Source organism: Saccoglossus kowalevskii, chromosome 21 (assembly GCF_978046115.1).
Source record: "Saccoglossus kowalevskii chromosome 21, keSacKowa6.1, whole genome shotgun sequence".
Taxonomy (NCBI): Eukaryota; Metazoa; Hemichordata; class Enteropneusta; family Harrimaniidae; genus Saccoglossus; species Saccoglossus kowalevskii.
Window position 1 is genome coordinate 1,129,084 of NC_140661.1, and position 72,089 is coordinate 1,201,172.

Genomic DNA, 72,089 nt, shown 5'->3' on the forward strand with positions numbered 1-72,089 from the left:
CTTTCACGTCCAAATGTCTTAATATTCGGTTCGCTTAACTTGCGATTTCCTCGACATTCGGTTCGCTTGACTTGCGATTAATTCAACATTCGATTACCTGACCTACATTAGCTGACCCCGCTATACATGTAGTATTCAATCCATAGTCCCGGGCCTCCTCTGATAAAGCATTGCTCAAGATCGCAATGCGGCCTTTGTAAAAGTTAGCGGAAATTTCTAAATAATGGTCGTTTCGCCAACATCCAGGGAACTAACTGAGGTCGTCAGAGCCTGTTGGTTAGAGAATATTAGTTCTCCAAATGCGATGGCTGAAGTGAGAAGGAATTATTACACAGTTGATCGTGACACGGCTGACACGGTCAATAACCGGCCTTTCAGCGGACTTGGTAGTGCCATCACGGTTCTTTTTATTTGTTTAGTAAAAGTTGAACCATGTATCTTTCTGACTCTCATTCCCCGGCCTCTCTTATCTCAGGTACTTAATGACAGACTTATTCCTGTTATGGGCGTGATTTTTTTACGTTCACTCCGTTATTGTCAAGATGCCGATATACTTGTACGGCTGATTTGATGGCGCTACGAAATCGGAGGTCTTCGTTGGTAACATCTGCATTGGCAATGCATTTGTGGGTTTCATTGCCAATAGCAATCGCCAGCCATGCCTCGCATCTGCAGTAATCATAGTTATGCTGTATTCGAGGTTTTCGTAAATGTCGATTTCCGCTCGCAAAGCAGTTTCACAGTTTCAATTTTGTTTTGATTCGATTGCTGTGAATGTCTCCTCCGTCAAATTCCTCCATATATTACTGGCCAAAGTAACTTATTCCGACAGTTGACAAAACCCAATTCTGTAGTTGACTAGGAATTTGCTATTTAGTCGACGGGGAGCTGAATTCCATCCAAATGCATGCCCCGGTTGCGCCATGAACTAAATAAACTGGGTTGCAGTTGTAACTGCGAAATTTCGCTTGCTGCACAATGTTCTGGATAGATGACACTGTGGTTTTAAACATTTGCTGTTCAGTATCACCACACAATGTATTTACGTAATTTCCAGAAATATCAGTATGTGTGGGCGGGATTCTATCACGGGGATAATTTTTTCTCCACGGGGTTCTCCACACTTGTCAGGGGGGAATCTCTCCTCGTCTCTATATCGCGTCCCCTTGAGGTACGGGATCAGGAAAGTCACTTATACTTTACAGTCAAATAAGACACACACAACGAAATACGTTTCAGCTCTCGTCTTAGTCGATCTTTCGAGCACTCTATAAGACACAGCGCCCTGGGGAAAAATCCTCAAGACTATCGCAAGGCTGACCCAAGACTCTCTTAGACTGCGTCAACACTCGCCCCAAGGCTCTCCAGGACCAACTCAAGTCAAGACCAACTCAAAACTCTCTTTATTCATTTTCAAAACTCTAACCAATTACAAAGCAGTAAAAAAGACTCTAAGGCGTAACCTCAATCATAAAGCCAATCACACTAAGTACTGAATACGTCATATCTTTTGATTAATCGTTCACTACATTAATAACTATGAATACCAACTGTCAGAATTAGTAGTCTGAATAACGACGGTTATCTCGTAATTTGTTCCAAATCACTGAGCCAAGTTCCGTCCAAAACTTCAAATAGGCCTAAACGATGACAGAAATAACACAGCAATTCGCTAATAATCAGCTAATTAAGTCGGACAACAGATACACAAAAAACAAATTCATGACACATCCCTTCACCCAAACTGAGATATGTCTCCTGGCATTGCACGTTCACAAATCAAAGATACCGTCAGCCACTCGTCGTCATAGGGTTAAATACAATACTAATAAAAGGTATAAATCAAAAAGAGTAAAACACACTAATTAAGTACAATGATTATAAAGTCTAAATACAATGGTTATAAAGTCACAAATATCAACAGATACACAAAAACAAATTCATGACAATTCATTCGTTTTATGGATCTTTATATATAACCTTTGACGGTTTATAGAATAATGTATGTTTGTGTTTATTCATATCACATTTATTGACAGTATACTTCTTAGAATCATCATTTCATAACCATATGTTTTCTCCGTATTTCATTTTATGCATGTAATCCTACAGGAAACTACTATTAAGCACACCGAGCATTAATGTGGCCAATATTTGTTCGAACATCGGAGTAAACACTGTATTTATATTAGGTCAATGAGAACGCCTCCGCCCTAAAAATTGTTACTCGACGAGATCTATGGCAACGTTGTACGTTTTTGGCACATCTGTAATTCAGATGGGGCGGCACGAAATTTTACATCGGGGGGGGGGGGGAGATCTGCTCACAACCTCTAGGGGGTCCGGGGTATGCAAAAATTTGAAATCTAGACAATCTAAAACGCTATTTACTGCATTAGGGGGAAATTTTGCTGACACAAAGGGTTTCCGCTTGATTTTGGAGGGGCGACGCCCCCAACATTTTCTTCGTGGGGCGACCGCTGCCACTGCCACTGTGTATGTATGCTTTTGAAGAATAAATCGAGGTTGAGTTGAAATTTTCACGTGCCCGTTTCAGTTTCACTGCTAAGAAGATCGACCCCCCCCCCCTACACACATACATACGCGGGTCATAGATTGGAGTAAATTCATATCGTTTTTTAACGAAACTAAACTAAACGGTCCTTTTCAGAGCCACCATTATCTTCCCAAAAGAGTGATACCGTACCAAAAATTACATAATTTAATCATATTCACACAGAAGTAATAAACTGACACACATACTCGCCACGACTGACAAATTACTTTGTGTGGAGTATAAACAAGGAAAGAATATTTCTGCGTGTTTTTTCCGTGTCCCTAAATCTTTTGAATGAAATAAAAAAACACACACTGATGCACGCATGTCAATGTTACTATAGTCGTCTGAGATGTTATGACTTAAGGTTAGGAGTACTTTAGAGTCAACTACTAGTATCTTATTCCGGGATCGCAAAGGCTAATTCATCGACAGTAAAATACTATATTTTAGCTGGAAATAATTTTCGCTGTTATTTCCCCCAATCACACACGCAAACACACACACATATGCTATTTCCATATATTGAATACGTTGGCAACGGAAGGGACAAGTTTAAATCATATTTGTATTAACACAACTTGAAAGCAGCAGTCTCACAATGAATATATGTTTATCAATTATCAAACTAAACATTCAATGAAGCGGACTGTGACGGTTAAAACGAAAAGACAAGGCTAAGACGAAAACATGTGACAGTACGATTATTCTCGTCTACTACACGCCCGGGGACTACACGTTCAAGTATCCAACTTCCCAGCTTACAAAACATGATTAGTATCAGCAATAGTTTCTAGTACTGCCTGGATAATTGCGTATTATTAGTTGACATCAGACATAACCCTGTACAGGATCGTTTGAACAATGTCTCAAATTCCCGAAAGGATATATTCAAATAAGTTGGGATGAATATGAATTGAATATCCATAAGATCTTTTGAAAAATCAGCTAAACAGTTCACCACCACGATTATGGTGAATTGGCGAGTTTTCAACAAAGACGACTGAACGTCTCCGGTCATGAGCTGGCTGGTTCAAATTTATCCACTTTTACAGTGATGAATATTGCGTTCGAGTTGAGTTACTAGTAATTACAAGCCTGATTTACATTTTTCTTGTTGTGTTTTTGTCAAGGTTTAAATATAAGTGCGTTGGGAAAGAGGCTGGCGAGACTGTGTCACAATGTGTAATATTTATTTCCAACGCGCGTGGTCGACGCCTCTGATTGAGTTTATTTTGTATTTTTATTTTCGAAATGTATCACTGGCTGCGTTTTTTTGTTATGTCTAGCAACTGAACATCCAAGCTGACCTTGTTTTGGCTGTAAGTATCCTATCCACTAAAACAAGTTCCCCTGTCCATTTGTTACATGTAAAGAAATCTGCCCTGTCCACTGCCCCCCCCAGTGTACTGATATTTCCCGCCCCCTACAAAAAATAGAAAAAAATTCCCTGCCCTCAACAAAAATCCCTTGGACAAGCTTTTCCGATGAACAGCTCCATTAACTGCACCTGATTGTAACACAGTCCTGCATGATTGTGATACATTAGTAATGCCGGCGCCAGTTCTGTCATGATTTATATTTCGGCTTAATGGTGGTTGCCATGGCATCGACTGATAGGGGTTAAATGACGAGGCCAGTCAGCTTAATAGTGGTTGCCATGACATCTACTGATAAAGGTTAATGATGAGGCCAGATGGCGAACTAGTCGAAATCAGCCGAGACATCTCATGAGTTTGCAACTTTTTTAAGATTACAGTACGGTGGTCGTAATTCTAAACTAATGTTGTTTGCGATTCTAAACTCATGCGGTATCTTTATGGAATGTCATTGCAAGACTATTAAACCCATAAATATAAAGTGGCGTTGACAATATGATAGTGGTTTTCCTAATAGATTAATCAATTGATTATGATGTGTAAAACTTCCATGTGATTGGTTGTTTGTTTGAAGGTAAGGCCTCGAAGTCTCTTATACTGATTGTAATTGGTTAAGGAGTGACAAGTAATAAAGAGTGATTTAAAGCTGTCTCGGGTGAAAGCTGGGGACAAGCAGAGAATCGTTTTGGACATGAATGGAGCTTGTGTGTGTTTTTTGTGAGTCCAGCGTGGGGAACAATCGAATCCCGGTTACCTAAGTGAAAGGTTTTCAAACATCAAAAATACCTATCACAGTTCCAACAAGCTGCCTCGTCACCAGCTTGAAGAATATTAGTTGCTCTTTCAAATTTCGCGAGTTCACGACACGGTAACGAGTCTTGTGAACGGTTCTTAGCACATTCTTGTCATCAAATAATGATCAAGTCGGATCATCTCTCGCGAATTTCGCTAGGAGCGCGTCGTGTCAACAACAAGTTTTGCGGCATTTGATATTTCGTCACGACAGGTTCTGATGACCTCAGTCAGTTCCCTGGATGTTGATGAAACGGCCATCATTCAGAAATTCCCGCTAACTTTTACAAAGGCTACATTGCCATGCCATCTTGAGCAACGCTTTATCGGAGGCGGCCCGGGACTATGAATGAATATTACATGTATAGCGGGGTCAGCTAATGTAGGTCAGGTAATCGAATGTTGAGGTAATCGCAAGTCAAGCGAACCGAATGTTGAGGTAATCGCAAGTCAAGCGAACCGAATGTCAAGACATTTGGACGTGAAAATAACCGAATCTTATGACAATTGAATGTCAAGATAATCTCTAAATAACGACACAATTGTAATAGAATGAAACAATGACAAAATAATATTACACATTAATGAAATAATTAAGAAATAAAGTTGGAATAATGAAACAATGGCAATACGATGCTGCAGTAATAACACACTAATGGAATAAGCACAAAATAATGTTTAAATAAAGACCAAATAACCGAATAATGACCAAATAATAACAAAACAAGTTTCCAAATAAAGATCAAACAACTAAACAATGTTCAAATAATGACACCAAGCTAATTTTGGCGGTATTCTCATCCCATAGTTTCCTTGGTTCTGGGCGATTTAATAGTTTTATTTGCTATTTTGGTTGGAGTGTCTCTTTTCATTGTGTTCATACTAACGTGAACAACCAATGCATTCAGGGGGTCATTCAGAATAAATTTGCAACATTATGTTGATATAATTTATTTACTGACGTCAGCATCACTATGAATTATTCATATCAACTAGAAACCTACAGAAAGGGACAGTCTCTCGGCACTCATGTTCCTCGCGTGAAATGGTTTGCATTTCCTATCAAATGCCTTCGGCGTTCGAATGTCTAGGAAACACAATTACATTAGAGCCGAGGACTGTCGACAGTCTAAGTGAGTCTGTGTATTTAATATAATCGGCAAGGTAGTGAAAAAAAGTGTTGACGAGAGAGTAGTCTGAATTGAGTTATGGACTGGATACCACCTCACAAATCGCACTCAGAGTTGCTGGCAATGGGACTACTTTCAACTATGACAAGGACACGTGATGTCCACCTGATCTCATTATGGATTTGACGAGGCTTCGTGCATCTGATTCGTACCTTGCCATGCCGTGTTTCTGGTGTCCCACCCATCCCGGTTAGAACAGTTCCTGTCTCAGGAATACATTCTGCTTGTATCTCAGACCTTCCCAGGGGTGTGAAAGCAATGACATGCCTGTATGTATCCCCTAATGTGAGCATTCTCATCAACACATATTAATAACCTATCTCAACTGATACTTATAGAGAGTATGACAGTCACAAAACATATTCAGGTGAGAGTATGCAAATTATTTGAAAACTATGAAATGCATTCAATACAATGTGTTCAGTAGGCGCGAGCGACGACCGATTAAAACTATTTAGCTTTTCAGCTTTTTCGAAATTGCGCAACGACACAGAGGGCGAAAGCCTCCACATAATCGAGTTTTGGTGGATTGCTGTAGGTTGAACGCATTAAATTGTACAAACTTATTATAGCGGGTCCACGTGTTGAAATCTCAGATTTAAAGCAAAAAAATAAAATACTGCTGAGTTAAAAGTTTGTTAATCGTAATTTCATATTTTTTATAGAGTTGTAATCACAATAATACCGAATTACTAGCACTTACTTTGCTACGTCTTCGTTCCATCCATTGTTTCCACAGAAGCAATCTCACTTTGGCAACACATTCTGCCATGGTGCTTGTAAAACTGCCAGTAATTGTGTGAGGATGAGATTAAAGACAACCAAATAAATAATCATGTGACCATGAACAATTATAATAACCGCAGACATGATGTGACATGACTTGAAATAATGAAAAAAAACCATTAATATTCTCCATATATCCGTCCTATTATTTATTTTATATTGAAAACTGTCAAACAATGGAAGCATGCACAAATATTGAAACTCCTATACACCGTTCTTATAAGTAGCGCCCTCTTGTGACAAAACTCTCCTACAGCTGAACACCAGTGACGTCGTTGACATCGTTAACATTGTCTTATCTGTGGTCGCTGACAGGTGCAACTATGCTTTTAAAGATTTTATATATTTCAAATTATTGACTTCACAACCAAACATCTATTATCTATTTGAATGCCGATATTCACCCCCACGTCATTGTGACGTCACATACATAAGTGCTTCACCAGGCGCAGAATACACATTTTTGACGATAAGTGTTAACAAATATCACAATGAAGTAACCATTTTAACCAAAAATTCTAAGTATCTAAAATGCCCCAATCAAGCGCCTCAAAAATATTCAAATTACTTATTATATTTTCCATAATTGTGTAATTGTAATGTCGACTTGAAAATATAAGTACTGTGGGGTGGCGAATAATCGCTGTATATTGGTGTGTTCAGCGTTGCTACCAACATGGAAACGTTCGATCATTTCCAAAGTTTTAGATTTGTTAACACTTTAAAGGGTTTTAGTAAGCTGCAGTTTAGTGACAATATTTGAAACACAATCAATGAAAAAACTCGCATGCATGATCAGCAAACAAGCACAAACGATATTTTAATTAAAAACGTGTTTTGACAGACTCTTTATGAATTAGAATGAAGGCTATAAACACAATAATTGAAACCAGCAATACAATATGAATTAAGTAGAAACAGCATACCCAGCCATACGTCGAAAGTCTCATATGAAAATTTACATAAACAATAATGATAAAATACACTGTGAAATCAGCGCAAGAATGATAAACATACCCGCATTAAGAACATTCTGCTTCCGCCATTTGTCATTCGGAGTCGTGATCAAGTGACATTAATGCCACTTAATGTCTGCATTGCCCTATTTAACGCCAAGCTCAGTATACATATACCAACATTTTTTTAATGTTAAAGCGGGAAAGTCGTCACCTGCGCATGCGTCAGATCGCCATAGCGTATCATTTTTTACAAACAAGCGTCTTCCCATGAGCCTTTGCGTTTTAGCGTGTTGTTATCGTCTCTTGGGACTCAATTCCCGCGCGTGCGCAGGTGACGACCTCCCGGTTTAAGTCACAGTCATAGCTGGACTGTGGTTAAGGCTAAACCTCTTCTACGATTAGATGTCTTCTTAAAAACGGAAATGTTTTGGTAGTGGGAAACAATATGCTATTTATACCGCGTAGTCATGTGACTTATTGTTCAACAATTACTCTTATTTTTGTACACCCATTTGTACATATGTTTGTTGACTGATGTATGTAGTCGTGTTTGTCCTTGTAACTTGGTGAGGTTGTTTGTCCAGTAACCTTGATTTGACTTTTTTTCCTGACATGACTTTGGAACATCACGGCGGGTGTGGCATGCCAGCAGCAGATGCTTACCCTTCACGTGCACCTTGTCTGACTCCATTGTGGGGGGAGGGGGTTTGTAATGTTCCGCTTCCATCGATTTTGTCAGTATATTTTTTCTAAACTACTGATATTTGGAGAATGGCTTATTGGTACTACTATACTTCTTATTTGTTGGTCGGCGGACAGACTTTTAGGCTTGTACATTTCAGTGAAAAATATCGAAACACAATTTATGAAATGAACTGATCTAATTTGATTTTCAGCCCTCAAGTAATCGATTGTAAAATGTCACCTCAATTTGTCTTGGAAAGAAATCTTTTGCAGGCGTATCAATATGAGCCGTGATACTATACAGCTATAAAGATCGATTTCATTGGACAATGTATTGAGGGCGCCCTTAAATAAACGTTGACTGAAAAGAATACGACAATGTATAAAACTGTGCCGAAGAAACGGGCCTCGGCTGGCAAAGATGGCGCAGAATACACATTTTTGACGATAAGTGTTAACAAATATCACAATGAAGTAACCATTTTAACCAAAAAATCTAAGTATCTAAAATGCCCCAATCAAGCGCCTCAAAAATATTCAAATTACTTATTATATTTTCCATAATTGTGTAATTGTAATGTCGACTTGAAAATATAAGTACTGTGGGGTGGCGAATAATCGCTGTATATTGGTGTGTTCAGCGTTGCTACCAACATGGAAACGTTCGATCATTTCCAAAGTTTTAGATTTGTTAACACTTTAAAGGGTTTTAGTAAGCTGCAGTTTAGTGACAATATTTGAAACACAATCAATGAAAAAACTCGCATGCATGATCAGCAAACAAGCACAAACGATATTTTAATTAAAAACGTGTTTTGACAGACTCTTTATGAATTAGAATGAAGGCTATAAACACAATAATTGAAACCAGCAATACAATATGAATTAAGTAGAAACAGCATACCCAGCCATACATCGAAAGTCTCATATGAAAATTTACATAAACAATAATGATAAAATACACTGTGAAATCAGCGCAAGAATGATAAACATACCCGCATTAAGAACATTCTGCTTCCGCCATTTGTCATTCGGAGTCGTGATCAAGTGACATTAATGCCACTTAATGTCTGCATTGCCCTATTTAACGCCAAGCTCAGTATACATATACCAACATTTTTTTAATGTTAAAGCGGGAAAGTCGTCACCTGCGCATGCGTCAGATCGCCATAGCGTATCATTTTTTACAAACAAGCGTCTTCCCATGAGCCTTTGCGTTTTAGCGTGTTGTTATCGTCTCTTGGGACTCAATTCCCGCGCGTGCGCAGGTGACGACCTCCCGGTTTAAGTCACAGTCATAGCTGGACTGTGGTTAAGGCTAAACCTCTTCTACGATTAGATGTCTTCTTAAAAACGGAAATGTTTTGGTAGTGGGAAACAATATGCTATTTATACCGCGTAGTCATGTGACTTATTGTTCAACAATTACTCTTATTTTTGTACACCCATTTGTACATATGTTTGTTGACTGATGTATGTAGTCGTGTTTGTCCTTGTAACTTGGTGAGGTTGTTTGTCCAGTAACCTTGATTTGACTTTTTTTCCTGACATGACTTTGGAACATCACGGCGGGTGTGGCATGCCAGCAGCAGATGCTTACCCTTCACGTGCACCTTGTCTGACTCCATTGTGGGGGGGGGGGGGAGGGGGTTTGTGATGTTCCGCTTCCATCGATTTTGTCAGTATATTTTTTCTAAACTACTGATATTTGGAGAATGGCTTATTGGTACTACTATACTTCTTATTTGTTGGTCGGCGGACAGACTTTTAGGCTTGTACATTTCAGTGAAAAATATCGAAACACAATTTATGAAATGAACTGATCTAATTTGATTTTCAGCCCTCAAGTAATCGATTGTAAAATGTCACCTCAATTTGTCTTGGAAAGAAATCTTTTGCAGGCGTATCAATATGAGCCGTGATACTATACAGCTATAAAGATCGATTTCATTGGACAATGTATTGAGGGCGCCCTTAAACGTTGACTGAAAAGAATATGACAATGTATAAAACTGTGCCGAAGAAACGGGCCTCGGCTGGCAAAGATGGCCGAGCCTTGTCAGGCCGATCACAGGTAGCACGTTCAATAATATTTTTCTCCAAACTAAACCGCAATCGGGAGGTGAACAGATAATACTTCAACTAAGAGAATAGCATAAACATTTTCATAACAAAATATTTGTTGATTAAGTTGGTATGCATTACAGTACCATTTAATTATAGTAGTGGGAATATATCTGCACACTCACCAAAAAGGTGTATACCAATTTACTTAGAAGGTTACTAATCAACACATTGGTGCTCTAACAACTGCTTTATTTTGTAACAAGTGATCTCTTAATATTACGTAACAGCATAACGTTTTTCAACTTGCTTTCAAAAAGCAATAGCGGCAGCATAACTACACTGTTAGCTTGTGGCAGTCTGTGTGTGCCGACTGTTTTGGTTATTTGCGTCATCAGAGAGTCAGAGAGAATATTAGTCTTTGAAGGCCTGCTGCTATCACATGGCGAGGAGCGTCCTTGTAACCATTCACCAATTCGCATGCTTATTAATGGGAACAGAACTCGCAACAGTAATACTACTTCAGTCATGTAGTATTGTGTAGAGGCAAACTCAGTCCACTCTGTCAAGCGGATGGCTTTGCAACTTATCACTAACATATTATTATCCCAAACTTGAAAAAAGACGTATAGGGGAGGAATATTCATACTTCATAAATATGAATGGAAACGAAATAAGTTTCAAAATAACGATTGTAATAAACATTGTATTTTAATAAATTTTATTTCGGTACAAAAATATCACACGTAAATGGCAAATATATTAATGTGATATTTCTATAATCTTCTTGTTAAAAGTTTACATATTTTGTTATTAAAACGATATAAAACGTGAGTATATATGACACGAGATTTGCCCCACGAAATTAAAATGAACATTAGGCATAAATAAACTTGACGTGTTTTTTAGTAGTTGAAATACTACTTATGGTGGGGAATTGAGATACACTATAGTCAACAAACTAGACATTATCTCATGGAGTAACTACTATTCCTATCAAACTTTATAGAAATTGAATTTACAATATAATTGACAAAAAATTATATGTAATGTTTCAACATGGACGCACATAGCAAATTATGAATCGTATGGACTTGCAGTTGAAAAATTTGCTGACTCATTGGAAACTGTGCTGCGTAAAATATGTAGTATTCAAACACGCTGCATATAGACAACTATAATGGCATTTAGAATAAGACGCGATTTGGTTAGTTTAAAAATCACAAAACGATGACACTTCCTGCGACAAAGATATAATGTAATATAACGTGTATTTAAATGTTCAACCAAATACAATAATTCCTGGTGTTCACTGAGGACTCAGGTGACACGCCTTCAAACTCCGTGTTCTTCGGAATCTTGCAGCATCCTGTGCCGATGTATTTTCTTCTGTTTTTCTGTAATTTCTTGGTATTGTGAAACTGCACTCATAAGATAGAGCATCTATACAGACAACAAAAACGTATAAAATATAAGTATGTGGAATATAATTTATATATTCATGTTAACTGCTACGGCGTTATCAGAATTATGCATATTAATTGTATCGATACCAATATATATATATATATATATATATATATATATATATATATATATATATATATATATATATATATATATATATATATATATATATATCAGTAATTTTAATGAAAAAAAAGTACATTTATCTTAGTAATAGTGACACCTGTTGTTTAGTGTGATGAACCCCCACGGTTGGGTACAGGAGCATAGAAGTTTTTAATTAAAATTGTTTTCCATAAGAAAAATGAAACCATCATACATGGCCTTATAAACAGCCTTTTACTTCATAGTGGGGTGGGTGGAGTAAAGCTGTGATTATTTTTATTACTTTCTGACCATCTAGTTTGCCATTTACCATGTCCATATAAACTAAAGCTCCAGCCAATATCAGATTTGACTACTTGTTTCAAGCTATGGCACTTGGAAATGAGTGTTGTGACATGTGGCAAATGTCCAACTGTCTTGGTTAATAAGATTGGCTATATTTCAACTAGAAACAGGTAAACCAGTATACCTGTATGTACGAAGCCAGTGATCGTTATTCAAGCCAAAGAAACTGCATTTATTTATATAAATACACATGGACAGAGAATATTTTCTTGGAGCACTAAATGTGACAATTGCCCTACTGTCTGTGATAAATATACCACACCAGCTACATAGTGCCCGACGAGGAGTTGGGTAGGTAGTGAAGAAAAACATTGACTGAAGCCTGGCAGAGGACTGAATTGTTGTCAACAGCAACAAACATACTGGGAAAGTCAAAGACAGTGAAAAAAAAAAACACACAGGCATATAAATACTAACTTTCTAGGATCTTTATTGACTCCAAGTAATCCAGAGTAGAACGAGATGAATCAACGCTATACTCCGCCATCTTTATTTTAATATTAGATGCAACCATTATTCTGTAGGGGACAACGGGTCATAACTTGAGGGGAGTTAACACCCATGATTTTTAAAATGCCTTGATCAATAAGAGTCTAAGTTACAGGGAACATTATTTTCATTTTTCAGTGGACCAATAAATGCATTTGACAGGAAAATAGAAAAACTCTACCACAACAGCAATTAGAACAGCTTGCTGCATTATAAGTATCACTTCCCTGTCAAATTAGTGGTTCATGCTTATTTGAATCTGAACATAACAGGCCAATTCTATCACACCTTGCTAGGCTTGAACTTCCATCCAATCAGAGCATTCCAAATGAACATGATTCTCCACAAAACTAGAGGGCGCTCTGACCAAAAAATTGCCATGATCTAAATAAAAAGAACTGATATATATATATATATATATATATATATATATATATATATATATATAGTATTGCTTAACCGACATTGCACTAATCGGATTGTATTCAATTTAATCGCGCTGGTCGGGGTGGGTCGGATCAGATCGTATAATCGTTGACTGTTTACTTACATGAAGTAATGTCCGAAGTATATACCATATTAATAACGAGAGGGCGAAAATATTATTCTCCAACCCCTGGAAAACAAAAAAGTAAGCAAGAAATAAGAGCACGAGCAGTATGCGTATAAAAATGTACGTTTTCAACACTAAATTGCCTCGCATTTGCAGTGTGTGGAAAAATAAATCTACAAAATAATAAAACAATTTGGAGAACTCCCACAAACTAGCTTTTACATCGTGGACACAAACTAACAATACGAATCGTAATCATGACTTGTGTAGATTTTAACAAATAGAAATGTTTCGTGATACGTTTCTGAATCGCTAACTAAATAAAAATGGGGTTCAAAATGAAGTCAGCAACAGAACACTATGTACATGATTTACTTGATGAAGCATTTAGTCAAGCAAGGACTACATGAATTGACAAGTGACAGAAACAGTGCATACATACAAACAATAAATAATTGAAGCTGTTCTACTTACACCAAGAAAGTTGTGATAGATATAAGTTAGATACACTGTGGCGGCTAATTCTAATACCATGTATATTACTAGAGTTACGATCCAACCAACCAACAAACCAGGATGCCCCTGTGATTACATAAACACAATACATTCAGTATAATACACATTTATATAGATAGTAGCTATAATATGACGTAATAATGAAACGATGTGTTTAATAAAATTGTATAAAATATATTTGGTAAAACGATACTTTCTTTACCCAACAGTATACATATGGCCAGAAGATGGCACTTCTAAATAAAGGGACATTAGAAGACGGAAAAAGTAGATTTAGGTGATAGTTCGAACTATCTCACAGTATTCAAAACACATTACCGGGCCGGGACGAGGGTGTGGCAATGATGATACTAGCATGACAGTGGTACATTTATTACGAATAATATTAAAACACAACCTACCTTGACTGCCCCACAGAAATATATACTAGTCATAACCATGACGATAACAAATAGACCAATCAACACGTAGTATGCGACTTCCATTCCTGTAAGCAAACACGTGGTATTCAGCGTAATGTAATAGAGTTATGAAGGTGTGACAGGTCAAATGTATTCACATTCTAATTAGCCTTGTAATTTACTTCGCGCATGCGCAGTGGTGTTCAACTTGACATCCAGTCAGTTGGTCACTGAGATTTGCGGCGTGAACATCGCTTTGAAACCACTGAGGGACGACAACCCGTGCAGTACTTCCCCATCTACTTTCCACGTTTATGAATTCACTTTCGGTGTGTTTCCGTGTAAAAAGAAACTATGTAATCATATAGGGCGTCACTGAATTGTACTGGTTAGGGTTTCAGTCGTGTTAACTTTCATAGTTGCTCATATTGGAAATTAAAAGAACGCATGGTGACTTCATATCTGCCTGGTGTCATATTTTCTGCGTTACAAAGGCCTTGTGTGAATAGTTTTGATGAGTATCATGACAATGTAGTGTAACCCGAATACATATAATTGAGAGTAATAACATAGTATTTACTACATTTGTTCAGAGAAGATTTAGTAATTGTTGAGTTCTGTCTTTCATTACGGGCAAGTCGCAATACGTATAATTTTCCTTATAATTTACCACAAGTGTTCGTACATGAACAAATGTAACGTATGTTAGTTGACGTAGAGGGATACACAACTCACCGATGTACAGTTCTTCATCGAGATTTGGCTTCTCCATGAGAAGTTGTAGCACTCCGTAGACGTAGATCACCAAATTAATCACCATTTCAATCTGAAACAAATTAGTGTTTATCAGCTATTATTCTATTTTCAATAAATTAAATTGTGAAGTAACTATTAAGTAACTGAGTGTTAATCGGGCGTGTAACTACATTATTGACATTGTTGTATGTCTTGTGTTTGACAGGTACGGATAGTTTGCTTTTAATTTATTAACATGGGCTGCCATGTTGTGTGGTCTTTTGAACGATTATTGAGGCTACATGTTCGTCATTGACACTTTCTGAATTTCTGAGGGGGGGGGGGGGGGGTGTGAGCCCAATCACTATCCAAACCTCTGAAAACATAGTCGGTCAAACTATGTATTATTTTGTCTCGTATTTTATTTTATAAATGATCGAACTTGAACCTCGCCGCCATATTACGAAAATAAATAAATGTCCTCCGCTCCGACTGATATTTGCTACAATAGAAGCGCCAAAAAATCAAAATCGTACGGAATGGCAGGCGTGTGTTGCTAGTTCATAGCGTCCCTAATTATATAAATGGCTGCGTATCCTGGCAACATACGACTAATCGCACTCATTTACATAATATGATATAAATGACAATTGTCAAACATGAAAGCTTCGAAAGCAATAGCTAGCTTAAATCTGACCTGAAATGTCCTTAATCTACGTTGCCAAAGTAACAGTCATATTTAGATATTTGATTACAATTCCCTGTGAATCGTGCTTACCGTATGCAACAATGAAATATTATTAATCAGTAGTTAGAAAGTTAGTAAGATCCCCAACAAAGCAAACATGAGTGCATAATGTAATAATAGTTAATACTAGTTGTATGTTAACACTTTACTATCAAAACCACCATTTCGACCACCCATGTGCCAGTTTTAAGTGTTTGGGCGAGCGGTCAATGTTTTCAATGAGCCAGCGAGCGAAAAAAAACGCGATTAAAATGCGGTCGGTTTCCGGTCGGACAAGACCGCGTGGTCGGAAATTAAGCGATAAGCGGTCGATGTAAAAGCGGAAGGTTGGGCGAAATGAGTACTGTATGAGCATGTTTCTCCGACGAAGTCTCGACTGACAATAATGCTGACAATGGACGTTAGATAAACACGCATTGTTTGCAACTGGAAGCTTATCACCCGTTATATCAGAATCGTCAACAACAGAATATACAGATAAGATTTTATCATTTAATTCCTTCCAAAGATAAACACTATGCAAATATCCACGAAACGGCAGTTGTAGTCTTTTCTGCTAGTGTTTTAAAACACTAATTTGAGCAACGTTATTTCGCAATTTCGATCTTTTGTAAACCTGGGGTGATGTATCAAGGTCTAAAGTAACCGTTTTATCAATTTTTGAAAAATCAAGAAAAAAGTGAAAATTTCCCTTCTCGCTACCTTAAGTTAAACTCACTGAATGAAAGCGTACAGGTAATTATTAAAATTAGTACGGCTGGGTATAATAATTTGTCCGAAAATCTTCTCGATGCGCCTCAAATAAGACTATACTTTTGTTTGTTTATTTACACATTGATCATTATTTGGGCCTCCATGTTGTGCGATCTGTTGACCTCTATTATGCTGAATAGAATTCTCCTATATTGTTAACAGGTGTTAATTATTCAAAATGGCGCTAAGGTATTTGTATGGCTTGGGATACACTTCTCCCGTGAAGATTATTTACCTCCAAAATTGAACCAATAATTTGAACAAATTGCAGAAATAGGTTATTTTATGAAGATGGAATGACGGTGATTATTTTATGATTCGGTTTTGTCGTAAAATAAACCCTCGATGGGTGGAACCCTACGAATGAAAACCGCACCCTCCTCACATTGCGTAATACCAGAAGCCGTATACCGACGAATATATCACATACAGTAAAGGTGACGTGGCAATCGTTCAGCTAAGTAACAAGTCAGTGAATGTATATGGTGCTATATGTCGCAGATCCGACGACATCACGTGGTAGTAAGCCAACAAACAGACAGGCAAGCGGTACTTATAAATACCACCTTTTTATAATTGAGGTCGATTTTATTGTTGTACTGTCGTGTCGACAGTTCGATGGCATAACATATACATGTACACAATTAGTACAATGCCTTGGCGTGAAATTATAACAATACATTAATGACATGTGTACTACTATCACTCGCAGTGAATATAAGGGCAGTGCAATGGCTACCCAGTCACGGCGTTAAGGACCGTAAATGGGATATATCGATCACCACATAAACCCCGTACCATTGTCCTCACACTTACCAGTATTAATATACAACACACCATGTTGCCGGCCTTAAGGCTGCAGCACCCACAGCTATACATCAACGGCATGTTGTAAGGTTGTTGATATCACTTATAACATCGGAAAGTAACAACAAATGGCACGGATAAAAGCTGACCTCGCCCAAAGTTAGTCACCGACTAGGCGTCTACTTTCACTGGCGATGCAGGTGCGTTCTACGCATGCCCAAACTCCACTCACTGTGCTAAGCGCATTCTGCAGGTGTACAGAGCGTGTAAATGAATATGCAACAATTTCATTGTGTGCACCTTTACAAACTTGAACACAGTACGTCTTCTACTGGTTGAAATCTATCCACGGCTCTAGTCTGCCCAAGCTATCCTATTATACGTATTGTGTGTATAAAACCCAAATCACAGAACAGCGCCACGATGTTTTGTTTTTACTACCACGACATAATTATGTACAAACGTTCTCTGCCTTGAACTGTTGTTAAAACGACAGTAATTAGAATTATTGGCAACAAATAAATATTGAGAATAATATGCTGCATAATTTAGTTCCAGTTACACATACATATACCTAAATAACGACCTATGACCTATGACCTATGATTATATTGTGTTTTCCATGACATAATTTACAATATTATGCAGAGAATCGAATTTTGGTGGATGTAGTATTTTTTCAGTGAGTTACAAATCAGTTAACATTTTTATTTAAAATCAGAATCACCGCTAAAAATACCCATTGAACTTACCATCTTATTTACATATATTTTCCGTACAGAGACACAAAGTTGAATCAAACCTAAATATTAGGGGAATAAGACACGTGACATAAAACAATACAAAGTTGCATTTCCTGTTTTTATTGTAAAATATGGACAATACGAGAATAATTCCGAACAATAACAGCTATATATTGCTGCTATCCCGAATATAACAAAATAATGTTGTAAATAATGTTTAAATAATAAATGGAAGTACCCATACTTTTTAAACTTTAAAAACACAATACAGAATTGCAGTTTCCCAGTATTTTTTCAGTAACCATCCCTCTTATCCTACTTATAGATATTATACAAATATAAAGCGACAACTACGACCTTAATTGTATATTTAAATACTATATATAATTTCAATATATGATAACATATTAAAATATTAATAATAAAAATATTTATTTTGGACGTGTTAAGCTGTCAACAATGGTTTATAGTATGGCTCGGACAACTTTTTAATCATGTGAGAAGTTTGGCATACTTTCGTATTTGGCAGTTATAATGCTAGAATAACTATAAATAACAGACTATTCACATCAATAAATATTAAATTTTACATAATTTCAAAAGTTTAATTTTAGTATTTTGAATCATATAATATTTTGGGTTCCGGATACGTTATCACCATTACACTGCTCTAGCGCCCCCACTGTCAATATACGCACTTGCGCTATCTAGCTGTGACAGGTTGGCATTGTTGTTATTACCGCTAGTACTCGGTCTAGGTTGGTAAATTTCATCAAATCCACCTTCGTCATCACGGTCAACTGCACTTGGCATCGGACTGCCGGGTACGATCAGGCCCTATAGGAAACAGAGAAGAGTCAGCGCGTTGTTGTTATGATTAGACGTGTTACTTTGCGATAAGTGTCTTCGATGTGATCCACGTAAAGAAGAGTAAGTATGTTCGTTGTTTCATTCCTACAACCATTTATATGGCGCAATTTATAACTTTCGCCGAACTCAAATAGTGGTTTGTCTTTAAAAATAAATAATTCAAGCTAAGATTAATATTGCTGTTTTATCATCTGACATAGATACATGAATCCAACTCTTTTGGGACTTATGCGAATTTCTTGGGCAGCAAAGAAAACTAACCAGTATATGCTCAGTCAAGTCATCACAGAACAGTCACGCTTAAACACCATAAGTAAGTTAGGATTAGCATATTTCGGTGACGTCAGTAGAGCAGATGACAGTCGTTATGCAAAAGAAAATGGATTGCAAATGAAAAAAAGGCAGACCATAGACGTTACATCGAAATAATAAGAGAAGAATACACATACTGAATAAACATGCCAGAAATAGTATTATTATTAGAACCCATGAGTTTACAGGAAACCCGCTGTCCCAACAGTCCCAAATATATTCATAGGGTTACGAGTGTCGGGGATGAACGCTCCATTTCCTACGTCACAGTGCTTCTATCATTCTGTGATGAAGGGACTGTGATGATGAGACTGTACTTCAGTACTCTCTGAATAAGTATGATTACTTGTTGTGAATAAGTGGGTAATGATGAGATTTGAATTACTTATTCAATTGATTATTTGATTATGCCAATATTGGTATATATATCACTCCTGTGACTCTCTGTTTATTTCCGCAGACTATGCAGATTTAAATTGCTATGTCTGTATTCAAATGCAGATTTAAATCGCTACAGTTGTATTCAAATGCTGATTTAAATCGCTACAGTTGTATTGAAATGTAGATTCAAATTGCTACTTCTGTATTCACATGCAGATTTAAATTGCTACGTCTGTATTTATATGCAGATTCAAATCGCTACAGTAGGAATTCAAATGCAGATTTAAATCGCTACGGCTGTAATTTTAGTGCAGATTTGAATCGTCAAGGTTGTATTCAAATGAAGATTTAAATCGCTATGGTTGTATTCAAATACAGATTTAAATCGCTATAGTTGTATTCAAATACAGATTTAAATCGTTGCGGTTGTATTCAAATGCGGATTTAAATCGCGACGGTTGTATTCGTAAGCAGATTTAAATCGCTACGGCTGTAATTTTAGTGCAGATTTAAATCGCTACAGTTGTATTCAAATGCAGATTTAAATCGCTATTGTTGTATTCAAATACTGATTTAACTCGCTGCGGTTGTATTCAAGTGCAGATTTAAATCGCAACGTCCTTATTCATATGCAAATTTAAATTGCTACGTCTGTATTCATATGCAGATTTAAATCGCCACGTCTGTATGCAAATGCAGATTTAAATCGCTACGTCTGTATTCAAATGCAGATTTAAATCGCCATTATTGTAATTGTATTCAGATTTAAATCGTTACGGTTATATTCAAATGCAGATTTAAATCGCTATGGTTGTATTCAAATGCAGATTTGAATCGCTATGGTTGTATTCAAATGCAGATTTAAATCGCCATTGTTGTAATTGTATTCAGATTTAAATCGTTACGGTTATATTCAAATGCAGATTTAAATCGCTATGGTTGTATTCAAATGCAGATTTGAATCGCTATGGTTGTATTCAAATGCAGATTTGAATCGCTATGGTTGTATTTGTATTTAGGTTTATATCGTTACGGTTATATTCAAATGCAGATTTAAATCGCTACATCTGTATTCAAATGCAGATTTAAATCGCTACATCTGTATTCAAATGCAGATATGAATCGCTATGGTTGTATTCAAATGCAGATTTCAATCGCTACGTCTGTATTCAAATGCAGATTTAAATCGCCACGGTTGTATTTGTATTCAGATTTAAATCGTCACGGTTGTATTTGTATTCAGATTTAAATCGTTACGGTTGTATTCAAATGAAGATTTAAATCGCTACGGTTCATATGTTTGTTTTTAACAGATTTTAATGTTGAAGGGCGGCAGTTGTCGTACCGCGTTCTGTTCGATATGGGACTCATAGCGACGTATAGAACGCGTGTAAAATACATTGTTTATTTGCATGAAATTCGAACACGCGCTGCGCGACGACCACCACGCTTTAACAATCAATAACAAATTCAGTGGAGCGACATATTTCCAATATGAATCTATCTATAGTAACATACCTTTCTAACAAGATCATCATAGTTTTTTTCGTTCCTTTTTTGTTCTTTTAGCGCCTGATAGCACGATAACACGACGACGAATATCAGAATCTAGAATATATATGTATATGGTTTTTAAACACATTGACATTTGTCTATTTGTCTATTGTCTATTTATTTGTCTAAATACATAACTATGTATAAGTTGTGCAAGAACCAAACATACAGGTACTTACATTGGGCACTAACTTTACAATATAAAGTGAGAATTCTACATGAATTGTAGACGTGAATCCCTGCAAAAAAAATGATATATCGTGATTAGACTAGACTAGACTAGACTAGACTAGACTAGACTAGACTAGACTAGACTAGACTAGACTAGACTAGACTAGACTAGACTAGACTAGAACTAGACTAGAACTAGACTAGAACTAGACTAGACTAGACTAGACTAACTCTATGTAACTAAGTATAAATGAGACACTTACTCCTTCTACTAGCAATAAAACTATAATTCCTGTTTCTATTATTTCGGCTGCGACGAGGAAAGTGAGAAAAAATAATACCATTCCAACGAAAGCCTGAAAAATAACAATATATAAAAAATTAAACACGATACGCAAAACATATATTATAATTACATCCCATATTTTCCTGTTTAGAATATATATTATAATTACATCTTACATTACCTTGTCCTGGGTAATTATTTTAATAAAATGCCATAATACTCTGCCCCTGCTCTAGCACATACCTTTTCGATTCCATTGAGCAATATAAACGAAGTGATGAAATACAGAGCGTAAATAAGGAGCAGGAGAAACCAAGCTTTGTAAACAACCACCATAAAAGCTGCAAAATAAGAAAACAAAAAGCTGGAAAAATTGTTTTAAAGGTCTGAGTAAACTTTCATCATTTTTAATATTGATATGTCATGCTAGATTTTCAAAATATGAATACAGTGACGTCACTGTTGACAGCCAATTGATACGTGACACCACTCTGTATCCCATGATTCATTCGTCTTGAGTAGATATTATCTCGAGTAATGTACAACTGTCATATTACGTTGACATATCAGTCTACTTACGGTCTTCGTCGTGCGCAGGAATGTACGTTGAAAATTTAAATAAATATAGCAGCAACAGGTTTGTCGATAAACACTGAAAACAAAAACAATACTAGTATGCTGAATATTAGAATGTATATTATGTGTATGTATTATTATATACAAGTATTAGACAACAAAATTGTCGTGAAATTACATTTACTATAATTGGTTTGGAATAAACTACGCCATCGTTTCAGTACCGGTAACGATTGAGTTGGAAAAGCTGGGCATATGCCCTGGGATAATTGCCAACTACCTAGTTCAATGCTATATCGCTACTACCTAGTGGTATTACTACTGAACCAGGAAACACTTCACACAACGCCATCCTAGTCATTCCACTTTTGGTCATGTGACCCGTCGTTCCGGCTGTGTTATCGGATATAATGGTACACTGAGTTTTAAAATAATTTCTCAATTATAACACAAATAAAAACGATAAAATTCAGCAATCGCTGATATTACCAGTGAACGTATAGTAATTAACATAACTACAAAAAATGAATTGCACGCGTTTTCATCTTATCTCATGAATAATCCACAGCATATCATTTGACCTTGAACTCCATCAGAAATCGCAATAGCTTAGTCGTCACATGGAGGTAGTGCATCCACCTGCTGTAATTGAGATTGTGTCCCTGGGTTTGAAATTTCAAATGTGAATGACAGTTTTTTTCTTTTTTTATTAACAAGTTTTCCAAGACGATTTCATAACTTTCGTACTGTTAATGAGTACAATAGGAAAGTAGCGGTTCTACAATACATTCTTCATCACGTGACAAAGCGTTTTGTGCCTATGTATATGTTCTTTCCAATGACAGCAATAGGTGGAGCAGTGTTTGCATTTATTTTGCGCTTTCGTCGGATTGTCGTGGTATAAAACGTTAATCACACCTCGTGGCCGTGCTGTTTCAAGTGTGACAACCACATTTTACGTTAAAATTGAAACATCGCGGCTACGAGGTGCGATTGACTATATTAATATTACGAAAATTAGTATATTAGTACCCACATCTTCCGCGCCACAACTAACGTGATTTACCTTATCAAATACACCTTGCGTGCACTCCAATATGTTGGTTAACAACCATTATATTAAAAATTCTCGTACTCTACCATTAATTACGCGCAACCAAAACACCCTAGTTTCCCATCATTTCAACCCCCCCCACCGACCAAACCATTCATTGCTTCAACGTGTTGGGTTTTGACACTAATTCCCTAGATACCAAAGTGCGTATATTAAAATAATTTTCAATGATCAATATAATTAAATCTCTTCTACCCAGCTGACGTGTCCATTGACCCTGGAATGATGTTTACATGCCACTCACCCTATCTGTTTTTGTCATTATATAACACCATGGCCTTTCCCGCCATTCGAATCTCGTTACTATTTCCATCTATTATTTCAATTTGTGCCATTGTTTTCTTACTAGTTCCCTTTAACATGTAATTTTATTTCTTGTATCCCCTTTATTTTATATTGTTTCCTTTGGTTTGTTTGACTCGCCATGTTCACATTTCTCTAACTTGATTGTGTTTTTTTTTCGATTAGACCTGATGAGCGAAATATTGCCACCTTAGAACATTACATCAGTGGTGATTGCGGCTATCGTGATTTTAACTTCCTAAATATTTGTTGTTTGATAGCATTTACAATGTGCATATTATACGCTTATATTTAAAAGTCGCAGTTAATCACGTGACATGGCATATTTGTGTGATATGGATATGATATGCATCAAGCACACATATGCTCTTTCAGCCTCATTTGCATATCTATCAATTCTCATCATGTCGCTATTGTTCAACTTCTTCCTGCTTCGGAAATTTTTCAATAACGATATTAATATACGTTTTACAAATAAAATACAATTATTTTCAAAACAAATGTGATTTTACCAATACAAATATAATGTAATCAATTCAACTTGTGATTTTAAAAATGCAAATACAAATATAATTTCAACAATACAAATAAAAAGGCTAACATTGCAACAGACGGCTTGCCCTGGCTTGCCATTCACATAATAGAACGGTTCAATATAATCTCTCTAACTTGTTGACAGTATTTTTGGGGGCATTTTTTTCCACATTTTTAAGCATAATTCAAGCTCGAATTTGATGCCATGATTGTTATCACTGATAATATTATCGCAATAAAACAAACAATAAATAAACGTTTCGTCATTTAGTCTATCCAGTTAAAACAAAAACGGCTTTATAGATAAAAAAAAATAGGATAATATAAGATAATACTCATGTCAGCAGACAATAATTCAACAGATCTAGAAAGCTGTGGACTTAATACATCGTTCTGCGGTTATGCAATTATATGTATAAGAATATATTTTTGACAATCAGTATAGGCAACCCTCGCTTACATTATTTTGAATTTTCTTAATTAGTGATTCTAAGAAAACTGTGTTCAAATAGCAATACAAAACAATATTATCGGTGGATTAATATATTCTGTGTTCAAATAGCAATACAAAACAATAGTATCGGTGGATTAATATATTCTGTGTTCAAATAGCAATACAAAACAATAGTATCGGTGGATTAATATATTCTGTGTTCAAATAGCAATACAAAACAATAGTATCGGTGGATTAATATATTCTGTGTTCAAATAGCAATACAAAACAATAGTATCGGTGGATTAATATATTCTGTGTTCAAATAGCAATACAAAACAATAGTATCGGTGGATTAATATATTCTGTGTTCAAATAGCAATACAAAACAATAGTATCGGTGGATTAATATATTCTGTGTTCAAATAGCAATACAAAACAATAGTATCGGTAGATTAATATATTCTGTGTTCAAATAGCAATGCAAAACAATAGAATCCTTGGATTAATATATTCTGTATTAAAATAGCAATACAAGACAATAGTATCGGTGAATTAATATATTCTGTGTTCAAATAGCAATACAAGACAATAGTATCGGTGAATTAATATATTCTGTGTTCAAATAGCAATACAAAACAATAGTATCGGTGGATTAATATATTCTGTGTTCAAATAGCAATACAAAACAATATTATCGGTGGATTAATATATTTTGTGTTCAAATAGCAATACAAAACAATAGAATTCTTGGATTAATATATTCTGTGTTCAAATAGCAATACGAAACAATAGTATCGGTGGATTAATATATTCTGTGTTCAAATAGCAATACAAAACAATAGTATCGGTGGATTAATATATTCTGTGTTAAAATAGCAATACAAAACAATAGTATCGGTGGATTAATATATTCTGTGTTCAAATAGCAATACAAAACAATAGTATCGGTGGATTAATATATTCTGTATTCAAATAGCAATATAAAACAATAGAATCCTTGGATTAATATTCTGTAAAAATTGTAATGTACAGATTGTATGTGTCACGTCATTAATTATGCAAATTGTATGCATTTGCATAAACTAGGTCATCAAAACAATGAATACACAAACTCTAGATGCGAGTCGAATGCGCTAACCACTGTACCCTATCAAACTGTTTTGAATCTGATGGTTTTATTAAAGTCGATAATGTTTAACACCAATTTCCACTGAATGGAAATGGAATGAGTCGTCAGTCATAATATATGAAGTATTACTAACATATGACAGTAAACAACACTGACCCATGTCAGTCTGTTTTTATCAGAATATTGCATCTGTGTTATTCACACGATTTATGTAACATATGTGAAAATAATACATTGTCCTATTATGGCCTTCAATAATGCAGACAATCACGTGTGAACATATCACAATAAAACAGACAACCAATTTGAAAGCTATCGTTAATGAGTAATCGATACTTAGGGACAACATCCATGCACCGTATTTAATCGCATTTCATTTTCGATAGCATTGAATAAGGCTTAATAAAGTACAATTTTTATGTCACGAGTCGCTTTCTGTTATCTCAATCGTCAAATTAATATTTCAAATTAATACGTATTTACCAACAATAAATAATTAACTTCCATGTCGTAATTTGCGTGAGAGAGGAGTGTCTCTAATTTTAGACATTTGTTAAAATTCGTGGTGGGCCTATCCAGGGCATGTAAGTATATTTATAATCGATCTCACAATATGTTTACGGTGTTTCTACTGGTGGACAATATTCTGTCAGCTACAACTACGGCAAAACAACACGTCATGTTCATTTTATAGTTTTACGATTACCATATGCCAAGAAAGAGAAATAAATACACACTTTTTCAAGATAATAGTGAATATAACAACGGTTATCATTACTTCAAAATCAATAATTTATCACTTTTTTCTCAGCCACGAGTTTGTATTTTAAATAGGAGGACCATGACAAGCCATTTCCGGTCAGCGAGTGTTAGTCGCTGTGGATACCTTCGTCGTGTCATGTTAATCCTGTACAACCATTGACTTCCGGTTTATGGCAGTGGTTCCAATGTCTACCACTCGTTAGTACAGTGACACGACAGCGATACCAAACAGAGATTATATATGACAACTTTAAACATCGTGTGGGTGTTACTCTATCAGCTGAATTGGTAAACTCACCAGTGTGTACATGGCAGCGGCTCTCGATGCAGAGTAGATGTTGTCCCAACACATACATTTTGTTATTAGCGGCATCGTGCACCGTTTATCGACAGCCTCCGTTGATAACGATGACGGTAGCGACAGACACACGTACTAGAGTGTTCTCACTAAATTATGATGGTACTGCGTAACATGTGAGGGCGGTGACCCTGTACTAACGCTGTTCATTACTGCTAAGCATCCTGCGTGGACAATTAAATCACAAGTGTTGTTGGAGTAAGCATTGTAAATGAGGTCCCTGGGCAACGCGATCTTACACAATATGGTGCACATCGAGGGCGGAGAATCATCACAATATATTGCGAGGGCGGATGTGTGATTTAACAATACGATTAGTCCATATTAGATTCTTGTGTGAAAAAAATGTGATGTTACTTCGCCATGAAATGACGCATGTGTCATCGCGTGTATGTATACGTGTCACGACGTAGATGTATTTACACTAAGTGAGTGCAACCGGTCACCGCTGTGGCGTGTAGCAAATTAATAGAATCCCGCATCCCAAAGGGTCTGGCATGAAATATCTCACACGTGTTGTAGATGTTTTGTCTTATCCCAATCCCTTGTGATTACTTTTTTCATATCACTTTAAAGTACGTTGCAAAGCAGAAAATACAAGCTTTGCGTGTTTAGACACAAATTGACTCATTATTAAATGTAATATTTCGCATAACAAAACGTACTCCATATCATCCACCATATTAGAGTGCCAAGGAGATGTATATCAGACAACTATATACGTTTAACCTCACTGCATACAAACTAGTATGAAAAATTAAGTATTTACTGATTACATAAAAGCAGCGGCTGATAAAATCAAAACAGCTGACGTTCCACGCGTGGTGATTCATATACCGCCGACATAATTAACGTGTATTTCTTTGATGTGTAAAATATTTCTGAATATGCACATATTATGTATAAGACTGTGTATACAAAAATACACAGATATGTACACAAAAAGTGCGAAAATACAATGCAAATAGTATACAATGAATACATATTATACAATTGGGGGTTCTGTATTCAGTAATAATATTAATAAGAAGTGTTCATTCAACTGCCATTGTCGGCATTGCCAGTGGTGTGGTGTTCGCCAATTCTAAAGCCATGTTTTAGTTTGTGTGGAGGCGACGGCGCTTACTCGCCTCGTAGTTTTAGCTCGCATGATTCACATCGCGCCAGTGGACAGTATTCAGAGTGTCTCTGTCGATCTTACCAATATTATAAAATCAGATAACCTTTTTCAAAACTGTTTCATGTATGCGCATAAATACTAAGTGTTAGATCGCTGTGTTCCCACACCCTCCAGCGGCCAAACGTAAATTCGTCACGTACGCCTGGTAACCGGCACCGGAATTTGAGAAATGCTCGATGTTGGTACATCTACGACATAACGTGCGCAATAATATATTGTATATGTGTAAAATATGGCTATGGCCTTGGAACGTAATTTTTAAAAACGAAATAACCGCTGGTCGTTCATTGTGAGTCAGCTCTGTAAAACACAATTATAGCGGAGAGGATGTCACCTACGCATGCGTAAAAATTGAGTTTTAAACGACAATAAGGGCTCATACCACTAATTGAATTTCCGTAGACGACAATGTTAACATATGACGAGATTGATATATGAAAATGACGAAGAAAGTTGAAAACATGGCTCAAAAATGGGAAATCAACATGCCAGTAATCAACCATATGAAAAAAACTAACATGTTGGCCAGCTCAAACTCTTGCAAATATCAGGTAAACAAGACACACCTACTGTATTTGGATTGCACCAAGAGAAATGACTGGAAAAACATCAAGATTAGAACATCCAAATACACACAGAATAAACCCGCAGGTACACAGCCGCTAAGTAGTAAACAAAAGACCACATGTTGGTCTCACCTCTGACCCAGGTGATTACGCCCTCAAACAGGGAGCACCTGAGAAAAAAAAATATTTAAAAAATTTCATTGGTTTATTAGTGGCATGAGACCATAACAACGCACGCTAAAGACGCAAAGGCTCATGGGCACATGCTATGGCCGTCCACTGCATGCGCAGGTTTGAGTATTTCAGAGGTTTTTTTTACGTAACCGTGTACAAATCTACCATCGCCCAACCAACGTATTATCCATGTGTCCGAGTCACTCCACATCTTCTGAGACGTATTAAAAAAAGCCTTCAGAGTTAGATACGTGAACATAATAACGTACGTCAGGGCTGATGATGGTATTTGTAGGTTTGCGGTCACACATGCATACTCGAGACCTGGTTACGCAATGTTAGACATATGTTACTTGAGTGATATTTTGTATTAATGTCAACCATCTTGAATCTTATCGGGAAACAAATACACGTAAGTGTTCTGTATTAGATCTATATGTGAGAATTTTATGTGGTACCTGTTTTGAATTTGTTTATAAAGTGTTTGCATCCATCTATTATGCAATTTGGTATATACCGATAAACAACGTTTTATTTAATAAACTAACTACTTGTTAAAGTACAACTTGTTATAGTTTAGGCAAAGTAAGTGATATTAGACCGGTACTATCATGTGACCTTTAAAATGACAGTAGCACATGGCTATGCAGTTTCTGAATTTCCAAAAACAGTAGTAGCGTGTCACGACCACCGTTAATTTATCCATAAATTGTGACAATATTCCAAATTGATTTCATAGTTTTGAGCTCCACATTTCTTCCCAATTGATTCTCCTGCCGTTGGTCGGCGTTGAAGTACGACCCATATAGACATTACTAACAATTCCTTCGTTTAAGGTTTCAGAGTCTCGTATCCGTCCACGTTCTCCAGCTTTGTACGGCGTCACAATACGTCCTCTTGTGTCCCTCAGTTCATAAATCTCCCCCTGCAAGATTTGTTGTTCCTTAGCAATATTTTCGATTGACTTAGTGACCCCTCGAGCACCACAGCTTACAAGTCGCATTCTCTGGGTCAACGCGTCCATTGTTCTTTTCAAATCGGCGAGGTCTTCATTTGTACTAGATTGATCAGAATCGGATGAAAAAACTGTACCCCCATAACTGGTCTCGTCTGAAAACTCCTCCATCTCAAGTAAGCCAACAGTGTCCAATTCCTGTAAAAAACAGGAGAAATTATCAGATATTGGGGTCGACCTAAATTACAGGGGTGGCCAGAATAATATGTTGGAAAGAGAGGCGAGTGTTTATCCCGAGTACACACGCCTAAACAATGGTCAACCTTATAAGTAGAACATATTAAACAGTTATATTGTGAAGCCTTGATCCATGATATGTTTTAGTTTAATAACAATTAGATTCAATTACAATGGAAATAATTTATGTCATGTCTAAATGCATATTTGCACATTGGACATTTTTTAAAAAAGCAGGAATATGTCACGTGTATTTTAGGATCATTGACATCAATTGCCGGTGAATTAGCATAATTGATTTAAGTGAAATGCATGTTTTGTATCATTCTTCTATAGACTATACTACTATGCTTTACATTTGTGTCTAATTATTTATAAAGACAAGATTTGATTTATCGAAAGAACATCAAACAGTTTTCTGATTGGCTTGAATGTTATGATTGTGTGGCCAATCAGACACAATTATGTCATGTAATGAATTAACAATGTAGTTTCACAGAGCTGCAGTTCAAAACACATTAAAAAATAAAACACTCAACGCTATATAAAACAATGGAAACTCACCTACAGAAGGCGATTGTCCGCCACCGTTCCCGATAGTAAATCCGCCACCGTGCCCGGAAGTAAAGAACATCATGCCTGTCCAGTATTACCCCAGAACTGTTATTACGTGCTCTGATCATGGTAGCAATGTATTTATACGTTTCGTAAAACAAGTCGGCAGCAATTTGGTCACGTGCGTCTAGAGTGTGGCAGAGGTGAGCGAGCTGAGACGACAGTCTGAGATGTGAACATGCCCATACAGGTGTGCAACAAGAACTACATACGAACAATCAATAATAACTCATGCAAAGAAATAGATCCCATCACCAGAAACATTCAAGCAGATTTTGTTTATTGTATTTCAAAGTTCAGAACATATAGGTTATATAATAAGACCAATCGTTGAACACACTTTCAAATGACCCAGTCATAAAATTCCGATAGATTTGTCAACTTCTACAACTATTACATTGAAACACAGGAAATAAACATTTATACAAGTTTGACGGTATGGTTTTGATATAGTATAGTCTCATAAAAAGTAAAACTTTGTTTAGTATATTTATACAAGAATAAAAATAATCTCGTACTAAAATATAGATAATAAATAATCATATATAAATTACACTGTATTAACAAAACACAGCATAAATTTTGACGTTTGATTTCGACATTCATCGTTGGAGGGAGCAACGTTTCTTTCAAAGCAACTTGAAGGTTTAAAATACTACAGTCGTTGCGACGCGTTTAATTTATTCATTGGTCCCATGTAACGTATACAACGTATCATATTCATTGGTGAGTCCCATACAACGTATACAACGCATCATATTCATTGGTGAGTCCCACGAAACATACATATACAACGCATCATATTCATTGGTGAGTCCCATGTAACGTATACAACGCATCATATTCATTGGTGAGTCCCATGTAACGTATACAACGCATCATATTCATTGGTGAGTCCCATGTAACGTATACAACGCATCATATTCATTGGTGAGTCCCATGTAACGTATACAACGCATCATATTCATTGGTGAGTCCCATGTAACGTATACAACGCATCATATTCATTGGTGAGTCCCATGTAACGTATACAACGCATCATATTCATTGGTGAGTCCCATGTAACGTATACAACGCATCATATTCATTGGTGAGTCCCATGTAACGTATACAACGCATCATATTCATTGGTGAGTCCCATGTAACGTATACAAAGCATCGTATTCACTTGTGAGTCCCATGTAACGTATACAACGCATCGTATTCATTGGTGAGTCCCATGTAACGTATACAACGCATCGTATTCACTGTTGAGTCCCATGTAACGTATACAATGCATCGTATTCATTGGTGAGTCCCATGTAACGTATACAACACGTCGTATTAATTGGTGAGTCCCATGTAACGTACACAACGCATCATATTCATTGGTGAGTCCCATGTAACGTATACAACGCATCGTAATCATTGGTGAGTCCCATGTAACGTATACAACGCATCGTATTCATTGGTGAGTCCCATGTAACGTATACAACGCATCGTATTCATTGGTGAGTCCCATGTAACGTATACAACGCATCGTATTCATTGGTGAGTCCCATGTAACGTATACAACGCATCATATTCATTGGTGAGTCCCATGTAACGTATACAACGCATCATATTCATTGGTGAGTCCCATGTAACGTATACAACGCATCATATTCATTGGTGAGTCCCATGTAACGTATACAACGCATCATATTCATTGGTGAGTCCCATGTAACGTATACAACGCATCATATTCATTGGTGAGTCCCATGTAACGTATACAAAGCATCGTATTCACTTGTGAGTCCCATGTAACGTATACAACGCATCGTATTCATTGGTGAGTCCCATGTAACGTATACAACGCATCGTATTCACTGTTGAGTCCCATGTAACGTATACAATGCATCGTATTCATTGGTGAGTCCCATGTAACGTATACAACACGTCGTATTAATTGGTGAGTCCCATGTAACGTACACAACGCATCATATTCATTAGTGAGTCCCATGTAACGTATACAACGCATCGTAATCATTGGTGAGTCCCATGTAACGTATACAACGCATCGTATTCATTGGTGAGTCCCATGTAACGTATACAACGCATCGTATTCATTGGTGAGTCCCATGTAACGTATACAACGCATCGTATTCATTGGTGAGTCCCATGTAACGTATACAACGCATCATATTCATTGGTGAGTCCCATGTAACGTATACAACGCATCGTATTCATTGGTGAGTCCCATGTAACGTATACAACGCATCGTATTCACTGTTGAGTCCCATGTAACGTATACAATGCATCGTATTCATTGGTGAGTCCCATGTAACGTATACAACACGTCGTATTAATTGGTGAGTCCCATGTAACGTACACAACGCATCATATTCATTGGTGAGTCCCATGTAACGTATACAACACATCGTAATCATTTGTGAGTCCCATACAACGTATACAATGCATCGTATTCACTGGTGAGTCACATGTAACGTATACAACGCATCATATTCATTGGTGAGTCCCATGTAACGTATATAACGCATCGTAATCATTGGTGAGTCCCATGTAACGTATACAACGCATCGTAATCATTGGTGAGTCCCATGTAACGTATACAACGCATTATATTCATTGGTGGGTCCCATGTAACCATGTAACGAATACAATGCATTGTATTCATTGATGAGTCCCATGTAACCATGTAACGAATACAATGTATCGTATTCATTGGTGAGTCTCATGTAAGTATGTAACGTATACAACGCAACGTATTCATTGGTGAGTTCCATGTAACGTGTACACCGCAGCATATTCATTGGTGAATCCCTTTTAACAATGTAACGAATACAATGCATCGTATTCATTGGTGAGTCCCATGTAACCATGTAACGAATACAATGCATCGTATTCATTGGTGAGTCCCATGTAAGCATGTAACTTATACAACGCAACGTATTCATTGGTGAGTTCCATGTAACGTGTACACCGCAGCATATTCACTGGTTAATCCCTTGTCACAATGTAACGAATACAATGCATCGTATTCATTGGTGAGTCCCATGTAACCATGTAACGAACACAATGCATCGTATTCATTGGTGAGTCCCATGTAACCATGTAACGAATACAATGCATCGTATTCATTGGTGAGTCCCACGTAACCATGTAACGAATACAATGCATCGTATTCATTGGTGAGTCCCATGTAACATATGTAAATGAATGTGGACGCACTGTGGCGTTTTAAATCGAAGTAGAAGTTTCGAAAAATTTGTTTGATTTTTAACAAAAAATATATATATGAAAATAATTTGTTTATGTAATTGAATCGACTTTCATCATACCCTGTAATGTCCTTGGTGAACTTCAACATTCACCTGTTTTGAGTTTCTCGCCGACTGACCAATATCATATTTTCGACGAGATTTTGTGTCAGGTGTTACGGGAGGCTCGAGTTGTTCTTGACCCTCGACACCGCTTCTCATCGACCCCGTAGAGCCAAAGTCAAACTGCAATGATGGAGACGGCGTTGGGGTTGACAACAGTCGAACATCACGGGCAGATAATGCACTTCTCGGGCGGAATAATTCATCAAACACGTCGTTTTGGTTTGGCCCCGAATTGAACTTGCAATTTTTCTGTTGATTGTACGAGCGCCCCCTCTGACCGGTGTCAGGTAATTTTTCTGGAGATACACAAAGTTTGTCGTTGAGGGTGATCGTCGAAACCTGACATTCGCGAGACATTGCATCTTTCTGTTGATAAAACAGAGGCGGTTTTAGAAAAAGAAAAGTGGGGGAAAAGGCATGTATACGAATGGAAGAAATGCCCAACGTCGTTTTAGCGACACAGACAAGGTGAACATAGACACATTAAAAAAGTGTGTACTGCATAAGTCACGTGACTCACCGCTCTCGCATTCTCTGCTGATATTAATAGTTGATATAATGAAAAGATACACAATTCACACCAGAACTAGAAATAAACACATTAGAATAGTTTATTATATTTGATATTTGCATAATGCATACATTTCATAGTGATAATTACAACCAAAAGATGTTGTGGTACATCCATCACGTACGCTACACACCCCCCCCCCACACACAAATATATTATACTACGTTGTATATGAAATCATGTCAATCGCAACTATTCTATTGTACCGGATTCTGTTCTAGTATGCTGTATCTTAGAACCATTCTATTGTTGTTGTCATGATGACAGCGTACTTACTGTTATTGCTTCACGTACAACACATAATGAAAGATTGAACACATTGATACTGGTTGATCCCTAAAATGACATAAAACAACAACGATAGACACATTTGAGTTGTACATTCATTTGCATAAATATAACAGTGTAAACGATCGACAAGGTTAAAGGGAACTCATAAAAATAGAAAGCGTCATGTAGGATTAACAGACAAATCCTGGATTAATAGCCACTCTGGATTACATTTTATGAAGTAAACAGGTTAGTCCATAGTGGCACATGTAGTTAATATGTACGACCTAGGCTGACATTTCAACAATGTGTGAAATCATTAAATAATTTCTTCGATAAATTATTATGTCACTCTGTTAATTCCAGGATTTGATAATCTCCGAGGTATGTGTAGGGTGCTTTTTGAAATTTTATAGTTTTTGTTTTATAAGGGATGTTGTTGTTTTGACTTTTGCTAATGTAAAGAGTACAATAATATGAAATGTGGAATTCGACGAGCATGCGCACTAGCGTTGTGGTTATTGCATCAAACAAAACTGCTATGTTCACTGCCAACAATTCTTAGGATAAATCATATACTATTGTTTTTAAACAAAATTAATAAAACATAATAAGTATATATATATATATATATATATATATATATATATATATATATATATATATATATATATATATATATATATATATATATATACTTATTATGTTTTATTAATTTTGTTTAAAAATTTATATTTATATATACTTATTTTATTCATATTTTCATAATTTAACCATAGTACATACTTTACTGATGATTTACGTATATACGTTACACAGGACAACAAATCCCGGATGTAACTGAATGAATGTGTTCATTTGGTTAGGAATTCAAAAACAAAAACAAAAAATCATAACATTATCAAAGTTCTCCACGATGATAGTCGTTTTTCTCTGTGACGGTTAATTAGTTATATCTGCTTGGAAATATTGAATATTGCATGTGATCCCAAGGACTTGGCATTTATCTCATCTATCACACTATCATCCACGTATACCGGGGCTTCATGTTACTGGATAGGATGGTACGATTCAAGTTAATGGGGGGGGGGTGACAACACGACCATGGAAAAACTGACTTATACAGCTGATAAAGTAACGAGTAGTAAAGGGTCGACAAAGTGAAAAGGTGAATACAAAAACGATTTGAAATTACATTGAATGGTCACACAATTCCATAGGTTCTTATTTATTTGGCTGCCTATCATGGGCAATGGAAAATGCCAGAATGATATTGTGAATACGGTCTGTGTAACTTACCCCTACAATATAAACGTATGCATTGACACCAGCGTCAGCAAACATGTAAAATACCATGTAAAATAGATAAGGTAACAGTAAATTCTTCTGATCCTGCAAAGTATGCAGCAATATGCAAAACAGTTACTACCCACCCAATGACGTCATCATTGTTAATGACATGAAGTGAATTTAAATAAATTCATAACAGATGCAACATTTTCATAATCTCAATGTTCGTGATATTTTGGTAGTTTAATTATTTCTAAAAAAAAATAAGAAAAAAAATAATCTAGCCATGGACCGATGAAAGCGCCAAATCAAATTACAAACTCTAGTAAATGGTAGCTTCGGTTAAAAAGGAAAACAAATCTACAGAGAAAATTAAACAAATCTTAAACATAATATGTAGCAAAATACAGTAGCAACACATTGATCCCGATAAACAAGAGAATCTAGTTCACAAATATGGTATCATCTTCAAATCCAGATATTGGTCAACCTTTAATTGACCTACAACTTAAGTTTTATTTTGGCCAAAATCAAGTATGGTTTGGAAAGAGATACGCAGACTGCTCGGTTTAGGTAAATTATGCCGTGGCACATTTGTATGAGAAGCTAGCGTGTTAGAATCTAGAATTACAATGAGGGAAGAGTGTGATTCCGATGTATTAAATTATGAAACCATGCAAAACTCTACAATAGTATTACAACATACTTACGTTTTGTACACCAACCATGAGAATGACCGCCACAATGAACACTAGAGCGTAAACAAACACCATGACAAACCACAGCTTATATATTATGGCTGCCGTGGCTGTAATATATACACACAATAGTTATAATGTCAGACAAAATAATTTGTATATCAAGAATGCTATAATTGTTTTTTAGGAGACGTGATCAACATTTAAAAAACGTTTGGGTTTACAAATCATCATTTTTATTTCCCCATATATTCAACAATTACCATTGTGTGGTGATTATAACTAGCAGTAAATTTATTATATTTTAGTGTGTATCAATCATATCTTGAGAAATACTGTTTGTTTGCTTTGTATAACTAACTGGGGATGTCAATCCCAAATAAAAGAAATGCACAGAGACATTTTTGTTGATGTTTAGGTTCGCTAAATAACTTTTACTTCAAATATTCATTTCAAATTACGTTGCCACAGCATATATCTAATATCTAGAACTAAAAATGTTGTCAATTGGAAATCGTAAGATAATCTTTTGAAATGATAATATAGGATTGAAATTTAGGACGTTAGAATGAATTTCATTGACCAAACACACATTTAAGTAAATGAACTAAAATATACCGGTAATGTCCATCGTTTCTTGCTCTTTATAACTAAAACCAAATAAATACGATTGATTGAATTTGTGGTCAGCTGACAATGTTGATGACATTGCTTTGACGGATAGTCTTTAAATAGCCATATTATTGTTGACGTTACTTACAATCATCTTCCATTTTACTGCCATAGAAACTCAGATAGTAAATAAATATGAAGATGCCAATCAGAGAGAATACCTACAAATAAAAAACACACGTATAATATGGTGGTTATAGCGTTGTTATCAAGTTACCACGCGGTGACGACTACAGTGACTGTGATTATGTGGAGTGCATTGTAAATTACTGATCGTTATAGGCTACTCATGTCAAATACGCGATTTATTTAGAGTGAATATGAATATATGAATTGTTGATTAATAGTGTCTACGTTACATTAAACGTGTTTTTATGTATTGTAACGTCGACGACCTTGCTTTCGTTTCCAATAAGAATCGTGACTTTGCGAGTAATTTTATTCATTTTCTGCATTTTCACTGAGAAAAACAACAACAAAATAATGCCATTTCAACATTTGTTATGACACTGGCTAGTAGAACAAAGCATTCCACGCATTATACTGTATGGTTACGTTAACGTGTAGACAACAATGTGTCGGGTACCTTGTGATTGTTCTAGTGTGATGTCACTGTATATCGGACGCGTTTTAACTTGGGTCCAATTGTTTGAGCGACCTCTATGTCCAGAGCAAGGTCACTGTATAATATTGGCAATATGGCAGATTTGTTGTGAATGTAAATTTTTGGACAACACTTAGGGCAATGACGATTTGCTGAAAATGTGACAGGCATCCCGTATTGGTTCGTATTCTTTGACTTAGAGCAAGTATATTGCATAAAAACGCAGTTGCTCATGCCGCTATGGATTTGTCAATGCAATACATCCCTGACAAGACCATTATGACAGAACATTCCGGAACTTTTCACATGGTCGATGACCACTTTTATATCTGACAGTAAACGTAAGGGGTGGTAATCTTATGTTGTTGCGTACGTTGGAGTGCGTATGTCATATGTACACAATCACCCCAACGCGCAGTTCAGAAAGACTAGTAATCATATTGACAAAATTGAAAAAAATAAATAAAACACTGCTAGGTCACTAGTTTAAAAATAGACATTGAAAAAAAGTACGCGGTATGTACACGTCCCACACAACTGACAGCGTGTTAGCTTTTTACCCAGCCTACCACTGTAATGGCTATCATATGTCAATGGCGTGGCATTGTACTCGTCATTGTAGGTGAATTGTAATATGCAATAATTCGTCAAGGTGTGCCAAAGTGTTGTACACACCGAGCGTTTTTACGGCCATTGTGTACCACAACCACCTGATGAAATGACCCACAATGACCCCCATATCTGTATTATAAATATTCGTCCTGTGTTTAAAACATCCCGTTACGTTCTAAACTATTTTGTTAAAATTAACACGATCTTTTGTCGTTGGCACTAACAATTAAACTTCACTTAGATGCTATTCACACGTTAATTTAGTATATCTTTCTTCAGTGGTAGGTATAATACTCAATCGAAATCACAGCTGTTCTGCCATAATTATCCGGTAATTTATGACAACAACAACAAGTACAACTGTGAGATTAGACGCCAATACTCACCACTGTATATATAGCTGTTGCCTGGGCACCGCTTCGCAGATCGTCCCAACATAGACACCTGGTGATTAGCGGCATGGTGGAATGAAAATGGCAGCATTTGTAGTTTTCACATGTTTTCAATTACCAAGCAATCATTCTACGCAGCGTCGTCTTCACTTTGTACAAGCTTACTAAACTGTTATAAACTGTTCTCTCCCCCGCTATGAGTGAATTTAACCACGACAGTTAGCCACGTTAGTTAAGGTATCTTTCTGCGATTTTCAGCTGCAAAATTGCTTATGCCGATACCACATACTATACACATAGACAGACTACTGTCGTTATTATTCATTCCCAGGGATGCCCCTGAATTGCCAGTGGGTGACTAGCTAGTTGTTGTAAGGGCAACTAGCTATTCCAATGATTGGACGTTTGATGACAACAATAGCTCCGTGTTGTATTGTTTGGTAGAATTCTTATTGTTATGTGTAGTAGGTTTTGAATTTACATGAGCGTAACAACGACATGGGAGCTATATCGCCTGACAACCGGAAGCGCTATTTCTTTTCACGTAGCCTTGCAAACAGTCTTAGCTGTTGCCACCATTTTGAGACAATTAGAATTTACTAGTAATATTATGAATAATTAGTATAAATAGATAATGAAGTTACCAAGAATCCATTACTCTGCCAGTTTATACCCTTCATCATTATTTTCATAAAAAAATGACATAATATTATCCCAAATCAATGACGTAATCAATTTATGCATTTCGTAAATTATGTTCCAAATCAATGACGTAATCAATGTATGCATTACGTAATTATTATTCCAAATGAATGACTCAATTGATCTATGCATCTCATTATTTTATTACCGTTGCACAATGACGTGACTAACTCATGCATTTTAAATGCGATTACTATTTCTGATAACTTACTATTTATTACTATTTAGTCTATAACTGAAATCTTCTGATACCGTCAAGCGTGAGTTTTATCGTAAAAGAACTGTCATCTGAACCCACCTCTGAAATCGGTGGACAAATCCCACCCGGAATCCTGATTCCCAGGTCTTAGGTTTGCTCAGACATACATTCTCAGCAATGTATTCTTAGTTCGAATTCCGTGTAAAACATACTTTTTACACGCGTTGCGTACACCGAATGAAATCCACATGGAACATTGCTACAACATTGGACTACATTCTAATAAAATCTATTGCCCATTTTGGGTGTTTTCACTTCCAATTATACTACATGAGCCAGATGATTTGAGTACGTACCATCCGTGATTTCACCTTACAGCGAACCGTGAACTGAAACGTTCTACAGTAAAATACACTTTATGATTACACGACAACCCCGTTATAGCAATTTGTACCTAGATGGCCATTATATTTTGTAATTACCTGGGGAAGCTTAGTATGGAAGTTATTGATATTGTAGACGACGTAATTACCATTCCACGTAGGATGCCATGAATTAAAGAGCTTTACTGAATACCAACATTTTCATTTCAATTGTTCACGATTAATTGATCGACTTTCTACGATTCAATAATAAACTATTTTTTTTCTGGCTGAATATAACAATCACGGGAGAGGATAAATTATGTACAAGTGATTTGCCAAAGGCGAATATCACCAGCGTGTCTTATAAACACATAGCATATATAGACGAGTCAGCATTGCGGAGACCATAGTCCATATTACATCACTATTACATGTGTTCATACTCAACATTGCGGTGACCATAGTCCATATTACATCACTATTACATGTGTTCACACTTAGCATTGCGGTGACCATAGTCCATATTACATCACTATTACATGTGTTCATACTCAACATTGCGGTGACCATAGTCTATATTACATCACTATTACATGTGTTCATACAACCCACCTTTAATACATATAAAGTTGTACTTCGTTTTCGAAAAACAAAACAAAACAGAAATGGAATATTCTTAAAGTTACATTTCTCGTAAGTAATCTTCCTTTTTATCGACAAAATAAGATAAATTATTACACTAAATGTGTGTATTGTTGGGAAAGATTGATGTCAATCCTAAATTGTCTATGCATAAATACAAATATACATTGTAAATAAAACCATTAACTATTATGAAAAATTAAAATCACAAATCGGGTTTAAAAAATATTTTAGTTTGCAAACTTCGACTAAAGCTTTCGTTAGTCCTTCCATCACGTGATGCAATCTGATATCATTAACGCATTTTTTGGAATGTCATGTGAACCATTTGGTAATATGTATACGTGAATCCTTTGATTCTCTGAATTACTTAATTTTTGAATATGCATTTTTTTCTTAGTTTGAATATGCGCGAATAATGGGAAATGTTTATGATTTCAAATTCAGAACATTATAAAGAGAATCTGAACTAAACATTAATTAAACGTTTAGTTCGTATTTCCCACAATTCAAGCAAATTCATACTTCCATGCACTTTACATAGTAATTGCAGAATCACAATGAAACTTTAGTAATAATTTCAGAGTGCAACATTACATCATGTTCTTATCAACCAGCGTTCACTAAATTGACTCTATAATAACGAACCCACGATTCAATGGGCGACCATTTTTGTTTGGATTTACTCCCAATCTTCTAGCTATATTCAACACGTGTCGTCAGCACGTCGATATTTAATAATTACATGAAGATTTTATTAGAATAGTTACACACATTCTAAAATATTAAAGCTAATCTACCTAAAGTACATTTCAAAATTCTATTGTGAAGCTATTTTGCTATTATTCAATAATTTAACAATATTTGTTATAAACTTCGTAACAATAATGGTTTTTGGTATTAAAGTAATTCTTTAATTATACTGAATGATAGGTTTTATGGAGAGGGGATATTTATGTTAAATTTTGTTCTTAGGACACACAATCAACTAATAAAACTATAATAACATGACAGGTATGATATTGAGTACGTCACTGAAAAAAATATATAAATAATATTATTGACAAGACCACTCGTATAATGAAACACGCCTTTACACAGAAAATGCAAATAATGAAAAATATATATGAGTACTTAAGTACCTTGAGGTCATGAAATTCCATGACTCACTTGACTACCCATAATCCATCACGCTAATTCCCATTTACTGTCAACAAAGCACTCAATGACAACAAAGCATCTAGTGACAACAAAATGTATCTAATGACAACAAGACCCATATAATGACAACAAAAACCCATCTAATGACAACGAATCTTTCTAATGACAGCAAATCATAAAATAAGAACAAAACCCATCAAATGACAACGAGCCATTTAGAAAAAACAAAACTCATCTAATGACAACAAACCATCCAATGAAAACGACCCCCCTTAATGACGACAAACTATCTAATGACAACAAACCCCATCTAATGACAAAAAATCATCCAGTGATAACAAAAAAACATCCAATTAACATAACCCATCTAATGACAACAAACTCTACTGATGACAACAACTCACTCGGTGATATCAAAACTCATTTAATGACAACAAACCGTTCAAATGCGAAAAGTGACAATAAAAACCACTTAATAGCAGCAAATTACCCAATCACAACACAAGCCGTCCAATGACGACAAACCACTCATTGGCAACCAAACCCAAGCAATGGTTAATGAAAACAAACCCTACCAATGACAACAAACCATCCTGTGACAACAAAGCATCCTGTGACAACAAAGCATCCTGTGTCAACAACAAAATCCATCTATTGACAGCTAACTCAGTGTAAATAATAGTGTCTTTGTATTACAATTCATTTTGTCCAATGTGTTCTTTGGTGCTATAATAATAATTTATGTGTCGGAATAAAAACAACTTAATGGAGTAAAACTGGAAGATTTATCGCAATCATTGATAAACCAATAAATGAAACTTGACGAACGTTAACGTTAACATGACGAGAACATACTTGAATAGAATAGAACATCTCCCTGTAATTAAAAGACATCGTCTTCGAAGTATCTGTTTTGGTAACCATTGTTTGGTGTTTGCACTTCTCGGGGTACAATCTTCGGTGAACGTGGATGTCTTCTCGGCGTTGAATACGATCTAGTCTCTTCTAACTCGATATCACCTGCTGACTTGGTAGATGCTGTACTGTACTGTCTTTGAGTCTGATCCCCATGGATCGTGAACTTCATTACCCGCGGCGACTCGATTGTTTCTGGTGGCGCGTCGGCATCATCGTCCATATATGCATCCTAGTAAAATACAAAAAAAATAAACTTGATTTTGATATAACTCATAAAATGTAACCTCACCATGAAATCAAAATTTGTCAACATGATTTGACCTCTGTGTCGGTACTCTGTCCTGTATATTTCGCCAAAGTGGTGAAAATGGTGGTAGAAAAAACACTATGGTCATCATAGAGTATTACAGTAGCCATCTCACCCTTTCGTAATCGTAACTTCTACCACGACCTTCGTTTAGTTCTTGGTATTGTGACACCACACATATAATACAATATACCTGCGTAAAACGTAAAGTGAAAACATCATTGTGCTGAATGGACCGTACATTATGATGGGGTGCGCTGATATTTGTGCTCCTATAATTGCGCTATATGTCATTGGTTGTCGCTTTATTAGGGACATGTTTCCATTATTTATTCACCTATTAGGAGAGGTCAATATGTAGATTGCATATAACAAGAAGATTACACGAAATTATCAGCGTTCTTTATATTACACCATCGTCTTTACAATATCGCAGGTTACAATGTGTACATAATTTTAGCAATACGCGGATGTAAAAGAACGCCCTCATACTGTGGGCAGGGTAAATGCAGGTATCATCATTCACTTACCCCAAGTATTGTTCTTGATACAAACCACGCTAAGGCAAACAGGTTCATCGCGTGTGCACCCTATAGTAATTAAATACAAACAATAAGACAATTATTACGCAAATAATTATTGATGTCATTAAATTATTTGTCATAAACTAAAAACGTTGTTTTCAAAAATCTAAATCTATGAACAATTTTCTCATGAAAGTTGGATTATTCTGAGACATGAAGCCATGCTGGGTCGCAAAACAATGCCGGTTCACTTAACAGTATTATGTCGCCAAAATAGACTGGGTCATAGTACAGTGGTGTCGATTTGTATAGAAGTGAATTCGATACTTACAAAGAAAAATACCAAGACAAATGATGTAGCACCTTCGGCGAGAATGTAAAAAATATAGAAAATAATCCACGGCAACAATAACTTCTTATGGTCCTATAGGAATACAATAATACACATTAATTATATTATTGGCTCGAAGTGCGAGCGATCTAATATTTCTATAAATTCTTTGTTATTAAAATTAAATATAGAAATAAATTACCCAGGTTTATTCTGGGAAAAGTGACGAGTTATATTTGACTTGAGTTTATGCTTATGCCTATGGTTTGCCAGTGTCGAGCTGAACAAGACGACACCCAACAAAGAATCTTTGTTGAAATGTTCCTCGTACAGGGAATGTATATTTACGTATAAAATATTATATGAATGGACATGTATGAAATTCATCATAAATAATTTATATTGTCAGCATTTTTTATTATACATTTCTATGACTGTAAGCCCGAACATGGTATGGTTTGAATCGCACATAACCATATGATGCGTAATGTAATGAACGCAAATACATCTATCTGTGCTGCATGTGAATCCAAAAGACTTACCATTATTAAACCAATTATGAGAACTATGGACAACATGAAGACTAGTCCACTACATCCCGTGGTTATCGGAAACACAATATAAGGTATGTGAAGATAACCTGTGAACACAATGAGAGTGGAGTACAGTGATACTACTCCGATAGCTAGACGGTAACTGAGCAAGAAAAGATCTTACATCTTGGAAAATGCGAAATTTACTATCTATCACCAATTGTTAAATCAACATGTATCTCAGATGCATTTCTGGTTTATCTGAAGTACCCCCCCCCCCACTACCACCACCACCAAGATTGCTAGCCACGCAATAAAGAGTTTTTAATTTCTTGGTGTCTGATTTATCTAATTATTATTCTATTCCATTTAAGTGAGTGCTCAATTGACACTGGAGGGTATTATTAGGGTATTACTATTTAAACTATTGTACTATATAACAGTACTCTATATACAACGAAAATTTATATAAGATAAAATCATTCAAGGTTGATGACCCCTTATGTTCCTTTTGTCAGTTAGAAATATAAACTAGAAATCACTTATTTTATTTCTGAGACCACTTGGGGTCTTCTTGACTTTTGCAGGTCTGGTAGAATTGCTCATTTTCAAAGTTAAGTTTATGACAAATCTGTTTATGGATAAATATCCTCAAATGACCTTGTGTTTTGTTTTGTTTTTACTTTTGTTTTTATTTTATTAAATGTTATTTATTATTTACGTAATACAAATTAATACAAGAACACACACACGACGTGAACAAATGTACCTGTAGAAGATACTTGTTTTATTCTTAATCACTACATCGCTGCAACAAGCAGCCATAAATGAAGTCGCGATATTTTAATATAGTCATGTAAAATATTTCATGTACAATTATCCTTCACTTGCGGTATAATACACAGCAACAACATCCAACCTGTTCCTTACTAAAACAGTGACAACAAATCGTCAGTCAACAAATTCATGAATAAATAAATAAATAAATGTATATCTGCATTTATTGGATTCTACGCCAATTTCCAATATATTGTGCCCTTTATCGGTAAAGCGCTGATTTAGTATAGTTGAGTGAAAAGAAGGCAATAAGAAACGTCACTGTTTTGAAGTGATGTAATTCTTTCGTCATCATGATTGAAAACGCTGCTTTTATTCAAAACGCTGAAATTTTCATTCCATTTTATTTAAATGACGAACGACTGTTTATACTCAGCCTTTTCAAACATAAGGAGTTGTGATGTGAACGGCTCATCGGGCCCACTCACGATAACCTGGCTAAATCAAAATACTACCGGAAAGATTAGCATTTTTCAAAAATCATATGTATTTCCTTTAGTCAACACGTGCCTTTGTTGTTAACAATTTTAACTTTCTGTGTCTGCATTGAAAGCACGGTATTCAACGAAGCGGTCTCACAGCAACATTAGACAATTGGGTCTCACTTAATTAAAAAGTTGCTTTATGAGTCCTAACATAAATACTACCAGTTCCTTAAACGAATGACCCACCGTATTGTGAACTGTGTATGCGCAATTGTACTAGGTAAGGGAACCTTTAACGAGCATTATTTTTAAATACGAACTAATACAATTCCCCCCAAAACATTAAACAAATAATAAAAAGTTTGACATTTTCCTACCTGATTCCATATTCTGGTAGATGACAGTAAAATACGCATACAATCCGACATTCAAAAGAGATGTAATCTAAGATGTATACAATGAAAACGTGTTAGTGAAATTACTAACTATAATAGAATGGCGTAAGTAATATCCATCTTAACGAAGCATGATATCGTAAGTTTAGTTTTGCCGTACCGGCATGTGAAATGTTATAACTCATTAGATTCAGTTTATTTTTAAATTTCTTTATTTTAAGTCGATTGGCATGGGAGATACAAAGCATGTACCGAAGTGGAAGGTGAGCGGTGAGCGTGCGACGTGTATCAGCCATTGTAGTGTCGCCTTTCATTATTCTCTTCATACCTGAATTTACGATCCGCTATCTCAGATTCAATGCCGCTAGACAAACGTCCCAGAGGTCATGCTAGTGAAAACCCGATTACTGACAATAGATTGAATGAACCCCAATTTAAATAAACATTTATTCTGTTTTAATCTGACCGTTATGGCACCATGACCTGAACTATCTATGGGACAGCTGATGTTTGAGATCAGCGATCATATTTTCGAAATATGTACATGTGACAATAGAACACTGGGCGAGGCATTTTTTGTTGTTGAACTCATAGTGTAGAAATTCCAGTAGTTTAAATAAGGTGTTGCGATGAATACAACACGTACTGTATCACGATACACAGAAACAACATATTTGTATTTATTGACCTCTTGATATTTAGATTTGAAACGTAAATGTTGTATAGTGGGTGCGTTTTGATTCACATTGTGTGCGACGTGAACTGTTGACTACTACACGGAGCCCACCACCGCTGTATGTTACAGATGACAGTCTGTATATTTTAAAAACATACATTGAATGTATATTTCATATGGTAGATAAACATGACAGTTAGACACAAGTTTCTACATTGAAAAATAAAGTTTGTCAACAATGAAGTTATTGTCGATAATAAATATTAGTTAATGTCATGATCGTCGCTAATTTTGTTTAGCATAACATTCCACTAGACGAAAACTTACCAAGGAATAAGAAGCAGCCCATATGGACCCCGTTCGCACATTACAGCAACAGCATCGTACTATTATAGCCATGTCGTACATTGGGAAACAGCTTTATAATGCCACTGAAGACCAAACTAGTGGGTCGATTGAAACATACAAATTTACTTCGACCACGAATAGCGACAAAGTTCGGCTGTTTCTACAAGCGGGGACGCTCCTTTCATTCAGATACCGTAATATGAACAATCAATTTTTGTGAACACATTGTAATGTTCCGCGGACATAGCAACTGTACCGAAGAGAACGAGACCGACAATAGGGAGGAGCAGCAATAGAAACGACAGCCTTTGTTGCACATCTGTAAGAACATGAATTGTGAGATGCGCTTTTAATATACGTCATTATAAACAACAGTAGAGGGTTTGCTGTAAACACATGTAGACAATAAGATTCTTTGACAATCGTTCGATGTCCTCGATCCATTGTGTTAAACCACTGTACTTTTACATCATCATAAATACGAAGACGAATAATGCAACCACTCAGATATAACTAATGGCACCGTGGTTAATGCTAGTAGTACGTTAAAGGTAGAGACGTAATTGAATTCAAAAAAAAACTTTTCACTGATAAGTTGAGCTATTCAAACGGGAAATTGCTCTGTATTGGGTTCAGTGGTATATTGAACGCCGTAGTACATGTGACTTTCAAAACCAGTTCTCATTACAGACCTGTCATTTAATATTTATCGTTTTCAAGTTTAGTGCAGAGGAACAATAATGAAAACCAAGCGTTTGTTCAAACATTGAATCTACCTGTATTTTTGTTCATATTTGTGTCAGGACTGACGTAGACGGATGTTATAGTTACATCACAGCGAGCAAAAATTAGTATTAGTGGCAATAACTGTAACTATCGATCTTCTTTATTATTATTTTTAATAAAACAATTCATGTATCATTGGTGCAAATTCGAAACGGTCATCGCCGAAATGCGAAAAATGAAATTGCTGCTTATACCGACGCTGCGTCAATGTCTCCAGAGGGCACCATCTATTGAAATCCAGTGATGTCAAGCGAACCTTGGGGATTACCGTACAAAATTACCGTACGGGGATCCTGGGGGAAACTTCGAATACGCAGCAATTTTGATAGGCTAAGCCTCTAACTGTCGATCTTTCACTGATGGTTTTATGTGTGATTCACATAATAGTGTGGCCATAACCGAAGGCTACTGCTCGAGCCTTAGTTTATGTGACATTGACCTTGCGCAGGGTTACTTTGACCATGCAGTTGTGTTTAAAACAATATTTTGGTGATATTTGGTCTTTTTATGTAGTTTTATTTAAAAAAATATTTTACAACTATTACCGATTTAAGTCGTTTAAATAATGTAGGACATACTTTGAGTTCACATGGGAGACAGTACGCAGTATGTTTTTTCAGATGAAACAGGAATAAGCTGCTCATATATTAAATATAGTAGGCAGTATTATTAATAGTTACTCAGTACAACGATTAGTAACTATTGTCTCATATTGCGTATTTTCAGGCAAATGTAGTTTTTACAAGAAATTTAATGTGGAATACCTTAAATAGCATGTAGTGTCCGTGCCCATAAGATTGCTACGTGGATCTATGGGCCATCACCGACTATGTCTTGTATACATATGTAAATTATATGCCCATAATATTGGTACATGGATTGTTGGGCCATCACCGACTATGTCATGTATACATATGTAAATTGTATACCCATAATATTGGTACATGGATTGTTGGGCCATCACCGACTATGTCTTGTATACATATGTAAATTGTATACCCATAATATTGGTACATGGATTGTTGGGCCATCACCGACTATGTCTTGTATACATATGTAAATTATATGCCCATAAGATTGGTTCATGGATCTATGGGCCATCACCGACTATGTTTTGTATACATATGTAAATTGTATGCCAATAAGATTGCTACGTGGATCTATGGGCCATCACCGACTATGTTTTGTATACATATGTAAATTGTATGCCCATAAGATTGGTACATGGATCTATGGGCCATCACCGACTATGTTTTGTATACATATGTAAATTGTATGCCCATAAGATTGCTACGTGGATCTATGGGCCATCACCGACTATGTCTTGTGTACATATGTAAATTGTATGCCAATAAGATTGGTACATGGATCAATGGGCCATCACCGACTATGTCTTGTATACATATGTAAATTGTATGCCCAAAAGATTGGTACATGGATCAATGGGCCATCACCGACTATGTCTTGTATACATATGTAAATTGTATGCCAATAAGATTGGTACATGGATCAATGGGCCATCACCGACTATGTCTTGTATACATATGTAAATTGTATGCCCAAAAGATTGGTACATGGATCGATGGGCCATCACCGACTATGTCTTGTATACATATGTAAATTGTATGCCAATAAGATTGGTACATGGATCAATGGGCCATCACCGACTATGTCTTGTATACATATGTAAATTGTATGCCCAAAAGATTGGTACATGGATCAATGGGCCATCACCGACTATGTCTTGTGTACATATGTAAATTGTATACCAATAAGATTGGTACAAGGATTGATTGGCCGTCACCGACTATGTCTTGTATACATATGTAAATTGTATGCCCATAAGATTGGTACATGGATCGATGGGCCATTACCGACTATGTCTATTGTCTTGTATACATATGTAAATTGTATGCCCATAAGATCGGTACATGGATTGATGGGCCATCGCCGACTATGTCTTGTATACATATATAAATTGTATGCCAATACGATTGTTACATGGATCAATGGGCCATCACCGACTATGTCGTGTATACATATGTAAATTATATGCCCATAAGATTGGTACATGTATTGATGGGCCATCACCGACTATGTCTTGTATACATATGTAAATTATATGCCCATAAGATTGGTACATGGATCAAGGGGCCATCACCGACTATGTCTTGTATACATATGTAAATTGTATGCCCATAAGATTGGTACATGGATCAATGGGCCATCACCAACTATTTCTTGTATACATATGTAAATTATATGCCCATACGATTGGTACATGTATTGATGGGCCATCACCGACTATGTCTTGTATACATATGTAAATTGTATGCCAATAAGATTGGTACATGGATTGATGGGCCATCACCGACTATGTTTTGTATACATATGTAAATTGTATGCCCATAAGATTGCTACGTGGATCTATGGGCCATCACCGACTATGTTTTGTATACATATGTAAATTGTATGCCCATAAGATTGGTACATGGATTGGTGGGCCATCACCGACTATGTCTTGTGTACATATGTAAATTGTATGCCAATAAGATTGGTACATGGATTGATGGGCCATCACCGACTATGTTTTGTATACATATGTAAATTGTATGCCCATAAGATTGGTACATGGATTGGTGGGCCATCACCGACTATGTCTTGTATACATATGTAAATTGTATGCCCATAAGATCGGTACATGGATTGATGGGCCATCACCGACTATGTCTTGTATACATATGTAAATTGTATGCCAATACGATTGTTACATGGATCAATGGGCCATCACCGACTATGTCTTGTATACATATGTAAATTGTATGCCCATAAGATTGGTACATGGATTGGTGGGCCATCACCGACTATGTCTTGTGTACATATGTAAATTGTATGCCAATAAGATTGGTACAAGGATTGATTGGCCGTCACCGACTATGTCTTGTATACATATGTAAATTGTATGCCCATATGATTGGTACATGGATCGATGGGCCATTACCGACTATGTCTATTGTCTTGTATACATATGTAAATTGTATGCCCATAAGATCGGGACATGGATTGATGGGCCATCACCGACTATGTCTTGTATACATATGTAAATTGTATGCCAATACGATTGTTACATGGATCAATGGGCCATCACCGACTATGTGTTGTATACATATGTAAATTATATGCCCATAAGATTGGTACATGTATTGATGGGCCATCACCGACTATGTCTTGTATACATATGTAAATTATATGCCCATAAGATTGGTACATGGATCAATGGGCCATCACCGACTATGTCTTGTATACATATGTAAATTGTATGCCCATAAGATTGGTACATGGATCAATGGGCCATCACCGACTATTTCTTGTATACATATGTAAATTGTATGCCCATAAGATTGGTACATGGATTGATGGGCCATCACAGACTATGTCTTGTATACTTATGTAAATTGTATGCCCATAAGATTGGTACATGGATCAATGGGCCATCACCGACTATGTCTTGTATACATATGTAAATTGTATGCCCATAAGATTGCTACATGGATCAATGGGCCATCACCGAATATGTCTTGTATACATATGTAAATTGTATGCCCATAAGATTGCTACATGGATTAATGGGCCATCACCGACTATGTCTTGTATACATATGTAAATTGTATGCCCATAAGATTGCTACGTGGATTGACGGGCCATCACCGACTATGTCTCGTATACATATGTAAATTGTATGCCCATAAGATTGGTACATGGATCAATGGGCCATCACCGACTATGTCTTGTATACATATGTAAATTGTATGCCCATAAGATTGGTACATGGATCAATGGGCCATCACCGACTATTTCTTGTATACATATGTAAATTGTATGCCCATAAGATTGCTACGTGGATTAATGGGCCATCACCGACTATGTCTTGTATACATATGTAAATTGTATGCCCATAAGATTGCTACGTAGATTGACGGGCCATCCCCGACTATGTCTCGTATACATATGTAAATGGTATGCCCATAAGCCTGGTACATGGATTGATGGGCCATCACCGACTATGTCTTGTATACATATGTAAATTGTATGCCCATAATATTGGTACATGGATTGATGGGCCATCACCGACTATGTCTTGTATACGTATGTAAATTATATGCCCATAAGATTGGTACATGGATTGATGGGCCATCACCGACTATGTCTTGTATACGTATGTAAATTATATGCCCATAAGATTGGTACATGGATTGATGGGCCATCACCGAATATGTCTTGTATACATATGTAAATTGTACGCCCATAAGATTGGTACATGGATTGATGGGCCATCACCGACTATGTCTTGTATACATATGTAAATTGTATGCCCATAAGATTGCTACGTGGATTAATGGGTCATCACCGACTATGTCTTGTATACATATGTAAATTGTATGCCCATATTATTGCTACGTGGATTGACGGGCCATCACCGACTATGTCTCGTATACATATGTAAATGCTATGCCCATAAGCCTCGTACATGGATTGATGGGCCATCACCGACTATGTCTTGTATACATATGTGAATTGTATGCCCATAAGATTGGTACATGGATTGATGGGCCATCACCGACTATGTCTTGTATACATATGTAAATTGTATGCCAATAAGATTGGTACATGGATTGATGGGCCATCGCCGACTATGTCTTGTATACATATGTAAATTGTATGCCCATAAGATTGGTACATGGATTGATGGGCCATCACCGACTATGTCTTGTATACATATGTAAATTGTATGCCCATAAGATTGGTACATGGATTGATGGGCCATCATCGATGATGTCTTGTATACATATGTAAATTGGATGCCCATACGATTGCTACATGGATCTATGGGCCATCACCGACTATGTCTTGTATACATATGTAAATTGAATGCCCATAAGATTGGTACATGGATCAATGGGTCATCACCGACTATGTCTTGTATACATATGTAAATTGTATGCCCATATTATTGCTACGTGGATTGACGGGCCATCACCGACTATGTCTCGTATACATATGTAAATGCTATGCCCATAAGCCTCGTACATGGATTGATGGGCCATCACCGACTATGTCTTGTATACATATGTGAATTGTATGCCCATAAGATTGGTACATGGATTGATGGGCCATCACCGACTATGTCTTGTATACATATGTAAATTGTATGCCAATAAGATTGGTACATGGATTGATGGGCCATCACAGACTATGTCTTGTATACATATGTAAATTGTATGCCCATACGATTTCTACATGGATCTATGGGCCATCACTGACTATGTCTTGTATACATATGTAAATTGTATGCCCAGAAGATTGCTACGGGGATTAATGGGCCATCACCGACTATGTCTTGTATACATATGTAAATTGTATGCCCATAAGATTGCTACGTAGATTGACGGGCCATCACCGACTATGTCTCGTATACATATGTAAATGGTATGCCCATAAGCCTGGTACATGGATTGATGGGCCATCACCGACTATGTCTTGTATACATATGTAAATTGTATGCCCATAATATTGGTACATGAATTGATGGGCCATCACCGACTATGTCTTGTATACATATGTAAATTGTATGCCCATAAGATTGGTACATGGATTGATGGGCCATCACCGACTATGTCTTGTATACATATGTAAATTGTATGCCCATACGATTGCTACATGGATCTATGGGCCATCACCGACTATGTCTTGTATACATATGTAAATTGTATGCCCATAAGATTGGTACATGGATCAATGGGCCATCACCGACTATGTCTTGTATACATATGTAAATTGTATGCCCATAAAATTGGTACATGGATCAATGGGCCATCACCGACTATGTCTTGTATACATATGTAAATTGTATGCCAATAATATTGGTACATGGATCAATGGGCCATCACCGACTATGTCTTGTATACATATGTAAATTGTATGCCAATAAGATTGGTACATGGATTGATGGGCCATCGCCGACTATGTCTTGTATACATATGTAAATTGTATGCCCATAAGATTGGTACATGGATTGATGGGCCATCACCGACTATGTCTTGTATACATATGTAAATTGTATGCCAATAAGATTGGTACATGGATTGATGGGCCATCACCGACTATGTCTTGTATACATATGTAAATTGTATGCCCATGAGATTGGTACATGGATCAATGGGCCATCACCGACTATGTCTTGTATACCTATGTACATTGTATGCCAATACGATTGGTACATGGATTGATGGGCCATCACCGACTATGTCTTGTATACATATGTAAATTATATGCCCATAAGATTGGTACATGTATTGATGGGCCATCACATACTATGTCTTGTATACATATGTAAATTATATGCCCATAAGATTGGTAGATATATTGATGGGCCCTCACCGACTATGTCTTGTATACATATGTAAATTGTATGCCCATAAGATAGGTACATGGATTGATGGGCCATCACCGACTATGTCTTGTATACATATTTAAATTGTATGCCCATACGATTGGTACGGGGATTAATGGGCCATCACCGACTATGTCTTGTATACATATGTAAATTGTATGCCCATACGATTGCTACATGGATCTATGGGCCATCACCGACTATGTCTTGTATACATATGTAAATTGTATGCCCATAAGATTGGTACATGGATCAATGGGCCATCACCGACTATGTCTTGTATACATATGTAAATTGTATGCCCATAAAATTGGTACATGGATCAATGGGCCATCACCGACTATGTCTTGTATACATATGTAAATTGTATGCCAATAATATTGGTACATGGATCAATGGGCCATCACCGACTATGTCTTGTATACATATGTAAATTGTATGCCAATAAGATTGGTACATGGATTGATGGGCCATCGCCGACTATGTCTTGTATACATATGTAAATTGTATGCCCATAAGATTGGTACATGGATTGATGGGCCATCACCGACTATGTCTTGTATACATATGTAAATTGTATGCCAATAAGATTGGTACATGGATTGATGGGCCATCACCGACTATGTCTTGTATACATATGTAAATTGTATGCCCATGAGATTGGTACATGGATCAATGGGCCATCACCGACTATGTCTTGTATACCTATGTACATTGTATGCCAATACGATTGGTACATGGATTGATGGGCCATCACCGACTATGTCTTGTATACATATGTAAATTATATGCCCATAAGATTGGTACATGTATTGATGGGCCATCACATACTATGTCTTGTATACATATGTAAATTATATGCCCATAAGATTGGTAGATATATTGATGGGCCCTCACCGACTATGTCTTGTATACATATGTAAATTGTATGCCCATAAGATAGGTACATGGATTGATGGGCCATCACCGACTATGTCTTGTATACATATTTAAATTGTATGCCCATACGATTGGTACGGGGATTAATGGGCCATCACCGACTATGTCTTGTATACATATGTAAATTGTATGCCCATAAGATTGCTACGTAGATTGACGGGCCATCACCGACTATGTCTCGTATACATATGTAAATGGTATGCCCATAAGCCTGGTACATGGATTGATGGGCCATCACCGACTATGTCTTGTATACATATGTAAATTGTATGCCCATAATATTGGTACTTGGATTGATGGGCCATCACCGACTATGTCTTGTATACATATGTAAATTGTATGCCCATAAGATTGGTACATGGATTGATGGGCCATCACCGACTATGTCTTGTATACATATGTAAATTGTATGCCCATACGATTGCTACATGGATCTATGGGCCATCACCGACTATGTCTTGTATACATATGTAAATTGTATGCCCATAAGATTGGTACATGGATCAATGGGCCATCACCGACTATGTCTTGTATACATATGTAAATTGTATGCCCATAAAATTGGTACATGGATCAATGGGCCATCACCGACTATGTCTTGTATACATATGTAAATTGTATGCCAATAATATTGGTACATGGATCAATGGGCCATCACCGACTATGTCTTGTATACATATGTAAATTGTATGCCAATAAGATTGGTACATGGATTGATGGGCCATCGCCGACTATGTCTTGTATACATATGTAAATTGTATGCCCATAAGATTGGTACATGGATTGATGGGCCATCACCGACTATGTCTTGTATACATATGTAAATTGTATGCCAATAAGATTGGTACATGGATTGATGGGCCATCACCGACTATGTCTTGTATACATATGTAAATTGTATGCCCATGAGATTGGTACATGGATCAATGGGCCATCACCGACTATGTCTTGTATACCTATGTACATTGTATGCCAATACGATTGGTACATGGATTGATGGGCCATCAACGACTGTGTCTTGTATACATATGTAAATTATATGCCCATACGATTGGTACATGTATAGATGGGCCATCACCGACTATGTCTTGTATACATATGTAAATTATATGCCCATAAGATTGGTACATGTATTGATGGGCCATCACATACTATGTCTTGTATACATATGTAAATTATATGCCCATAAGATTGGTAGATATATTGATGGGCCCTCACCGACTATGTCTTGTATACATATGTAAATTGTATGCCCATAAGATAGGTACATGGATTGATGGGCCATCACCGACTATGTCTTGTATACATATTTAAATTGTATGCCCATACGATTGGTACAAGTATTGATGGGCCATCACCGACTATGTCTTGTATACATATGTAAATTGTATGCCCATAATATTGGTACATGGATTGATGGGCCATTACCGACTATGTCTTGTATACATATGTAAATTGTATGCCCATAATATTGGTACATGGATTGATGGGCCATCACCGACTATGTCTTGTATACATATGTAAATTATATGCCCATAAGATTGGTACATGTATTGATGGGCCATCACATACTATGTCTTGTATACATATGTAAATTATATGCCCATAAGATTGGTAGATATATTGATGGGCCCTCACCGACTATGTCTTGTATACATATGTAAATTGTATGCCCATAAGATAGGTACATGGATTGATGGGCCATCACCGACTATGTCTTGTATACATATTTAAATTGTATGCCCATACGATTGGTACAAGTATTGATGGGCCATCACCGACTATGTCTTGTATACATATGTAAATTGTATGCCCATAATATTGGTACAAGTATTGATGGGCCATCACCGACTATGTCTTGTATACATATGTAAATTGTATGCCCATAATATTGGTACATGGATTGATGGGCCATCACCGACTATGTCTTGTATACATATGTAAATTATATGCCCATAAGATTGGTAGATATATTGATGGGCCCTCACCGACTATGTCTTGTATACATATGTAAATTGTATGCCCATAAGATAGGTACATGGATTGATGGGCCATCACCGACTATATCTTGTATACATATTTAAATTGTATGCCCATACGATTGGTACAAGTATTGATGGGCCATCACCGACTATGTCTTGTATACATATGTAAATTGTATGCCCATAATATTGGTACATGGATTGTTGGGCCATCACCGACTATGTCTTGTATACATATTTAAATTGTATGCCCATACGATTGGTACAAGTATTGATGGGCCATCACCGACTATGTCTTGTATACATATGTAAATTGTATGCCCATAATATTGGTACATGGATTGATGGTCCATCACAGACTATGTCTTGTATACATATGTAAATTGTATGCCCATAAGATTGGTACATGGATTGTTGGGCCATCACCGACTATGTCTTGTGTACATATGTAAATTGTATGCCCATAATATTGGTACATGGATTGTTGGGCCATCACCGACTATGTCTTGTATACATATGTAAATTGTATGCCCATAATATTGGTACATGGATTGTTGGGCCATCACCGACTATGTCTTGTATACATATGTAAATTGTATGCCCATAAGATTGGTACATGGATTGATGGTCCATCACAGACTATGTCTTGTATACATATGTAAATTGTATGCCCATAATATTGGTACATAGATTGTTGGGCCATCACCGACTATGTCTTGTATACATATGTAAATTGTATGCCCATAAGATTGGTACATGGATTGATGGTCCATCACAGACTATGTCTTGTATACATATGTAAATTGTATGCCCATAATATTGGTACATGGATCTATGGGCCATCACCGACTATGTCTTGTATATATATGTAAATTATATGCCCATACGATTGGTACAAGTATTGATGGGCCATCACCGACTATGTCTTGTATACATATTTAAATTGTATGCCCATACGATTGGTACAAGTATTGATGGGCCATCACCGACTATGTCTTGTATACATATGTAAATTGTATGCCCATAATATTGGTACATGGATTGATGGTCCATCACAGACTATGTCTTGTATACATATGTAAATTGTATGCCCATAAGATTGGTACATGGATTGTTGGGCCATCACCGACTATGTCTTGTATACATATGTAAATTGTATGCCCATACGATTGCTACATGGATCTATGGGCCATCACCGACTATGTCTTCTATACATATGTAAATTGTATGCCCATAAGATTGGTACATGGATCAATGGGCCATCACCGACTATGTCTTGTATACATATGTAAATTGTATGCCCATAAAATTGGTACATGGATCAATGGGCCAACACCGACTATGTCTTGTATACATATGTAAATTGTATGCCAATAAGATTGGTACATGGATTGATGGGCCATCGCCGACTATGTCTTGTATACATATGTAAATTGTATGCCCATAAGATTGGTACATGGATTGATGGGCCATCACCGACTATGTCTTGTATACATATTGAATTGTATGCCAATAAGATTGGTACATGGATTGATGGGCCATTGCCGACTATGTCTTGTATACATATGTAAATTGTATGCCCATAAGATTGGTACATGGATTGATGGGCCATCACCGACTATGTCTTGTATACATATGTAAATTGTATGCCAATAAGATTGGTACATGGACTGATGGGCCATCACCGACTATGTCTTGTATACATATGTAAATTGTATGCCCATGAGATTGGTACATGGATCAATGGGCCATCACCGACTATGTCTTGTATACATATGTAAATTGTATGCCAATACGATTGGTACATGGATTGATGGGCCATCAACGACTGTGTCTTGTATACATATGTAAATTATATGCCCAAACGATTGGTACATGTATTGATGGGCCATCACCGACTATGTCTTGTATACATATGTAAATTGTATGCCCATAATATTGGTACATGGATTGATGGGCCATCACCGACTATGTCTTGTATACATATGTAAATTGTATGCCCATAAGATTGGTACATGGATTGATGGGCCATCACCGACTATGTCTTGTATACATATGTAAATTGTATGCCCATACGATTGCTACATGGATCTATGGGCCATCACCGATTTTGTCTTGTATACATATGTAAATTGTATGCCAATAAGATTGGTACATGGATCAATGGGCCATCACCGACTATGTCTTGTATACATATGTAAATTGTATGCCAATAAGATTGGTACATGGATTGATGGGCCATCACCGACTATGTCTTGTATACATATGTAAATTGTATGCCCATAAGATTGGTACATGGATTGTTGGGCCATCGCCGACTATGTCTTGTATACATATGTAAATTGTACGCCCATAAGATTGGTACATGGATTGATGGGCCATCACCGACTATGTCTTGTATACATATGTAAATTGTATGCCCATAAGATTGCTACGTGGATTAATGGGTCATCACCGACTATGTCTTGTATATATATGTAAATTGTATGCCCATATTATTGCTACGTGGATTGACGGGCCATCACCGACTATGTCTCGTATACATATGTAAATGCTATGCCCATAAGCCTCGTACATGGATTGATGGGCCATCACCGACTATGTCTTGTATACATATGTGAATTGTATGCCCATAAGATTGGTACATGGATTGATGGGCCATCACCGACTATGTCTTGTATACATATGTAAATTGTATGCCAATAAGATTGGTACATGGATTGATGGGCCATCACCGACTATGTCTTGTATACATATGTAAATTGTATGCCCATGAGATTGGTATATGGATCAATGGGCCATCACCGACTACGTCTTGTATACATATGTAAATTGTATGCCAATATGATTGGAACATGGATTGATGGGCCATCACCGACTATGTCTTGTATACATATGTAAATTGTACGCCCATAAGATTGGTACATGGATTGATGGGCCATCACCGACTATGTCTTGTATACATATGTAAATTGTATGCCCATAAGATTGCTACGTGGATTGACGGGCCATCACCGACTATGTCTCGTATACATATGTAAATGCTATGCCCATAAGCCTCGTACATGGATTGATGGGCCATCACCGACTATGTCTTGTATACATATGTGAATTGTATGCCCATAAGATTGGTACATGGATTGATGGGCCATCACCGAATATGTCTTGTATACATATGTAAATTGTATGCCAATAAGATTGGTACATGGATTGATGGGCCATCGCCGACTATGTCTTGTATACATATGTAAATTGTATGCCCATAAGATTGGTACATGGATTGATGGGCCATCACCGACTATGTCTTGTATACATATGTAAATTGTATGCCCATAAGATTGGTACATGGATTGATGGGCCATCATCGATGATGTCTTGTATACATATGTAAATTGGATGCCCATACGATTGCTACATGGATCTATGGGCCATCACCGACTATGTCTTGTATACATATGTAAATTGAATGCCCATAAAATTGGTACATGGATCAATGGGCCATCACCGACTATGTCTTGTATACATATGTAAATTGTATGCCAATATGATTGGTACATGGATCAATGGGCCATCACCGACTATGTCTTGTATACATATGTAAATTGTATGCCAATAAGATTGGTACATGGATTGATGGGCCATCGCCGACTATCTTGTATACATATGTAAATTGTATGCCCATATTATTGCTACGTGGATTGACGGGCCATCACCGACTATGTCTTGTATACATATGTAAATTATATGCCCATAAGATTAGTAGATATATTGATGGGCCCTCGCCGACTATGTCTTGTATACATATGTAAATTGTACGCCCATAAGATTGGTACATGGATTGATGGGCCATCACCGACTATGTCTTGTATACATATGTAAATTGTATGGCCATATTATTGCTACGTGGATTGACGGGCCATCACCGACTATGTCTCGTATACATATGTAAATGCTATGCCCATAAGCCTCGTACATGGATTGATGGGCCATCACCGACTATGTCTTGTATACATATGTGAATTGTATGCCCATAAGATTGGTACATGGATTGATGGGCCATCACCGAATATGTCTTGTATACATATGTAAATTGTATGCCAATAAGATTGGTACATGGATTGATGGGCCATCGCCGACTATGTCTTGTATACATATGTAAATTGTATGCCCATAAGATTGGTACATGGATTGATGGGCCATCACCGACTATGTCTTGTATACATATGTAAATTGTATGCCCATAAGATTGGTACATGGATTGATGGGCCATCATCGATGATGTCTTGTATACATATGTAAATTGGATGCCCATACGATTGCTACATGGATCTATGGGCCATCACCGACTATGTCTTGTATACATATGTAAATTGAATGCCCATAAAATTGGTACATGGATCAATGGGCCATCACCGACTATGTCTTGTATACATATGTAAATTGTATGCCAATAAGATTGGTACATGGATCAATGGGCCATCACCGACTATGTCTTGTATACATATGTAAATTGTATGCCAATAAGATTGGTACATGGATTGATGGGCCATCGCCGACTATCTTGTATACATATGTAAATGGTATGCCCATAAGATTGGTACATGGATTGATGGGCCATCACCGACTATGTCTTGTATACATATGTAAATTGTATGCCCATACGATTTCTACATGGATCTATGGGCCATCACCGACTATGTCTTGTATACATATGTAAATTGTATGCCAATAAGATTGGTACATGGATTGATGGGCCATCACCGACTATGTCTTGTAAGAATACTCTTTATTTGGGAATATGACATGCTTCATAGAGCGTCAGGTAGAAACAACAAAAAATTAAAAAAAAATTACATCGAATCACAGTTTATATAGACGGCCAATTCATACGAGTAAGTAAACTCCGGCTGTATTTACTTTAAAAGTGTATTCACGCTTACGTTAGTTCAAAGACATTAGAAAAAGATATTTTTTAATGTCTTTGGTTAGTAGTAATGACCTTGAATAGTTGAATGACTTGAAACAGTCAAGGTTTTGTTAGTTTACCATAGGAGTACATTAAATTTCAAAGAAATATAACAATGATGTGACTCAAAGCAAAAATAAATCAAAACAATAACGAATAATTTATATCAGGCCCCTTTATACTTTTTTCGTTATCCGTTATGAGGTCCTTTTAATTCCTGATGATGCGTTCTCGAGATTTTTAATTCATGGTGATTCGTTCTCGAGATTTTTAATTCATGGTGATTCGTTCTCAGCTAATTTTCGTTTTTCGTTATTGGGTGTAATGAATTCTCGGTGATACGTTTTCACAACTTTTAATTTCGCGTTATGCGTTCTTTGACTTTATTTCCCGTTCTCTGTATTATACGCTGAATTGCGTCACCAATAGTTTAAAATCGCTACAACTGAGTTTTTTTTATATACTCGTGTACTTGTAGTATAAGAGTTCTTCCCATTGGTCAATTCTTCGAAGTGTATAGTTATCTTTTAACAATCAAATCTACTGTTCTATAATGATTACAGCAAGTCTCAGAAGTATTAGGGCGCAATTTTTTTTGCAAACTCGCTAGCGAATTGGCTAACTGCTTGGGTTTTGACTAAACAGTTGGCTTTTGAATTTCGCTGGCGCTGTCTTGTTATTATATGATTTTTTTATTATCCAAGAAACGTTCCGAGCGCCTGTGATTTGCTGGTGTCTAGGAAATACTTGAGGTTTCATGTACGTCTTTTAATGCTAACACGCTTTATTACATGGTAAATTATAGTTATCTTCTAAATTGTCCTATTGTTTATTAGTTCCCGTTCGGACGCAGTCCGAAAACGGTGACTTATGCACGTGCGTGCGTGCGTCCGAACCTGTATCTCAGAAATTCCTGGACTAATCACAATCAAACTTCACACAAAAATCCTACATTACATTATACATATGCACATCAATTTCTTTAACAATTTGATTCAAGATGGCGAATGGCAGCCATTTTTGTACTGAAAATCATCAAAATTAAACATTTCCCGGCTGTTTACAGATGGATTTTGTTCAAATTGGCCGACTGGCGGCAATTTTGTTTTAATGAACATGCTTTTAGAGCCATATCTCTGACATGCTTTGACTCGCATGTTCACATTTTTAATATTCATTATACATGATGTCATAAATATACAGATTTATGACATCATGTATCGATCCTATTCAAAGTGGCCGAATGGCGGTCATTTTTGTTCTAAAATATCATCAAATATCAAGCATTTATGGATGGATTACGTTCAAACGTCATTTTATTTTTCAGATTGGATTCAGAATGGCTGACTGACGGCCATTTTGTTTTAATGAATGGGCTTCTAGAGCCATCTCTGACATGCTTTGACTGATTATGTTCAAATTTGATATATTCATTATTCATCATGTTATAGATATATACATGTATTCATAATGGCTGATTTTGTTTTATTTAATGCTGTTCCACAGCAATATCTCTCAATATGGTCAAGTACTCGTTTGACAAATGTCAATCAGTTTAATGTTAAACAATCATCATAATCATATTCCTGACATGGGTATATTCCAGCTATATTACTATAAACAAAACTATATATCTTAAATTCGATAACTAAAGAGGACTGTGGAATATTAAAGGCTCACCACTTTTGATAATGTATAGTAGATAAGGCAAAAATGTCAAAGAGTTTTTCTTCTGTTCTACAGGGACGTATATTTATTAGAATCAATTTTGAATTATTCATTTGAGAACATTTTTTAATGTGCAAATTATTTTCATATTCATGAACCCCATTCCCCTCGTATTTACTGATTTCTATTCATTTATAGATCACGAGTTAAAGTCATTATTTGGCAATATATGATTAGTTTTAGGTTAAAATATGTTGATATTAATTCCCTGATTAGGATAATATAGTACATTTTTTGGGGTTCTAATCTCATTTAAATGAAACTTGCTACTAGTACATTGATGGTCTGTTACATTGCATAGACGTTATTAGTTTTACACTAAAATCTGTTCATATTAATTATCTGATTTGCCTAATTAGTTTTAAGCTTTTTCATCAATATCTCAAGTAAAAGTAATTTAGAATTAATTTTTAATGTGTCTCAGCACACGAGAGTTCTTTCTGAGCTTCCTTTAACAGTATATTTATTCGACAACTTTACTTAATTTAGTTTATTTTGTACTAGTATGCCAGATCATTTGGGAACACAAAGAAAGTTTGAAAAGCTCATGTAATTGAACTGCCTATCACAAACCAAGTTTTATTTTGAGACATTCTAAAGCTCCAACCATTACCAGTTGTACGCATGAGAAAAAAGGATCAAGAGAAAATGAGAAATTGGGTTGTTGACAATGAGAAAGTTGTTAGACAAAGATCAATCCGTCAAGAAAACACAAAATATAAGGCAGGTACATTGCCATTGAATCTGTATGAGGAGACACCAATTGGTGAAAAATTACATAGAGAGTAACATGATTTGTCAGATGAGTCAGCTGTTGAGAAGGACACATCTGAGAAAGCTGATGAGCAGAGAGAAGAATATAGTAGTGATGAAAACAGTGGTTCAGAAACTGAGAAAGTAGATAATACGAAAGAAGTGGATTTTATGAATTGATGAACAAAGAGAAGCAGTGTGTGCAAGATAGGTTGGCACTTGAACAGAAAGCAGCTGTGGGAAACTGTTGCACAAAGGGACGACTACAGTAATGACGAGAACAGCAGTTTAGAAACGGAGGAGATAGACAGTTTCAAACAGAAAGATCAGTTAAGAAATGTCTAACTACTATTTTTTTATTTGCGAATATAAGAAATACAAGAAGGGAAAAACAGCTGCAACAAATAGTAACATTAGAAATGAATACATTAAAACAAAACAAATCTAACTACTAGGTCTGACCAGCAATCAATGTTAATGCAAATATCTTCAATAAATGCTTTTATATTCAACAACAATTCCTGGTGATTGGTGAAAAGGTAATTGGAATTCCTGGTGATTGGAGATTTCCCTCTTTAAATCTTCGTGATTGGGAAGGGGTATAAATGGGGCTGTTATATGAATAAAGTGCACCCGATAACTATGGTAACCTACATGGTAAAGATGAGTTTTTAGTTGAAAGCAGACAAAGTGCGTGCTAGGCAAAGAGTTCTGGGAAGTGCGTTCCAGAGCTTGGGTCGAGCAACTAAAAATGCCTCATTACGTAATACTCTTGTTTATAACAGGGTCCAAATAACATTATAGCGGGACTAGATTAGTAATGAGGTCGGATAGATAAGATGTCGCTACATTGTAAAGCGGGTGAGTAACCTGCGCAAGCAACAGACGCCAATAGCGCATCGTTGTTTACAAACGAGCGTCTGCCCATGAGTCTTTGCGTTTTTACCGTGAGTTTTTCTTGTTGCTTATGACTTAATTCTCGCGAGTGCATAGGTGACGACCCTTCCGTTTTAAATTACCAGTCTGGGATAAGCAAAACATATATGCATGCGTCATTTCGCATGATTACACCTGTAGAAATTTTGAACGTGCCGTTAAAATGGATTTTATAGGTCCTATTTCTTGTTCAAATAGGTATAAATTCAGAGGGTACATTTTTGAATAAACATAGATATATATGAAAGTTCTAAATCCCCGCTCGAACTCCATTAAAATATCGTTAAATTGTCCAGATTACCCTCAGCGACGTCTTTCATGCAGCCCTGGCAGACACACAAAGTAAAATACACACAAAGCAACAGAGTTGACAAAAGTGGCAGCAGTTGTATTATTTGGTTTAATCATAGGTTTAAGAAAACGTAGTTTGTTATAAATGGGTATGGATTTTGTCAAATCTTTGGTATAAAAGGCACACGCTTATGAAGGCTTAGTGGCACCCCTCTACCCAGTTTTATGTCTGGTGCACCCCGGGGATTTCAAGGTAACAATATATATACAACGACTCGCAATAAAGTGTCAACGAGTAAATTAACAGAACAGTTTAGTCAGGGTCAGTGTTACGAAAAGAGTTATTAACGGTCTGACACATAGAACCAATATGTGTAGGAATGTACAATGTATGTGTTATAACACAAATAAAACAATCTCTATATATAAAACTAGTTGAATTACTAGACACTCCACTCCATCGCAACCTCCTACTCGTGATGTTAGGATATTGCGTGTTGTTGTAATCATCGTATAATTATCTGATTAAACACTCGACAATTAACATGAAACTTTAGACTCAATATTAGATCGATATTAACCAGTCTGGACTTCATAGATCGGGAAGGCTCCCGTAATTATCGGATAATTATTGAGTTTTCAGATGATATTAGACGGTGTGAAACTTGGGTACCAGACAAGAGTTCAGAAATCGAAAATTCTCCGATAATTATAGAGATTTAAGATCGATATCATATCGATATTAAAGGTCTGAAACCAAGAAAAACTACTTTTAAATACTTACGACATCATAGTTGAAAGCAAGGACGGATTAAATTAAAAACAAAACAAAAAATATAAAGTGTTTCTTACTTTTGAAAGAATGCTTTCCTATGCCTGTGCATGCAACAATACAAGTTTTTCACCAAGACCCACTTCTGAGTTCTTCCATGGAAAAATATGAGGGCGCCTGACTTAGGAAAACGGGTATATCGCTATGCATCTGTCAGTTTTTCGTAGCGCCCTCTTGCAATTTTCTCGACTCTGACCAAAACAGTATTTATCATTTTCAAATATATATCAGTACTATTTATTCAAATAGTATTAAGCAAATAATAAAAAGAATTTATTTGTATCAACAAAACAAAAATAAAAAAATAAGGTCAAAAATTGTGTGCAATGAATCTGTACTTGTGTTATTAGTTGTAATGTTTTCAGCTGTATTTTTCCCATGAATGCATTTCACATATTACCGGAACTAAATTATTTGCACCATTTATGCTGCTCGGTGAACATTCAGTTTTTGTAAATTGCTCCGACAAATTACCCAGTTCAGGATCAGAATTAGAAATAGATACTGCTGAGTGAATATTGTGGTATCAATGCACTTTCACTTTTGTGAAACCTTGTACCCTGTTGTTACCAAACATTGTTTAAATGCAAAAAAAGGCATGTATATCGAATAGAAAAATCAAAGGCTGATTACGTTACTTTTATCATGACCAGGATTGATGTGTGATCAAATGACAGCTTTCAAATACAGCAGTTCCTGATCTATGTATGGAGAATAATCGTTGACAAATTGTTCCTTACAACATATTACTTTAAAGCGGGTGGGTCGTCACCTGCGCACGCGCGGGAATTGAGTGTTTGTGAACAATCACACGCTATGGCCATCTGACGCATGCGCAGGTGACGACTCCCCGCTTTAAACTGATATACTGTAAAAGGGTTAATTATTCACTGTGTTTTAATTAAGCTTATTTCGCTGACTGGAAAATGCGGTAATTAAAACCCAGTGAATATGTAAAATTGAGCATAGAACACATTATCTAAATGACAAAACAGTGAATTTAAAACCCACGGAATATGCCTGAAATGGTAAATCAGTGAAAATTAGTCATTTTACAGTACAAGTAGTTCACTGTTTGATATTCAAAAGCATTTTTTGTTGGAGGAGTAGAAAAAATCATACTTTTCACAGTCAAAATAAATCTGTCAGTTGAAATTGATATGAGTAACAATCATAAACTGAATACTATTTTAACCAATCTAATTTCAATATCATTTATCATTTTTTCATTTCGTGATAATAATTACTTGTCATTGTCGTTTACTGATTTATGATATCCCCTTAGCAGTATTCTTGTAATATACAATTTACAAATTCCCTCGGGATAAGTATTTAATGCCTTCCAATCCGGTTAAAAATAACGCGAGTGCGCAGATGACGACTGTATACTGAATATACAGTATTTCTGTACGACTAGCCAGTACGGTTAATTGATACATTAAAAGTGACAAGACAAATCGATTTACATTAGATAAATAATATCCATATAAAACTCAGTATTGCAACTTTATGACTCGTAACAAATTACGGATGTTGACGTGATATTTTTGGAACAAACATTCTTTAATATCAAAGAATATGCGTCAATACAAACGTATTATCTGGTATATTTCATTGCATGTGTCTTGGAATTGGAATGTGCGAGTCATTGCTTGTAAGATAGCTTGAATCCTTAACACATGTTGTCTTACAGGTGAATAGAATTCATTTCCTGTATTATTCCTGCCCGATCAGCGCTTCATGGTACGTTCTGCCAACCATTGTATGTTGCATATTTCCTACTAATACCATTCAATGAATGCTGTGTAGACCTAGTTTCCTAATTTCCGTACTCAACGTGTCTCCGAACAGATGTACTATGGGTACATTGACTAAATGTACTCTACGTATATAATATATATACACATAGTGTGAGAACGCGTCTTTGACTTAAAGTTATTATGTTAGAACAACGTAAATATTTAGTTTATACCATAATCTGTTATTTATTACGAATTATTGGGCTGAAATATTTAAATGCCTTTACTTTTCTCAAAGTGCCAATTAGTCAATTCGTGTACAATGCATGTAACATACAGTGTGGTTTTACGTGCAATGCAAACGCGTTTTGTGCAACAACGTTGACGAGGTAATAAAATAGATCTGTAAATATTATCAAAAGATTAGATAAATAACAATGTATAATTGTAAGATTTTTCGAGGGGACTAAAGGGCTGCATCTAATATCAACATTTAGGTTTAAACTATGTAAGGCCTAGCAATTGTTACGTGAAATCATATTCCTAATTTCTAGTGAGTTACTTTTGTTCGTATGGAAAATCATTATAACAACATTCCGATATCACACACAGTCATGAAGCTGATATCATACCTTACTCGCCTATCATTCACCCAAATAAAAACTCAGTAGAGCTAATTATCACACTCGCGTTATATTGTTCAGGACAGCCACTTTAAGCTCGAGGTTATATTCCAAAAAATGTTATGCCTACTTCCTAATTGATACATGGTAAACATATTATGTATGAAGAATACTAATTTGTGTTGACATTCAAATATTTGTTAGCGCCCTGTACATTCTACTTGTTAGATACGTTCGACAAAGTAAATGAACAAGTAACTGTCAGTTTGATGTTACAATGTGTCAATCAGCGTAAATGGCAATCCAATTATGTAACACACTCGAGTCGGATTTCACTTTACCATTTTATATATTGTAACTTGACGATCGAAATAAACCTATTCAACATTTATATGTACACAACACATGTCGTGTATTGGGATCAAATCTGTATATATATATATATATATATATATACACACACATTGTGACATGAGCTGTAAAACAGTTGTTGGTGAAACATTTCAGTTAAGATTTGTGGTAACATACAGAAAGCATCAATTGGTGTGTATTTTATCTACAATTTTATTGGAGATTGATTACAATTTATAGAGCGAGGAAAAATTAATTTTCAAATTAAAACGTCAAGCCCCCGTTAATAATTATCAAAATTAATATTCACTAAATATTACTGAATGTTGACGGAGCACTATACTATACTTTATACATTTGCTGTGTTCATCGTATTTTAGTATTTTCTCTTTCCCCGTGAATACCTTGTCAAATGTCTCCAGTGTAATAAAAGTATGGATCTATACGGATTTCCTATGATGTTAATTGTTGTAGTTATATTTGTATTTGCTGAATTTTCATGCAAGTATTCAGTTTAATGGCTTCGTCCCAGCAAATCAATAATTTAACGACGAGAGACGCATTCTACTACGATAGGTTTGTTTTTAATTTGTATAATATACAATATTTATTCTATAATAACACTATAATTTGTGTCTAATTTATGCTAAATCATCCTGGCATTGTTAGGTTTGAGATTCTTTACATTCGTCTAACCTTGTATCAGTGTAATCAGTGGAATAGAATACATATTTGAAATGATAGAAAGTGCATTACTATTGTTGTATTAAAAAAAGAATATTCTGAAAATTTGCATTGATCGCCCAAAGAATAACACATGAATTGATTACACTTGCGCAAAAGAAGCATTTTTCCGTAAATTAACCATGATCAAATCTGACCATCAAAGGACATAATATGCACTAAACTAGTTTGATTAGCGAATAAAAACACATTGAAGTGTGAAATCATTGAGAAATAAGGCGTTAATAATGTCATCATCGATTGCTTGTGCTTATTGCCTCAGACTGTAGTGCGTGGTTCTGATTGTGCGTAATACTATAAGTCTATTTCAGTACACTTTTCAAGCACGTTGCTATTTATTATTCACCTCAATGTCATTGACACATAACTAAAGAAAATATTCACGTTATATGATTCGATGCATATATATATATATATTAATTTTAAGTAATTCGTGGACAATGTTTCATTTCTACCATAAACCATCAACTGGTGAACCTGAAGTGTACAAAGCATTCGTGTGCGAGTTTCCGACAGTTTAACATCAAACATTCATTACACATCAGTGTTGTTAATCGCCTTAGCGCGAAGACACATGTCATATCATCTCTAAAATAAAATAAAATCTAAAAATTATAATACCTACAACACCGAGATTTCAGAAGAAAATTGTTCGATTATACAACTTCGTAATTTATATGTATATAAGCTGGCAAAGTCGCATGAAAAAAACTTGGGTTGTTGGGACAAGCTGGTGACGTAATCACGTAGTGAGTGCCCATAGAGAAATCCAATTCTTATGCGTCATTTGATACTGTATGTTACTACGATATATGATATAAATGCCCATCTATTATACATCAAGACTTCGGTTTTATGTCAAAATACTTGAGCTTATGAGAATGCATGCAAAGCTTCAAGTCTCAACAAAATGCTAAAATCCTTGTACGGGCAATATGATACGATATAATATTAGCTTCGTCTGTGTTTTTTTCTAATATGCACCATATTTTAATCATAAATGCCTATTTATTGTGTCTAGACACAAAAACGGTCGCTTCATATCACCTGATAATAATTACTAGAACCCTTGAAGAAAGGATGCTTATTAACTAAAATGATTACAGGAAGTCATGAAAGAAGGCATACGATTCATATAGAGATAAGCTGGTCATTGCATCGTGTAATGTCAATTGCCTCCATTACTTACGAAATTACCGGCACTGAATATGCTCAAGATAATGCACAGGGCAGCATGACATAAAGCTATGTGAATATATCGAGATAGTAGTGTGTATTTTAAACCATTATGACATTTATTTCATTTTATAATGATGGAAGCAAGTTGCCGCACAATGTGTTGACAACCTGTCTCCATATTGTTAATACAGCATACATATACTTTTCGCCTGCTCAGTTTTTTGTCATCCCCATTTTTTGTGATTTAACTTCGGTTCGAGCTTGCTGTACATACCACTTGAATGATACGTCTCGAAATGCAGTCGTACATGGGGTTATGCTCTTACAAATCCACACATACCATGGGTCAATGTGCCACATACATAA

At 36.1% G+C, this 72,089-nt stretch overlaps 4 protein-coding genes and 1 non-coding gene across 7 annotated transcripts; all 5 read right to left on the reverse strand.

Annotated features, from left to right (window-relative positions):
• Nucleotides 1-5,907: 5,907 nt before the first annotated feature.
• Nucleotides 5,908-6,221, reverse strand: LOC146729507 (Nuclear RNase P). The gene has a single exon (XR_014928160.1).
• A 5,171-nt stretch (nucleotides 6,222-11,392) lies between these two features.
• Nucleotides 11,393-17,546, reverse strand: LOC100370873 (uncharacterized). The gene is made up of 6 exons (XM_002739746.4): nucleotides 17,340-17,546; nucleotides 15,023-15,113; nucleotides 14,288-14,373; nucleotides 13,845-13,952; nucleotides 13,368-13,433; nucleotides 11,393-11,854 (listed from the first exon to the last, which is right to left on the reverse strand). The coding sequence occupies exons 1-6, from the start codon at nucleotides 17,409-17,411 to the stop codon at nucleotides 11,747-11,749; spliced, it is 531 nt and encodes a 176-aa protein (XP_002739792.1). The 5' UTR covers nucleotides 17,412-17,546; the 3' UTR covers nucleotides 11,393-11,746.
• Nucleotides 17,547-18,177: 631 nt separating this feature from the next.
• Nucleotides 18,178-27,188, reverse strand: LOC100371178 (uncharacterized). 2 transcript variants are annotated; one of them, XM_006822794.3, is made up of 8 exons: nucleotides 26,800-27,186; nucleotides 22,227-22,299; nucleotides 21,891-21,988; nucleotides 21,625-21,717; nucleotides 21,370-21,429; nucleotides 21,155-21,244; nucleotides 19,205-19,242; nucleotides 18,178-18,910 (listed from the first exon to the last, which is right to left on the reverse strand). In XM_006822794.3, the coding sequence occupies exons 1-7, from the start codon at nucleotides 26,872-26,874 to the stop codon at nucleotides 19,219-19,221; spliced, it is 513 nt and encodes a 170-aa protein (XP_006822857.1). In that variant the 5' UTR covers nucleotides 26,875-27,186; the 3' UTR covers nucleotides 18,178-18,910; nucleotides 19,205-19,218. The 2 variants fall into 2 exon arrangements, with proteins under 2 accessions (XP_006822857.1, XP_002739794.1); XM_002739748.4 differs by lacking the exon at nucleotides 19,205-19,242 and having other exon boundaries at nucleotides 26,800-27,188.
• A 2,096-nt stretch (nucleotides 27,189-29,284) lies between these two features.
• Nucleotides 29,285-39,385, reverse strand: LOC146729508 (uncharacterized). Of its 2 annotated transcripts, XM_085494814.1 has the most exons (9): nucleotides 39,055-39,073; nucleotides 37,541-37,613; nucleotides 37,399-37,430; nucleotides 36,793-36,890; nucleotides 36,092-36,184; nucleotides 34,799-34,858; nucleotides 34,472-34,537; nucleotides 33,907-34,317; nucleotides 29,285-29,932 (listed from the first exon to the last, which is right to left on the reverse strand). In XM_085494814.1, exons 3-9 carry the CDS (start codon nucleotides 37,409-37,411, stop codon nucleotides 29,513-29,515), a joined length of 1,161 nt encoding a protein of 386 aa, XP_085350940.1. In that variant the 5' UTR covers nucleotides 37,412-37,430; nucleotides 37,541-37,613; nucleotides 39,055-39,073; the 3' UTR covers nucleotides 29,285-29,512. The 2 variants fall into 2 exon arrangements, with proteins under 2 accessions (XP_085350940.1, XP_085350939.1); XM_085494813.1 differs by lacking the exon at nucleotides 37,399-37,430 and having other exon boundaries at nucleotides 39,055-39,385.
• A 3,493-nt stretch (nucleotides 39,386-42,878) lies between these two features.
• Nucleotides 42,879-47,662, reverse strand: LOC100371028 (uncharacterized). Its single transcript, XM_002739747.4, has 7 exons — nucleotides 47,403-47,662; nucleotides 46,382-46,448; nucleotides 44,752-44,849; nucleotides 44,210-44,302; nucleotides 43,885-43,944; nucleotides 43,470-43,547; nucleotides 42,879-43,276 (listed from the first exon to the last, which is right to left on the reverse strand). Exons 1-7 carry the CDS (start codon nucleotides 47,481-47,483, stop codon nucleotides 43,013-43,015), a joined length of 741 nt encoding a protein of 246 aa, XP_002739793.1. The 5' UTR covers nucleotides 47,484-47,662; the 3' UTR covers nucleotides 42,879-43,012.
• Between the last annotated feature and the right edge of the window lie 24,427 nt (nucleotides 47,663-72,089).

Coding starts and splice junctions, on each gene's coding strand:
- LOC100370873 (XM_002739746.4), bottom strand. CDS start 17,411: ATGCCGTTGATGTATAGCTGTGGGTGCTGCAGCCTTAAGGCCGGCAAC. Junction 13,953..14,287: donor ATTTCTGTGGGGCAGTCAAG/GTAGGTTGTGTT, acceptor ATGTAATCACAG/GGGCATCCTGGTTTGTTGGT. Junction 11,855..13,367: donor TACTTCGGACATTACTTCAT/GTAAGTAAACAG, acceptor TTGTCTGTATAG/ATGCTCTATCTTATGAGTGC.
- LOC100371178 (XM_002739748.4), bottom strand. CDS start 26,874: ATGCCGCTAATAACAAAATGTATGTGTTGGGACAACATCTACTCTGCA. Junction 21,430..21,624: donor TTTTATTGCTAGTAGAAGGA/GTAAGTGTCTCA, acceptor TTTTTTTTGCAG/GGATTCACGTCTACAATTCA. Junction 18,911..21,154: donor ATGATGATCTTGTTAGAAAG/GTATGTTACTAT, acceptor TGTTTCCTATAG/GGCCTGATCGTACCCGGCAG.
- LOC146729508 (XM_085494813.1), bottom strand. CDS start 39,129: ATGCCGCTAATCACCAGGTGTCTATGTTGGGACGATCTGCGAAGCGGT. Junction 36,185..36,792: donor TCATGGTTGGTGTACAAAAC/GTAAGTATGTTG, acceptor CATACTTTGCAG/GATCAGAAGAATTTACTGTT. Junction 29,933..33,906: donor TTCACCAAGGACATTACAGG/GTATGATGAAAG, acceptor TGTTTTTTACAG/GAATTGGACACTGTTGGCTT.
- LOC100371028 (XM_002739747.4), bottom strand. CDS start 47,483: ATGTACGACATGGCTATAATAGTACGATGCTGTTGCTGTAATGTGCGA. Junction 43,548..43,884: donor TATCAAGAACAATACTTGGG/GTAAGTGAATGA, acceptor CGTTTTACGCAG/GTATATTGTATTATATGTGT. Junction 43,277..43,469: donor GAAGTTACGATTACGAAAGG/GTGAGATGGCTA, acceptor GTATTTTACTAG/GATGCATATATGGACGATGA.